We start from the raw sequence: 72,089 nt of genomic DNA, 5'->3' as shown, positions 1-72,089 counted from the left end.
AGATCTGGGTTGGTGTCGTGAAACATGCTGTTGCCGACGCACGTAGCTTGCGTTGGATCAGTGAGCATTGTGAGGCAAAGGTCATGAGCAAGTTGCCGAAGCCTCATTCCCGGGCCATCGGTCTTGGCCTAACTCTATTTCGGATGTTTGACGTCAAAGTCTCCGAGCACTAGAAAAAAGGATTTAGCATTTTTACTGCTGTGGTGCGTAGTAGGCTTAGTTGAGATGAATATTTTGTAACGTGGGGAGGTCTGTAAACTTTCAGCATAGATATTGAATGGTCTTCACGTTTCTGAGGTAGATTCTCAACAAAAACGTGGATGACCACAGGACAAGGTAACTCGATGGGGTTGATCCTGAGTGAACACCGAGTAAGGATAGACGTGAAGGATTTGGGGGACGGCATGATGATCCTCTTGAACTTGGGCAATGTAGCTTGGCAGGGAAACGACCATGTTAGTTTGCTGGGGCACGAGGACGTCAGGGGGATATGAAAGGTTAAGTCATGATAGGTGTAAGAAAATGCGGCTGTGCTTGAGGCAGTAACTACGGTAGTTTCGCTGCCAAATGCAATAGACTTGTCAGCAATGTTACAATAGACCGGTCACCCATGATTACCATTAGCATAAATTTCCTCGGCTTGTGATTGCGAGGGCAGGGTATCAGAGGCGGCGTGTGAAGCACGAGTGTGAAGTGGTGGCTTTGCTTGGACGCTCTCGAGCATGAAAGCGTGTAGGGTATCGACTGTCTCCTGATGTTAGTAAAGAAACGTTGTTGAGAGGAAGGCAGCAACGTTCGTGTGTGAGGAGTTGAGAGCCTCGTGCTGCGTCGTTATAATAGCTGGTTAACCGAGTTGAAGCTGCTATCTAGCTGCTTCTCGATTCCACTTGGGCCGTTTTGATGGCTAGAGGTGTGGTGACTAAAGACTTAAGTGGCGTGTTGCGCCTTTTGCGCTCACCGATGCACCCGTCGGCGGGTTCAGTGTCCATGTCCGATGCCGAAGGTGCAGAAGAGCTGTCGAGGACTGCCCCGAGCTCCTGTCTGAGCATGCGCAGCTGGGCTTGCAGACTTGATTTCGGCTGTCTGTGCCTCTAGCAGAGTGCATTGACTAGCAAGTTCCTGCCGCAGAGTGGCGTTTTCCTGTTGCAGTGCGACGACCTGCAGCGAGGGGAGCGCTGGTCGGGCAGTGGCAGAGGACTGTTCTGAGTGTGTGGGCAGAGTGGCGTCTTTGGCCACCACCAAGGGGAGGGATAGGAAAGCTACAGTTGTCTTACCGGGAAGGAGGGGCATTGCGGAGCCGGTGCAAGGCCGAACGCCACTGCGTTTTCAGGAGTGTGTGCAGCCTCTTAGAGTTGCTGGGGCGACGAACAGTTAGCCGGTAGCGGGGTCTCACAGCGTTGCGGCCTATGTTCATAGAGATGCTTGCATTCGGAGCTGTGCATCGAGTTATTCCTGTTACGATGCAGCGACGTGTGCAGGTGGCGGGTGAGTTCTAGGGGACCTAGGGATGTGTCATGCCGCAACGGTAGCACCTCTCCTGTCGTGGCTTGTCGCATATGTAGGTTCGGTGGCCGGTCGAACGGCAATTGAAACAAGCTTCCACCATGTTGCGGAAAGCAAGGAGGCAAAGCTGGACACTATAGTAAGAAATCTATCCCGGTACCTTGGGTTTGGTTGCGCGACAAGTATGTGGGGAGTTTTATCTATTCAACGGCTTTCCACAATAGCAAGAGTAGGGTTACTAGCCTGTAGATTGGTGAGAATGGCTTCATTTGTCAAGTCGTTGAACGCATGGTGTGGAATTACTCGCAGGGCGTCGTCCGGTAGCGAAGCACTAAGGTGCACAGTCATGGTAGTACCGGACACCATGAGAGACGTGATGCGGAAGTAGGCTTGGCTTCGAGCCAAGCCTGCGGCGTTGGGCGTGAAAGTTTTGTTGACTAAGTGGATTCGCACAGTGTCACAAGATGTGGTTAGGAAATTTTGATAGTTCGCTGCTTGCAGCAAGCTGGAATATAAGTGTTGAAGCATATCAATGCTGAAGCCTATTAAGGTCGACAGAAGTTTTAGGACGACAAACGACGTGGATAAAGGCGGTGGTAATCGGCCTGAATGTTGCCGAGTGGGAGACGAGAAATCAGAGCGCGATAGCGAGGTCCTGAGGGCGCTGCACTGGTTTGCTTCGATGGCGACGAAGGTACTGAAGGGGCTGCTGACATGTTCGTAAGTGTAGTTTTCGCGGCAGCGGTACGGCGCAATGTCCCATGGCATTGCTCCTAAAAGCGAAGGCCTGGCAACTGCCGGGAACCGTACGAGAGTTCTTCGGGAGGCACTTCCTGTCCGTCGCCAACGTACTCCATGGTAGCGGGCAGCCAGGAGACGGGTGGCGATGAAGCGGCGGGAGCCCGAACTTGCGCTAGGCTTGAATAGGCCTAGCTCGGCGCACGGCGCGATTGGGATTTCCGAAGGCTCTTCTGGACCACCCCAGAAGATGGTCGGGACAAAGCTGATGTCAAAATTGATGTCAAAATTATCTGGATACGGCCTGAAGAACCAGAGTGAGCACCGAAAATTCATGGAGCCTACGAGAGCTGCGGCAGCGATAAGAAACGCCCTCCCGAACCACGCTCGTGAGCACGCGCAGGGTAGTTGCATAACTGCGCATCCACGACATTTCTAAAGGTTTTTGCCGAATTAATGCAGAGCATTTTACCTGGTGTATAATCGATGTTAGTGCACCACCACTGCGAGTGTGGTCGTCCCTATCCTTGCAAAAGAGATTGAAGTCGAGTAGTTTCGAATAGAGCTGAGCACCAGACACCACACAATTCAGCCAAGTTGGGGTTATTAGCACAAACTTACTCAAAAACGAGGAAATTAGGCTACTTATAGACCTTTCCTTCGGGCGCGGAAGTTCGGCCTGGCAACAAACGCATTCCTCGTTTCTGGCATGCGGTGACGGCTTGGCGCGTGTGTGTTGATGCTGCTGTGAGTGGCGTTATCGGGCAATTTGCCGTCTTTTAAACCAACCTGCGGATGTTGTTTTTCTTCATTGCTATGAAGTCCAGTAATTGGTGATCAGGAAAACATTGCGTTGTTTTGGGGTGCAGTAACAACTACAGGAAAAGGAAACGGCTGTCAGAAGAAATATGCCGTGTGCACCACCAGACACGGAGTTTTACCCTTCAAGTTGCATCGTTTTCCTATTGACGAGGAGCAGTGGCTTCTATTGCTTGCAAACTTAATTAGGAAAAAACTTTGTAGCTTCTGCGAGTACTCGGGTATTTTCAGTGCACTTCTCAGGCGAACAAACCGCAACGACTTCGACACCGATGGTCAACCTCGGCTACGAACGGAAGGCACGCAGCCCACAGCTATTCCAACAATGACGACATTTCCCTGAGAAACAGCTCCACGTAACATTTCTCTCTATCGCAGTATCGCAGGTCAAAGTACCGTGGCACCGGGAGTGACTCAAATATCGCGATTAAAAAGATAAACGGGGTACGCGCAGGCAGTCAGCGTCATTTGATGTAAGAGCTGTATTCAAGTGCACACCTTTAAAAGCAGACAAGCGGGTAAAATAAGGTCATTCCTTCAGAGTTGAGGAAAAATTTAGACACTGGGTTAGTCCGCAGTTAACAAAAACCGTCAGTGCAATGTAATAAAGACGAACCATAACACTCCAACGAGGGGCTTCATGCAAGAGCGGTTGCCGATACGACGACATGACGTAAAGAAATCTTGTAAGAAAAGCGGATGACTACAGCTAAAGAAAGATATTCACTATAAATTTGAAGTGTTGAATATTGTAGAGAACAGAAAATACTGCGCATTTTTCGAGCAGAAAGCCAGTGCTGGGACAATACTGCATCAACAGAGGCGGACTCGTTCGCCACACTATATAATAAAACGATTCATCATTCACGACTTCAACCTCGTCAGAAAGTCTCATAGACTAATTTTCTAGAGAACCTGCATCACTTCAGTCAAAATTTACCGCGTAAAAAGTGCAACACAACGATAAAGTCGCAGCCGCACGCTTACCACCTATGCAAACATCAAGCTTTCCGCATTCCAGATACGTTGCCAGACCAGAAAAGGTCTGCTCGCTTGCAAGATGGCGGCGCCCTCAAAAAAAAAAAACCTCCATAGAACCACGTTTAGGTATAAGGCTACAAATAATCCCTAAAAAAACACACACAATGTGCTTCGGAGGCTATCTTGATTGCCATGTTCATTATTGTTAGCGTTTGTGCATTATAACACTCTGAGTAGTATTAGAGAATAACTAAGTTTTGTTACCACAGACTAATTTATCAATGCGCAGCATGATGGGTACGTTATTGACTATGCCAAAAGCGACCAAGCGGCTACGGGTCAAGCATGTGTGTGCTGGAAACCCCTATATATACCATACATTGTACCTTCGAGCTTCCTGCTTTAGGGAAGAAGGTGTTCCCTTGAAGTGGGCCCAATCGACGATAGTTTGCCCATCCTTCCCGTGCCTAAAAGCCTCAAGCCTGCGGGTTTTTTCGAAGTTTTCTTGATGTTCTGTGGGTTCTTTCTTCCAACAGCTATATTGACTTTTTTTCTGAAATCAGGATTAATAATTCCTCGGAATCGTGCCGTGTCTGTTTCTTTGTCTGCATTGCCGTAGATTAGAAGGTTGCATCGGTGAGATCACATTCAATTCCTTCATTTCAAGCAGCCTGTTTATAGCACTTGAGCACGGCAGCTGTTCGTGATTGTTTTTCTATTTTCAAGCTGCAAGCCTATGCTGTGAATTGGCTTGAGATCGCACTCAATCTCGTTAAGTGTGCTATTAAGGTCAATAACTTTTTTTTTCATTTTGAAGTAGCGTTTCTCTAATGGAATTCAGTTGCTCAATTAGAGTTCACTGCCCATTTCGTGTTACTTCAAACATTTCCTGAAAGTCACAAGTGCCTTTGAGGAAGAGCCGGAATAAGTTTCAAATTTACCGGCTAAAAAGACAACTTCCATTAGCAGGCATGTGCAGTCATGCATTATGACAAATGATCCCCATGGGCTCGGCTAGGCTAAGAAGGCGTGAAAACGTACGCTTACCATAAAGACATTGTTCGTTCGTTACCTGCGCTACGAAGAAACGAAGCCAATTAGGGTGACCCATTGCTAGCGTTTCGCCAGCCCACAAGGCGCGGCGATGAATTCATCATGCCAATGACATTGCATTGCTGAGTAACTCAGGGGACGAATTGCAACTCATGAATACAAAGTTAGACAAGGAGAGCAGAAAGGTGGGTTTTAAAATTAGTCTGCAGAAAACGAAAGTAATGTACAACAACCTCGGAAAAGAGCAGCGCTTCGAGATAGGTAATTGTGCACTTCAAGTTGTAAAAGACTATGTCTACTTAGGGCAGGTAATAACCGTGGAGCTGAACCTTGACATTGAAGTAACTAGAAGAATAAGAACGGGGTGGAGACCATTTGGCAAGCACTCTCAAATTATGAAATGTAGATTGCCACTATCCCTCAAGAGGAAGGTATATAACTGCTGTATCTTGCCGATACTTAGCTACGGAGCAGAAACCTGGAGACTTACTAAACGGGTTCAGCCTAAATTGAGGACAAAGCAGTGAGCGATGGAAAGGAAATTGATAGGTGTAGCCTTACGACCTTAAGAGACAAGAAGAGAGCATAGTGTATCGGGGAACAAACAGGGGTAAAGGATACCATAGTTGAGATCAAGAAGAGGAAATGGACATGGGCCGGGCATGTAGCACGTAGACAGGATAACCGCTGGTCTATAAAGGAAACTAACTGGAGATAGAAGGTTAGGTGGGCAGATGAGATAAAGTTTGCGGGTATAAATTGGCAGCAGCATGCACAGGACCTATTTAGCTGGCGGAACATGGGAGAGCCATTTGTGCTGCAGTGCACGTAGTCAGGCTGATGATGATGATGATGATCAAGATCATGATGATGATGATCATGATGATGATGATGATGATGATGATACACTTTGTGAGGAGGGACAGTTAGCTGCTGGTTGCAGAGAGTGTGGCAGGAGTCTAATCCAAGCGTGCGCAGCACGAACAAAAAGTCGCAGCTTTGCCGCATAGGCGAAGTCATGAACGCGATAGCAACAAATTGGAAGGTCATGCGCAGAATGGCAAGCAGATTGAAGCGTGCCTCCCCCCGCGTTTCTCACGCAGAAATGACGCCCGATACGTATTCACAGGTACAGGTGAACGCAAATAAGTGTCTCAGTCGTTACTTCGATGTGTCTGAAAAGCGCGCCCTTTTCGCAAACAGAAACTGCGCAACGATGGTAGTGACCTTTCACGCACGGTAACCACACCATAATCATTCCAGCGAAACCCAAAGGCTAGCCTAGGCGCACCATTCTCCCCGCTGCAAAACGAGAGCGCGCGATCGAGCGTACACGCCCTTATTTTTTACGTGGGTCAAAGTACGCGCGCGAGATTAGAGCTGCCACGCGCTCACAGCGCCATCTTGCTGATAACGTTGAAAACACAATGATTCTCCCCGAGATGCCCGCCAACAGCGCTAAGCGCTCGATATAAAGAGCTTGCCGTTTATACGTTGACGGATGTACCCATCGGTGGCTCAGGGGTTAACGAGTTCACGAAGCAGAGGTGCCAAGTTCAATTGCGCACGCCGGAGTCTTTTTTTCTGTTTTTTTTCTGTCTTGCGTTTTCATGTATATAGATACGTATACATATACGGTGCACGACATCGATGCCAACGCCAGCGGTGAAACCAGCCGAGAGCGTTCATATACTTGCTATCGAAATAAAATAATCGTCGTTTTCGGACAAAACCATGCAGACTGCTTTCACAAGCCCATGATTCTGGCCATCTTGGTGGATATTGCTGTCGCTGTTCGGCGTGTCTGTGGCTCTGGAGAGCGGAACGCCGTCATTTTGTAGGACATCAATGGACTCTGTCTCGATCCAAATCAGTAATGGCTGCCAAAAAAGCATGATGACCTGGGTTACGAAGAAATTAAGTCGATTAAGGAGACCCATTGCTAGCGTGCCGGTGGGCCCTCTCAGCGCGGTGATGGTTTCGGAAGGTTTTATAGTCTTTGCGAGGGCGGAAGGTGATATGCTTGTTACAGATAGTATGGCAGGGGCTCAATGAAAGTCCTTTCCAGTGTTCAATACGAACTGGCGTATTCTTTTGAGCTTTCGCTTCTGCAAGACAGGCTGTGGCACCTCCTACAACACTGCCTTACGAGCTTGCTTTCTTCAACATTATGTGTGCACTTTTCTTTTGGTAGAGTGAGTAACAAAGCGTGACTCACTGAGTGACTATGATTGTGCTTTCAACGTACGCCGGTAGCTTTTTGTGTCACGTGTTTCGTATTGCTAGGCACGAACACTCTTAGGGCCGATTTTTCACTCTTTGGTACGCACCTCTCGCAAGTGCCATCGACGCACGGCTGGCGCGTCAGCTGCGTCGTTGGTGCCCACCCGCTATATAGAGCACCGACTCTGTATGATGCTGCTGATGATGATGCAATATTGTTTTGTGGCGCAAGGGCCAAGGCTGGCCAAAAAGCGCCATGTCAATTTTTATTCGAATATCAATGAACCACAAGTATTATGTGATAATGATATTGTGCCCGTTAAAAAGCCAGAACACATATATACAACAAATGGAGCTTTGATGCATGTACTGAGGTGGGTGATGAGCACCATTTTGAACTGGTAGGAGGTTAAAATAGAATAGAAGTACTTGACAAGAGAAATAAAATTTCGATGCTGTTTCGTGAAGATGGCACTAATGCCTCAACAGGCCTTTTGCTTGACCTCAAGGACTTGGATACATGCACCTCCTAAACCTGCCGCAGGAAGAGCCTTTCCTGAGAGGCTGAACTACGACACCAATCGGTAAATAACACGCAATGTTTGATATTCATTTTAAAAGCCTAAAATCAATTCGAGCTGCATAAGGGGGGTAAGCCAAGAAATAGCATTAGCTGAAGTGGTATACTCGGTTTATACACTTGGGGAAAGTACTTTCTTCTTAGTGTGTTAAGTCTCTAGCTTTCCAGTAATGTGTGAAAGACTGTTAGTGTCTCGTCACACTCACCACAGATAGAGGTATCATTGCCAAGGAGCAGGTGGGTATGCGTATCGTACGGACAGCCTATTCTCAGTCGGCAGAGAGTGACTTGAGGGCGTCGCACTTTACAACAAGGAGGCTACTTTCCTATCTGTGGTTTGATTAGAGAAAGCTTGTTCGATGTCCTAGTATCCCACAATTGCTGTCAGTATTCCCTCACCTTTCTTCACACAACTGTTTTAGAATCTAAGACAGGAAGACCTATAGAAGAGTTTATAGGTTCCGATCCTGTGGTAGTTGCCATTCTGTCAGCGAGCACATTGCCTCCAATGTCCCTATTGGCAGAAACCTAGCATAATACTACATGTTATTTTGCTAGGTATGCTTTTCACAGAGTTGAAAAGAGTTCAACAAGAATGAGATTTTTGTCTTTTTTTAATGATTTCGATGCTTTGACGACACAAAGCGAGTCTGTATAGATAAGCGCTTTTTGGAGCTTCTTACTATAAATATATTGAACAGCAGGAAAGAGTGCATATGCCTAAGCTGTAAGAATACTCGTCTGTGGGTGCAGCCTCTCGCATTCCGTGAACGATGGGCCGACAGCAGCATAGGACACGCCCGCATTGAATTTTGATGTGTCTGTGAAAAAATTAGGGCATGAGTTCTCGGTAGTGCATTTGTGTGCTTATTTATGGGGTGTGCTTAGTTACCTCCACAAAAGACATGTCGCACTCAAATAGCTGCCTCTGACATAGTGGCAAAGGCCTCGCAGGGGGCAATAATACATGCTGGAGAGAGACATCTATTTCTTCATCTAAGTTTCTCACTCGTAGTAAGAACGGATGTCGCACTTCAGGCCGGCTTACATGCTTCGTTGCAAAACTCACATTTTTCGGAGTAGGGTTACTGGGATGCCGTGAATCTGAAGGTATTTCAAGAAAGTACATGAATCTGATATATGACCTTTGCAAGTGGAGCAACCATTCGTCCAATTTCACATACAGGCTCTCTCTCTACTGGACTTGTCCTGAATGTACCAGTAGCCAGCTGGAAACCAAAATTATGAACTAGATCGAGCATTTTCAAAGCCGTTGGAGTGACAGAATGGTAAATCACAGAGCCTTAGACTAATCGTTTGCGTATAAGGCTTTTGTAAAGTTTCATGGGGCTTTCTTTATTCCTGCCCTATGCCGGGTGTGACAGTGTTTTAAGAATATTCGTGGTTTTAGGACATTTGTTTTTAGATATTTTAAGTGAGATATTAAAGTCAGCTTTGAGTCTAATATTACACCTAAAAACCTTTGTTATTTGCTCAAAAGGGTGTAGTGCCCTTGTATATCAACACTGGGAAGGAGGAGGAATTAGGCCTCTCGTTTTTGAGAAAAGAACGCAGGGGCTCTTCTGAGGCTTTAATTTTAAACCATTCTCATTGGCCGAGATAGACAGCTTATTGAGACCTAACTGTGTCGGCCGCTCCCATACCGCAATATTACAGGATCTAAAGCATATCAAAACATCATCAACGTAGACTGAATAAAACATGTTGTTTGGAATGATTGACCGTAGAGAGGTCCTTTTCACAGTGAAAAGGGTACAGCTTAGTACTCCGCCTTGCGGTACATGGTAGACCAGTCTCTTGGATAAATGGTTTAGACAAAGCATTGCCTATTCTGACGCGGAAGGTGTGATCAGATAGGTAGCTTTCTACTGCGCTCTACATGTTGCCTCGAAAACCGAATTCTGAGAGGCCTCGCAAGATTCGAAATTCCCAAGTAGTGTCATATGCCTTCTCCATATCAAGAAACACACCGAGAAGAAATTGCTTGTGGATAAAGGCATCCCGAATGTAGGTCTCTATACGCACGAGATGGTCAGCAGTGAAACAGCCATGTCTGAAACTGCACTGATGCATATCAAGTATTACATTAGTTTCTAGACAGTACAAAAGCCAGCGGTTCATCTTTTCGAATATGTTACAAAGACAGCTTGTCAGGGCTGTGCGCCGGTAACTTCCTACACAAGATGGTTCTTTGCCCTGTTTTAGGATGGAGGTTTCCAATAGCCTCATTTCATGATAAAGAAATACACCCCATGCTCCAGATCCTGTTTTGGAGACTCAAAAGCACCACTTGCGCATTGGGATGTAGATCTTTTCACATTGTGTACATGATTATATCGGCTCCCGGTGAAGAGTTGTGACAAGCTTTCAAGGAAGCCATAAACTCAGCCATGCCAAAGGGACGATTGTACTGCTCATTTTTATTAGGCGTAAAGTTCGTTGGTTTCTTTTCTGCCATTTCCTTGCATTTACGGAAACTTGCTGAGTAGTTTGAAAAGCTAGATACGCGCTCGAATTGTTCACCGAATGCACTTGCCTAGTCTTCAAGGCTGTTGTCTGCTTGTCAACGAAAGGCAGAGCACTCAACTGCTTATCTGATAGTTTTCTTAATCTATTCCACGCTTTTACTTCTTGTGTGTACGAGCTGATACTCGAGAGATAGTTCACCCAGCTATCTCTTTTAGCACTACAATAAGGGCGCCTGTACTCGAATTTTACTTGTTCAAAGTTTTCATGAGTTTCTGCCATCGGATGCTGTCGTAGCAAACACCATGTTTTAGTTTGCATTTTACGTTCAATTCTGCACTGGTCATTCTACCATGGAACACACTTTCTTCTTTTTGTCCCGTTTGTGATGGGAATACACTGTAGCATAGCATAAACAATAAAAGCGGTAAAGTGTGCAATAACATCGTTGATGTCAAATTCATTAAAACACTCCTAGGTATCCAAGTTATACGAGAGAACTTTTCCAATCTGCGCATGCTGATTTTCACTGAGAGTTATGTGGTAGAGAATGCTCCTCGGTGGTCCTTAGGTAGATAGGAAAGTGGTCACTGCCGTAGGATTTTTCAACCACCTCCTAATCTAGGCAGGGTAAGAGAGTGGCTCAGCAGGTTGTTAGGTCTATCGCAGAATACGTGTTGTGTGTGGTGCTGTAATACGTTGGTTGTTTTTTGTTGAGAACGCATGTGTCAGAGTTCAAGATACTGCTCTATCAAGGGGCCCCGTGCATCACATTGAGAGTCTCCCTAGAGTGAGTTGTGTGCATTGAAATCGCCAGTTAAAATAAATGGCTCTAGGACCTGGTTAACTAGGCCTTCAAAATCAGCCCTGCTAAGCACTTGATCTGGTGGGATATATAGAGAGCAAATAGTTATGGTTCTGTTAAGCAAGATTGTCGGAATGGTGACTGCCTCCAAAAGTTTGAAGTTGTAACTGCTTGCTTGCAATGGACCATACTCCAATGACAGCTACCCCACCTGACAAGGCAAGGCGATCGGTACGATCCCTACGAAAAATGGCATATTCATTTAAGAATCTTTTGTTTTTAGGCTTTGCATGTGTTTCCTGTATACAAAATACTTTATGAATTAATGTGCTAATTAGTTCTCGCACGTCATCTATGTAATGTTAAGGGTCTCTAACTTTCCGCTGCAGGATCTCTGCAGCCATTATTACCTACGAGGGAAAAATACTCTGTCTATCAGGATTCGTTTCATGGCTGACCCTCTTTTAGAGGAGCTGTTGTACGTTGTTTGTTTTTAGCAGCATACTCAAAGGAGCGGTGCCACTCCTTCGACACCACCGGTGTCGAGGTGACTACTGATGTATCCATCGCCTCGCTGGAGAAGCTGGATAAACGCACAGTGTGCGCAGACGATTGTTTCAGCCTCGACTCAAGAGAAGAGGCCGTGAAGGCCACTAAGCCTCTAGTCTGTGGGTTTTTAGTTGAGGACAGAGGAGCAGCAGGTGCTGCATCTGCCTGGGAGGCTGGTGGATTAGCCGCTGCATGTCTGCGCGAGGTCTGAGCGCAAGCCACTGGCCGTTGTGACACTGCCCCCTCAGGTGTCACATCGGCATCTGTAGTGTGCTGTAGTATTCAGAACCGCTTTCTTGCTTCCTTGAACGATACATTTTCTTTGAATTATAAAGTTTGAATGACTTTTTCTTTTTTCTATGCAGGGCGTGATTGGAAGTAATAAGGGTGTTCACCATTGCAGTTCGCACAGTGGGGTGTGCTGTTACGGCCATCAAAAGAGTGTTTATGCTCTCCGCATTTTGCACACGTTGGCCGTCCTCGGCCACTCAAACATCCGTGTTCATACCTCCGGCACCGGAAACATCGTCTGGGATTAGGTATGTATGCTCTGATACGAACTTTCATATACACTATTTCAATTCGTTCTGGGAGCCTGCTCGAGTCGAATGTAAGGATAAGGTGCTTGGTTTGTAGTTCTTTGTCATCCCTGGGTATCTTTATTCTCTTAATATCAATCACAATTTGCTCTTTCCATACGTCCAATAATTCTTCCCGAGTCAGCGTAATCAGGTCATTGTCTGTCACTACACCACAAACCGTATCCATTGATTCGTGATCTGCCACAGTTATAGTGATATCTCTGAATTTCTCAACGCTAGCAAGTTTCTCATGTTGCGACTTACAAAAGATCTCAAGTACATTTCCGCTTGACATTTTACTGATCTTATATCCTGGTCCTAGTTTTTCTTGAATGCATTTGGCAACAAGGAAAGGTGTGAAACCTCTCGCTGGCTTGTTGGTTTGCTCGTTGTGGATGACATGATTCCGGGGAAAATTGCCTTTGTACGTTGCGAAAAAGCTTGATGTCACTTCGGTGCGCACTCTTTTGAGAGAGCGATCAAAAAGTGAAGGGAAAGGAGTACACATGAAATGTTTCATGATTTACCAGCTATAGTAGCCACCCACCATCAAGCCCGACAAGGGGACGCTAAAATGCTTCGGTAACACATGTAGATGCCAGCTATTCATAGCTGCTATAACCTAATGTATATAACCAAGGCTGCATGTAGAACACAAGGTTAACTCAGGCCGCCTACGAAAACTGGGAAGCAGCTAAAATGATTAGAAGACAGGACAGCAAGGAAAGAAAATAGGAAAGAAGAAGGTAGGAGAGGGTGGATAAGCAAAGGTGACCGAACATTCCCCCGGGTGGGTCAGCCCAGGGCTGCCGTCTGCGTGAAGCCGGGGCCAAAAGGGTGCGTTGCCTCTGCCGGGGGGGGGGCTCAAATGTCTAATCACCCGGCGTCGGCTCATCCCCCAGGTTTCCCTTTTCTCCGGACGCGACGCAGCCACGAACGGCTAGGAGAAATAATTTTTATTTATTTTTTATTTATTTCAGACAAAGACAAATAATGTGTCCATTTGTCTTAGTAGAGAGTCAAAACCTCCCCCCCCCCCGGCGTTTGCTCGGGTCCGTGGTATCGCTACACACCAAATGCCTGCTTGCACAGACGGCACTGCAGGGGCCTTTGACGTATAGGAACGAACATACGCAGAGACGCTTACAGCCTTTCTCGTGTTGGACGTATGTGACCAGGTTGACTACATTGTAGATCGATGATCGACCGCGCCGATATTCTGCCATGGCATCTCGAGACATGTTGCAATCCAAGTACAACTCTAGGCGTCCCAAGATCATCATCTCCCTAGCTTTGCCTTCACAACTGGTAAATGCGATCGGACGGTAGGATGCGAGCTCCAACGGTGACTTGCCTGGCTTCAGAAGTGGAACTAGATTACTTGTCTTCCTACTTGTCGGAAGCGTCCCATTATGCCGGCATTTGTTGTACGATTCCAGGAGCAGGATTCTCGTTTTTTAACCCAGATGACACATGGACCTAGACAAAATTCTATCTAGCCCTGGTGCCAACGTGCGTCTCCACAAAACTAGTGCAGCTCAGAGTTAAGCAATCAAAACAAGTCATATCTATGCAGAAATCCAGTATTTGTGGACAACTGGTCGAGGGCAATAGTCTATTGGGAACTGCGAGCAGCCCAAGTATTCTGGCACAAAAGTCTTCTGCCACGTCAATGTCGCTTCTTTGTTCAGAAAGTGCGAGAGCCCTGAATGGTGACCACTTAGTGGGTTTTGTGCAGAGACCTCGTACCATCTTCCACAATTGTGATAGAGATTTGCGTGGGTCAGGTGACTCACATAAAGCCGTTACACGTTGTGACTTGAGTTTATCGATCCGGCGATGATTCTTCTTCTGTATACGTTGAGCCATCTGCAAGTCTTTAATTGCCTTTGTGCGTCAATATCTTCGTTCAGCACGCCGTCGGATTTCTCGAAGTTGTTCTAACTCGATGTCGAATTCCGGTACTTGAGGAGAGCACGTGAGGGTACACGTAGCGTCATGTATTGTGCTTTTGATTATCTCCTCTATGTCAAGGGATCTGTTTGCGTGACATTGCTCTTCCATGCGAGACTGAAATTTGGACCAGTCCTCTCTTTGAACGCTATAGCGTATCTCAGAATGGGACAATCCTTCAATTTTTATGTAAGTGGGAATGTGGTCACTTCCATGCGTTTCTGTGTCTCAAAACAATTCAGCATGCCTGACGAGGTCTTGTGAAACATAGTCTAGGTCAAGACAGCTGCTATACTTTGAACCATGCAGAAACGTCGGACTACCGTCAATTAGCAAGATGAGTTCGTTGTCGGAGGCGAAGGACACCAACATCCTTCCTTGATGATTGGTCTTCGAACTTCCCCAGATTGTAAGATGAGCGTTGAAGTCGCAGATTATAATGCATGGGTGAGGAGTTGCTGACAGGATGCCTTCTATGGTCGAAACGGCTTCACGGAGAGAGGTAGGCACCCACAACCATGACGGTAAGTCTCTGCGTCACTGTTATACATATATATAATGATTGTCTTCGTGAGGTGACACCACATGATGAATGTAGTTTCGTCCGCTGCGAATAAACATCAGAAAATTTGTCCGCAGTTGTACACTACACGAATGGCTCATGAAAAGAAAGTCTGATTTTGTTCGGCAAATTTGGCTCGCAGATGACGGTGACGGGGAACTTAATGGTGAACACAAACCGACGGAAATCGTCGATGCGTGATCTCAATTTCCAGGCATTCCGTTGAATAATCGCTACTTTTGGGATCTCTTCCCTGAAAGACAGTAGCTGGTGAGTCATTATTTATTAAGTGCTGCGTATACTATACTCAAAGCGTCCAGTACTTGCAATGCACTTCTTGGTGACATTTTGTGCATGTTGCTTAACAACAAGCGAATGGCGTTAATCAAAAGTCCCAGAAGAGCTATCGCTTGCTGATCTGTGTTCCGCAAGTCCTCCATCCCAGCGGCTTGCTCTGAATAAGACGGTTTCTGCTGCGGTTTTTCTGCGCGTTGTGTACGTGTAAGTGGCAGATACTCTTCTGTAGAGACTGATATGCCTCGTTGCTCTTTTTCAACGTCTTCGTTTGCCGTGCTGGAAACTGCAGCTGGTGATTTTTAGGGGCTAGGCTTTTTAAAGCGGCACCCGGTCGATCTCGTTGTCGTAGTTGCAGTCGTAGTGTGTAACCAGTGTTACATTTGGACCTACAAGGTTGTGCTGATGGGAGATTTCTCCTGTGCTTTGTTGAACAATAAAAAGTTCATGGCGTGTGCGTAAACTAAAAGCCGAATGCTCCTGTCTCGCATTTTTCATTAGCAGCCATCGGCGTGTACATTGAACACTATCTGAGAGAAAGGGTTGCTACGTTATACTCGCTGGGTGGAACCTCCTTAGGTTTAGAAAGGTTTAGCGAACGTTGAGCCGTAGTTCCATGAATACAATGAACTAGTATATAGCATGAACTTGATGTGGTTAAAGGTGTGAAGTAGATATGAAGCGCAAGCCATAAGAAAGTAAAAGTCGAATTCTCCTGTGTCTCATTACCCAATAGCAGCCTTTGGCATGTACATTGAGCACTATCTGACAGAAAAAGGTTGCTACGTATTACTCGCTGGGCGTAACCTCGTTGGTTTTAGAAAGGTTTAGCGAGCGTTGGGCCACAGTGCCATGAATACAGTGAACTAGTATATACCATGAACTCGAGGTGGTTAGAGGTGAGAAGTAGACCCGAAGTGCAAGCCGTAAAAAAGTGTGCGTGTGCCACCTCTCGTTTAGTCCTTGGAATGTCCGCTGGATGGCGGTGCTGCTATATGGGGAAAGTATGATGAAAAGATGCGATATGGTGGTACTTGGAATGTTGAATAGATGGACGAACGGACACACAGGCAGATGCATGGATGGATGCATGAACGGACGCCGGGGCGGATGCATGGACGAACGCAGGGACGGACGCATGAACAGACGCACGCACGGACGGGCAGATGGACGCATGGACGGTAGCTCAGACGGACGCATGGGCGGACGGAAGCAAGAACGAATGAACGGACGAATGCTTCGCCCCACTCTCCAGCATTCACTCCGTGGATATGCTGCCATTTCTTTCTTGGTGCGTCGACTTACTGCCTGAAGTTGGCGCTGTCCGACGTGAAGACCTTCGATGGCAACGTCGTCTTCGCCGAATTTTCCCTGCGGCTTCTTTGTGGGTTGAGCTGTCTCATGCCATTTGCTTCAGTATAGCAAAATCTTTTTTTATGAGCGCACATTTCTTGGAAGAAGCATTGTGAGCACCCTGACAGTTAGGACACATGAGTGTGGTTGCGTTACAGTTGTCTTCCGCGTGTGGTTCGGCGCACCGGGGGCACGCTGCGGAGCTCCTGCAAACACCCTTTACAAGACTAATCTTCTGATTGTTGAAACAATGCAAATGTAGGAATGAACCGTCAAACTTGTTGACGAAAGTGGCCAACCTTCACGTTCCTGAGAAGACAGTCATCTTTGAACGTTACTCTCACACAACGTGTGTTACCAAGGCGCCCAACGCTGGCAATGACGTTGTCTTGACTCGCTGGTTCTATAAGTATTGGAAGGTGTGCGTTTGAGATTTCTGTGTTATTATTGTAAATGACTCTTGATGTGGTCACACCATCGGCTGGTATGATGGACCTATGTGCAATGTTATCACGATGATTACTCGGTTGTTAGGTGAATTCTGTTTTCTCTGATTTGACATTTCTCTTCTTTGTCAGATACTGCTCAAGTATATATTGAGCGGTTCCAGCAAATAAATCTTGTTGTAATTCAGTGCCGCTGTCTGTCACCTCCTTTTCTTGTCCCTCTTTATTGGCGTGTTTTTTTTTTGTGAATGTTCCCCAGTTTTGTCACTTGTGGCAGCGCGCTCAGCAAACGCTGGTGCATCACATCGATAGCCAGGTTGTTTCTTCTTGTATTTAGCAGTACGTCTTTGATCTCGTTGCGCACAATGTTCTCAAAATAGAGTGAAAGCGCTTGCCTGTTCCAAACACGCAGACTTTCGGTAGCGTTCATTGGCATGAACATGATAGAATGGGGCCATCACTGGGGCGCCGTTTTCACGGTGGCCGTACTTGACGCCAACGATAAATTGATGATCCGTCACTTGGCCTTGCGGTGCAGGACAGGTTAAAATCCGTCATCTGAGGACTCGTCGCAGGATGCGGAGTACAGGTTGGTGTCATCACTTTCGCTGGATGTGTTTGCTCACTATCTCTAGGTAGTGGCCGCGATCTAATCGAAGTTGGACGTCACCCCGTGAGGTGGTACATGTGTTGTTGCAATGTACGAGGCAATGTACTCCACAACAGCAGTGAACAGAACGATATGATTATGAGACGCCGTAGAGGAGGACTCCGGATATTTCAACCACCTGATGTTCTTTAACATGCACCTTATTTAGGTACACAGCTCTCAAAAAGTTTCATCGCTATCAAAAGTTCAGCCACCTCAGCCGGGATTCAACCCCATGACAGCTATTTACTTTGTTGATTGTTGAGCAGCTGATGACGATTCATTAGATCTGAGTGCTTTGCATGGGTGAGCCTTTAAGACACCTACTCAATGCTCAAGTCAGATGTTTCGCCACCCGACATTACTCTACGCTTCTGCCACGCATTGCATGATGCGTTTGAGAAACTCTTTCCACCATATGACAACCCATACTCTTTTGCAGAGACGAGTGCGCAGACGTTACGGCCCTGAGAAAGAACACCCGCTTGCCACAAAAATGACCTGGGTTTGGCGCTCACCCGAACCGAAAATGCTTTATTATTTACTTCATTTGTATCTTCCTCCTACTTTTGGCCACTAAATAATTGATCTTTCACTCAAAACGAATAACGCTGACGCCAACGCCACCTATCCTACGTTACGACCTCTTTAACGCTACCACGTTAAAAGACACGACAAGAAAGGACCACTTGTTCCGTATTTTTAGCGCTCGTTTATATAACAGCGCGGAAAAGCATGAACCAACATGCAAAGACAAACTAATGCTCGTTTGTCTCTATTTGTCAATGCGTCCTATTTTTAGCTGTTACTTTTATGATCATGCTTAGCCAACTAGCCCGAGTCAGCGCCATATTTAGCGCTGTTTTCGCTTGTAATCATAATGAGCGAATTAGGGTAATTGCTCACTCCACTGATGCTGGTGCTTCCAGTTTATTTGAAATAAAATTCACTTTCTTAGAAATTGTAAAGAGTAACCCATATCTTTCAGTGCGAAGCAGTCTTGACAGCCGTCGACAAGTCCACAACTAGGAGCTATCGCCTGTCAATTGTAACGCTTTTCGCTCAATACTGAGAGTATCCCATATTCTTTCTACTAATACCTATACCAAGAAACAATGTCATAAAGGCGAGAGGTATAAGCAACTTCATTTTTTGATCACTCAGAGACAGATCTTGCACCTACAGGGGAAGAAAAAGCCATTATCAGAAAACTCACGCACGTTCCCAAAGAAATATTTATACCTGTGAAAAACATGGACAAAAAAAGCGCCTTGTATATACCCATATACTTTCAAAAAGGCACACGTTTCCCTGCTACGAATGCGTTTCAAGCAGACTCAAAGGTCGAGCCATTCAAAGAACCATCAGGTTCTCTGCCTGATAAATTGACGTGGAAATCACAGATCTGCTTAGTACTTCTGCTTACACGTACAGTAATGACAGCTTCGATGGCCATACTGTCTCAAAATTTTGTATTAATTAAGATACAATTCCCTGCTCTCCCTAATTCTTCAGTTGCTTTACTAGCACTGCAGAAGCGTAGAGGTTTTTAAAATTATTTGCACATAGGCAATAATGTGAAAACTTGAATCTTACGTCCACACCGATCAGCAACTTGAGCTAATAGTTATCAAACAAAATAAAGGAAATCATACCAGAAATTAGTTGATCCTAATCAATTTAAATGAAGACTAAATTATCAAGCGAGGAATTGTGAGTAAACATGAACAAGCAACTGATTGCACATGATTAAAAAAACCTACGTCTTCGCATCACGCAGGCGTCGCTTTCCAGTAGACAATTTCCGGTATGTGCGTGTGACCTATCTAACACTATGCAAGTGTGGACCGATGACACCACACGCGGCTACATGGTGGATATACACAATATCTAGTCTAGCTTAGCAGTAACGCAAGTTGAAGTTTGGTTCAAGGCAAATGACCAAAATCCTCTGACACCAGACAAAGACACGGAGATTGTCGAAGTCGAGCACATCGCCATGCAAAGAATGAGCAGCAGAGAAACCAATAGCTACACTTGTGTTTGTCATAACACTTAAAATCTAATACAGAAAGTACAAAAAGCAAAGATACCAAATATTGCCCTCTTAATTCATACGCCGCGAGGCTATAATCATTCTAGTTGTAATTGCAGTCGCAAACTCCAGAAGTGGTTTGGCAGGTCGGAAGGCGTATATAGCGTTCTCTTCCTTTATTACGAGCTCGATTTGTGCGCGCACCCTAGTTGGACTGTTCACCATTCTGTCTGGCAGGTATATTTAACAAAAGCCTCTTTATTTCCACTTCCCCGGCTGCGGCGGCAGCATTTCCGATGGAGGCGGAAAGGTTGTAGGCCCGTGTGCTCATATATGGGTGCTGGTTATAGAACCCCAGGTGGTCTAAATTTTCGGAGCCCTCCACTCCGGCGTCTCCCATAATCATATGGTGGTTTTGGGACGTTAAATCCCACATATCAATCAATTTATTTCCACCTCATTTCATGTAAGCTAGGCTATCGAAATTTCAATCAAATGCCAGTTAGAGTGGAAAAATTCAATGAAAAATTCTCGCAAAATGAATTTGTGTGTGCGGAGTATGATGTCTGAATGAAAAAAAATCGGCACATTTCAATTGCTTTGGTAATCCGCGTTATGAGAAACATGTGGAGTGAAGGCAACGGGGTTGTAATTTTTATTGAACAATGCGTTACCAAACGACGCTGAATATATGTGCAAATGTTGTATGCGCAGACTAGTTAAACAGTCACATGATATTCATATAACCAGTTGTTAACAGTTGCCTAACGATGCCAAACAGCAATATGGGTATATAAGCAACACCAGAAGCGGTAAGCTGATACGTAACATTCGCGCTCGCGATCATGGTAGCCCTGGACACTGCTACATTAATCAACTTCAGTCGATGGCATTTGACTACAATTGACGTTAACCCAACGTTACGGCTGTATCGTAAGAGTACATAGGTAATGCTAATAAAATTGAACAGCCAGCACAGAAACCACAATTCACGTTGCATGAACATTCTGGTTCCTTTGAAAAGCCATTCTGATACCTGGCTCCGCTTTGTCGTAGCATACTTCATTGCCGCTCCTTTAGTTTGATCCTGTAGGAACGCTCACATTCACCATTTGCATTCATTAGGGCGACGCTTTCGTTAATATTGCGAATGTTTGTTTACGCCGTACATATGAACAGTCAATACCCTGTGGCACATATAGCCGCATATCTATACTACATACGCACCGGTGGGTTACGGGTATGTGCCAGAGGTGTCGCGCAAATGGTTTAACAAAGAAGCGAAGATATTGCCACAATATTGACGTCGTTGACCAGCGAGTCGTGTTCGTCAAACCTTGTTGCCCTACCATACAGATTTTGTTATAGCCCAAGTTAAGGAGCACATTACGACAGCCTCCCGACACAGACGGACGGACGGACGGACGGACGGACGGACGGATGGATGAACGGATGGATGGACGGATGGATGCATGGATGGATGGATGGATGGATGGATGGATAGTTGTAGAGTAATGCGCATTGCGCAAACACTGTAACTAAGAAGGCGTAACAACGTATAAGGAACAAGCAATGTTCCACTATGGGTAGAAATGAGTATACAACGCTTTCCGCGGACAATATGGTGCAGCCATCGCAAAAATACTCATTGCACTGATCAAGTGATCTCACTAATATACAACATTCGTTACTTGCTTATTGCGAGTTCTTCTTGCGCCAGGCCCGTGCCGATTACGAAAAACAAGGTCCAAATGGCTATGTGTGTTATTTCTCAATGCTAGATAATCGACCACGTAAAATATCTTTTCTCGGGAATGCGCTTTGTTAGGCTAGGAGAGTCGCCTGTTGCAATGGACATTTGTATATTTGCAGGTGTCATGAAAAGTGAAATGAAAAATGAACTTTTGATTTCCCGTACTCTTTTTCTGTTTCAATTTTATTGATATTTATTTATTTATTTACAGAGTACCTACATCGCCATATAGGCATTACGTAGGGGGGGGGACAAAAAACAGTCAGTACAAAGGAATTCGTAACAAAATACATAAAAATAAAAATAAAAAACCACCGCCACATTTATTAGAACATAATAATGCATCACAAAGTACATTTTCATACACACAGACCATACATAATGCAAGAAGAATTTTACAGCATAGTAAAACATAAATCATTATTTGTTATATTAACCAAGTCGTCACTTAAGCTGTTCCACTCTCTTATTGTTTTTGAAAAGAATGAGTGGAAAAAAGTATTGGATCTGCATTTGAAGGTAGATATCTTTTTGCTATTGTGACAGCGAGTGGATGTGTAGGAGGTTGAACAAGGTAGCTATAGTTATTGATTCCTGTGTTAGAGTAATATATCTGGTGCAACAGTTTGAGCCGTAGTTTCTGTCTACGTACACGTAGCCGATCCCATCCCAAAGATGCCTTCATTTGTGAAACGCTGGCGTAGGGGCTATAATTATTTATTGCCGCTTGGTTCTAACGTTTTTCTATTTTATTTATAAGATAGTCTTGGTGGGGGTCCCATACTACGCATGCATAATCAAGTATGGACCTGATCTGCAAAAAATAGAAAGTTTCCTTGATTTCGCGCGTCGCCTGTTTGAAATTCCTGCGAATAAATTATAACATCCTACTAGCTTTTGCTATGGCCGTGTCAATGTGTTTGTTCCATGTAAACGATTCAGTAAAATGAACACCAAGATACTTATAATCGCAGTATGTGTTAATAAGTACGCCATAGATGTTATATTGATGAAATGATTTGGATATTTTTCTTGAAAAGCTTACACTGCAACACTTTTTAATGTTTAAATTCAATTTCCATTCTTTACATCAGTCCGCTATGTGATCTAGGCTGGTTTGCAAAACGCAAGTATCAGATTCAGTCGCGATTTCTCTGTATATGACGCAGTCGTGAACAAATAATTTTAAGGGTGATGTAATGTTTTCAACTATGTTGTTTATGTAGATTAGGAACAGTAAGGGTCCTAAAACGCTCCCTTGGGGAACGCCCGAAGTTACTGCTATGGATGAACATTTGACATTATTTAAGAAAATGGACTGGGTTCTACCACTCAAATAATTACGTATCCACTTTTGAACCTTTTTATTTATGCGCAATGCAGCAAGCCTTACATATAAGAGCTTATGGGATACAGTGTCAAATGCTTTCTGGAAATCTATAAAAACCGCGTCTACACGACTATTGTTATCAATAGCTTTGGATACGAAATGCTGAAATTCTATTAGTTTTGTGTTACAGGAATAACCTTTTCGAAAACCATGCTGGGAGGGAGTAAAGAAAGCGCCGGAATGAAGGAATTATATATATTGATATGTAAAATGTGTTCAAATATTTTGCAACATACCGATGTTAATAAAATCGGTCTGTAATTTTTTCTGAGTTTTTTATCTCCACATTTGAAAATGGGTGTAACATTTGCTGTCTTCCAATCTTGGGGAATAAGACCAGTTTCGAGGGAGAGTTCATAGATGATACTTAAATATGGAGCAATAACGTCATGACACTCTTTGAGAACTACTGGGGACAATCCGTCAGGTTCAATGGCTTTTGTTGCATCTAAGCGGCGTAATAACGAATCGACGCCACTAGCATCAATTTGAATGTCTGGCATAATATTGCTTTGGGCGGCATTGTTTAGAAGCGATGCCTGCTCGACAGTTTCGTGCGAAAAAACTGATTGAAATTATTGATTAAAACATTCTGCCCTCTGGTAGTCTGACGTCACGGCTTTGCCGTCGACAGTTAAGGCTGGTATAGATATATCTTCTTTTTGGTTCTGCTTACATACTTCTAGAATGCCTTCGGGTTTTCTTTTAATTCTTTGCCTAATTTAACAAAGAAAGAATTTTTCGCAGATTTAATTGTTACTTTGAATAAATTGTTTATTTTATCCAAGTGATTGTGGTTTACTAAACTAGGATTAGCAGAAAATATTTTATAAGCGCGTCTAGCTTTTCTGACAAGTTTGCGTATTTCTGCGTTAAACCAAGGTTTATGCGTTTTATTTTTACGCAAGTACCTACATGAAACATGACTTTCAACCAATCCCAGCATTTTGTCACGAAATGTTGACCACAGAGCCAACGGACAGCGTGCTTTTGACATATGCTGCAAAGTAGGAAAGAAATTTTCTAGTTCAGTTCTAATAGCAACATAATCTCCTCTGTCATAGGTGAACACTTTTCTTCGTGGAGCCTGAGATGTCCGTACACGCTGTAGGCTAAGCTCCGCGACAACAGCCCTGTGGTCGCTAATACCTCTGCACACGGTAATCTTTGATACTAAGTTTTGTTCCTTGCAAAGCACCAAGTCCAAGATTGAGTTTTCTCGTGTAGGTTCCAGCACGTACTGTTGTAAGTCATACAATCCGAGCAATCCTTCAAACTCTAAGTAGATACGGGAACCGTCACCAATACCACATCCAGCACTCCATCTAAAATTCAGCAAGTTAAAATCTCCCCCAAGAAATACGCTGTTAGGCTTAACAGATAGCACATAAGACGGTAAACTGAACCACTCGCTTCTGCCCGGTGGTCGATAGGATATCCCGAACGCGACATTGTTTCCTTTTTGTAAATTCACGAAGCACCAGACAGATTCCGAGTCGTTTTGAAAAAAAAAAAAAAAGGTCAGTGCCTGGCAATGTAATTGATAATAAAAGAAACACTCGCCCGCCATGCCCCTCTGTATCTTTCCCATAGACAGTACAACCTGGCGGAAAGATTTCCACATTACACACAGAGTCATCCAACCTTGATTCAGTGCCCATTAGAATTTGGGGCTTAATGGTAGCTATCAAGGACATGAAGCTATCGACTTTATTTTTATGCTGCGACAATTTTATAGCAGAACAGAAAGTAGTTCAGGCAGTGAGAAACCTTCTGTATTTTCGTTGAGGGAAACAGAATTTATTGTAGGTCATTTGCCGCTATCCATTTGCGCATGCGCCCTCACTGGAACCGGCATCTCCGTGTCGCTATCCCAGACAAAAGCTTGCCCATTGATAATCAGATTATTATAACTCAGACGTACACGGTTTTCTTTGCATTCTCTTTTTTCTTTCGCATAGTTCCACAGCTGTCGCCTTTTTTTCTTCACGGCCTGGCTCAAATCCTCGGGAATACTGTACGAAGTACCCTTTAGCTTGAATAATTTTTAAAGACAGTTTCTCTAGCCTTCCACTGCGAAAAGCACGCTACAATGGGCCAGTTCTTGGTTTCCTTAAAAGCCCCTACGCGGTGAGCCCGCTCAATTGATATGTCGTCGAGTTTCATCGCATCCTTGCATATTCCTTTAATTAGGTTTTCTGACGTTTTCCAAATCTCATTTCTTTCCGTATCAGGCACACCAAAAAAAAAAAACCAAGTTCTGTCTACGGGTTCTATTCTCTAACTCGTCCACTTTCGCCAACACTTTGTCCTCAATTTTTTCCACACGAGTGAGGCGACTTTCCACAAGGTTTGTTCTATGTAGTAAATTCATTATTTTAGATTTCAGTTCACTTTGTTTAGTTGTAATTTCTGTTACCGTCGCAAGCACAGTTTTCCAGCCCGTTTGCATTTCTAGAAGAATCCTCTCGATGTTCGTTATTTGCTCAAGCTCTGCCGCACTCATGGGTCCTGGATTCAACTCTACCTCTCCAGATAAAAGTATCGAAAATTGAGAAAGCATCAAGCATCCATCGCAAAGCAAAAAGAGCACAGCATCAATAAAACACACGCTCACATGATTAAGACAACATAAAAGTTGTCGCTTGTTAATGGGGCACGACACTCTTAAAAACATAAGATTGTTGGAGCGATAACATTCAGTTCCACCTAAGTAACTAACCTGGCACACGGATAAGGGTGAGCATGGGCCAAGAAAAGTGTCGTGCCCCAGTTGTTGCAGGCCAGGTTGACCCTTTTTATGGTTACTACGCAGCGTGAACGGAAACGTTCCACGATGCGCAGAATTGGTCTCGGTGTGCCGGAGATCACACGCAGGTTGCAGCAAATCATCCCGTGATCCATGGAAAGCACGATCTGAGGGCTGCAGATCAGTTGCGATAGGTTTGTGGGGTTTACCATCCAAAAGCCACCATATGTTTATGAGAGACGCCGTAGCGGTGGGCTCCGGAAATTTCGACAGCCTGGGGTTCTTCAACGTGCACCCAAATCTGAGCACACGGACCTACAGCATTTTCGCCTCCATCGAAAATTCAGCCGCCACAGCTGGTATTCGATCCCGTGACCTGCGAGTAGGCAGCTGAGTGCCTTAACCCCTACGGGGTCTCTTTTTGTTCCACTGGTTTGATATTTAGTTTGCGTTGTCACTCAACAGAACAATATTTCACACACACGCCACCCTCTCATTTCCAACCATTTTTTGAAATGTTATGTTTTAAAAAAGTGAAGAATAGTTAGGTAAATGGTAAACCATAAAATAATGAAGGTGGCCACATCGATTGCTTTTGCCACGAGTTTTCAATGCAGCTCGTGGGTCGGAAAAAGAGAGTTGATATAGACAGTTTATACTTAAGCAGGGGCTGTATTTCTGTCATTTTCTACTCATATTTTTAGTACTTAGAGCAAACTTACAAGGCTATGTAAAAAAGAAAAATTTAAATCACATAAGTTTTAATTATGCTAACAACCCTCATTTGAACAGCTTTTGCTTCACTTCGGTAAATTTTAGGATAACTTTCGTCATTGAAATGCAGAACCAGTGTACACACACAATTTACTAGGACCAGCTTCTTCACTATCGTGATCTTCAGTGAGTTAGCTGATGAGTGAGAAAAACACGGTTGGACAAAAGGTCTTTATAACAATTTCCACAAAACAGTTTGGCCTTTCAATGAACTCTTCTCAATAATTTTCGATGGATGATGCGTGCAGGTAACTCTATTTTATCTTCACTTCAATTATGATCCATTATTCAATGTATTCCATTAAACTCTGAGATTTAAGCACTCTCTTCTTAATAAATTCAAAGCAATTTGCGTACCGCAAGTACTTTGAGCATCTATCTATCTATCTATCTATCTATCCATCTATCTATCTATCTATCTATCTGTCAATATGTCTATGTCTCGCGATAACCTCCTAAGCTTGAAATAAACTGCAATTAACATGGGGGGGGGGTAAAATAGTTTGACGAGTATGACTCGCTGGTCTTGACAGGAATAATGTCACTATCCCTTCGCGTACATCATCAAACCCTTTTTGACAGGCCACGGGTGAGCATGTGGCACAGGTGATTGACATTTACTGTTGCCACATTCCTTCCTCAAGTTTTCTGCTCACCCCGTTGCTTTGTGATTCTCAGCGAAAACCGCACAAGCAGTGTCCGGGAAGCTTCAGAACTAAAGCGTGGAGAACCATATTTACATAAAGAGCGGACACTCCCATAGGACCCTGCGTTTCAGCAACTGCGCTGCTTTCAGTGCTGCGAGTGGTTTATCAGACCTAATGATGTGTTTAGCATAAATAAAGTAACTTTTTTGTTTCTTACGCTGGGATTTGAAGCCGTTCTCTCATGCTCCGAAGGCAAGTGTCTTCATCACTAGGCTACACACCTATGCTTCAACAAAGTGAATACACGTACAGTACGTATACACCACTAAAATGTGTCTCCTTGTGCAAAACAAATGCAGAAAGACAACACTTTCTAGACATATTTTAGTGGTTTCTGTTGTAAGGCATTAGAAGGCCTCAGCAGGACATGATGTTGTGCGGATATAAAAAATCGCAGAAATAAAACATATCTTTTTTGCTAATAATTGATGCCAAACATGGGTATTATTGTCCTCTTCTGACGGCTATTACATGTCTTAACAAATGAGTATAAGTGAGCATGGGTACGCTTCCAGCAGTTAATCAGACCCTTCCTTGATGGGCCGCGAAAAGATTCCAGTGACCACTCTTTATAGAGTATATTTCTCTATGACTGTAGTAGATCATTTTGTCAAGATTACACACACAAAGCAAACATTACAGAACAATTTAGAACATACGTGGCCGCCAGCGATAGCACTGGAGTATTCGACGGCACATGTATAAATAACGACGCACGTCAGAACTTGAAAGTGTATCGATGGCCGACGCTCTGTTCGCCGTTATCAGTGCCAGTGTATATCACTGTAATCTTACTTTCCGTTGACCGGCCAGAAGTTCAGCCATATACTGTGCTCCATGCTGCATTTTGGACAAGCCATCTCTACCTTTGTCAGTGTCACGACCTAGTGACTATATATACACAGAAACGGCGAGAACAAACATGGGTCGTTTTAATCCGCAAGCGTTAGGAAAAAGCTCACATCGACAGCATTGCACACAATAAATGTCATACAATAATGAATGCATACAATAAATGAATCCATACCGTGAATGCATACGATAAATGTCTGGGTTGGAACAGAAATTGAACCAGAATTCAGCACGGCATTGAAGTATTCTACCACATGGCCACACGAGGTCTCGGAATTACATTTCAAATAGACCCTGATGCGCATGAAATGTTAATCGTGGTTGCAGTGCTGGCTATCGAATTTTATAAACATTACATTTGTATGTAACCGCTACGTTAGGTTAACGACCATTGTAGTTAGGCGTCATTTCTTGTTGATTTGCCTTTCAGCGTCCAGACGTACAATCATCGCGAGAACCAGTGATTCATATGAGCTTACCGCTTCCGGTTTGTATGATATCCATGTTATTGTTAAAATCGTTACCCAACTCTAAATAACTGGTCATAGAGAACATATGCGGCTGTTGAACATGTATCTGTGCGTGCATTTGTTCATATCTTTAGCGCCTCATCGTAACGTTTTGCTCAATAAAAAAATTATAAGCAGTCACTTTTTATCGGTATGCTTCGCATAACATCGGATTCCAGGGTACGTGGGATCTGTCGAATTTTATTCTTGTTCGTGATGGGCCTGAAATCTAAGCGCTGCTTGATAAACTATCGACGCAAGGTGCCCGCGTCTTACAACAGACATGTTGCCCTCAGATGCAGCTGAGTGCTTTTTGGGATATTGGCTTATTTTTAAAGAAATATCCTCATGTGTAACTAGTCAACACTTCAATCAAGTCCTGAAGAAGAGTTCAGATTGTAGTTATAAAGATCGATAAAAAAAGTATCAGTCTCCGTTACAAGCAGACAATAGTAATGTATTAGTAAAGATATGTGCTTTTGCTTTTGCTTTTTCTTGGCATTGGCTTTCGTCATCCGAAAATTCTTACAATTGTACGTCAACATAATTACCCCTTTGTGAACAGCATGTTTCTCGGATATTCTGCTAATCACACTGTCTGCGTGGCGCTGCTATTAGTGCATATTTTGAACGTATGGCAGCGCTCGCGTAAACCTAAACGAAGAATAATGAGTGCGTGTGGAGGCGATGTATTTCGATTTATTTGTGGCGTTTAACGTCCCAAGATGACAATATGGTCATGAGAGATGCCGTAGTGGAGGGCTCCAGAAATTCATACCGAGACAATGTATTTGAGGCGCACCAAATTTCTATGATTGTGCTCAGCATTTTTGCATTTCTCTGTGGTGTTACTTGTTTTGCCTACTAGAACTTTGTCCATTCATAAGTTCATTGCCTAACGGACGCTCCTTTTTGCCATATTTTTGCTCGGCGGGTCACGGGTTCGGCGCCTAGCGGTGGTAAGTTCTTTTTTCGTCTACATCTATTTCTTCACATTTGCAATGAAATTACTTTTAAAATGTCGCCTCGTGGTTACTCAGCTGGGCACGCAAAGCAAAAGACTAGGTCTGAAAATAAACAAACACAAAACAAAATCAATGGGCAACCATCTCTGCGGAAAACAGGACTTTGCGATATGTGGAGAGACGCTGGAAGTTGGGAAGAAATACGCCTACTTATAACAAGTAGTAAGCATTTAGCCGAACCATGAGAGTGAAATAAATAGAAGAATAAGGAAGGGGTGTATCACTTGAAGCAAGTATTCTCAAATCATGAGTCGTGATCTGCCACTTACCCTCCAGAGGAATGTATATAAGAGCTGCATATTGACGGTACTCACCTATGGAACAGAAACCTGGAGGGTTACATGGAGGGTTCAGCTTAAATCAAGGACGACGCCATGAGCGATGCAAAGGAAAGTGATAGGTGCGACCTTAAGAGCCAAGAAGGTATCAGAGTAAGTGAAGGAACAAACCATAGTTAACGATACTATAGTTGAAATCAAGAAGAAAAAATTGACACGGACCGGGCATGTAGAACGTAAACAGGATAACCGCTCGTCACTAAGGGTAACTGATTGGATTTCTAGAGAAGGCAAACCCACGAAGTAGAAACAGAAAGTTGCACGGGCAAATGAGATTAAAAAGTTCGCATGTATAACCTGGAAGCTGAAAGCACAAGACCGGGTTGATTAGATATCGTGAGAGAGGCATTCGCCTTGTAGTGGGCGTAGTCATGCTGATGATGATGACGATGAATGTCCCCGGTATATTAGTTTGCATCCTAGTCTGCCTGTTTGCATAAATCACTGCTAGTAAAGCACACATCGCTCCATACTTGTGTTGCCCTAAACTGGACAGCATGATGCAGATTTCTCATCACTGCAGCGCGCTTTAAAAGTGGTACGTAGTGGCTAGAGTTTACCAATATAAAAGTCGATCTTGAGATGGTATAGTTTCGTAACGTATTCAATAAGAATAGTTAAATCAGTTCAACAATATCGGAAATAGTCGATACCATCATGTCCGGAATTATTGATATGTCATTCTGAAGAAGCCTTACATTGATGTCCTCAGGAACATCGCCTGTGATGTGCGTTTCACCTGACGGGGTGTGGTCGATATTGAGAGAAACCGTTGTAGTTTTTTCTGTGATGCACGTTTTATTTCACGGTATGTGGTCTATATTGAGAGAAACTGATGTAGTTTTTTCGGCTATTTTCTCTGGGACGGCTAGCAACTAGTCGCTGATGCTTTTTGTCTTTCCCCCTGACGCTGTGTCGTGATCTATCAAGGTCTCTTCTGCCGCACTACCAGAAAAACGTAATAGGGGGCTTATGGCAGGCAATAGTAGCGCAAGAGCAGATTACGGAGCTCCATTTTCTCTCGAGGACAGAAGAAACCCGAAGACAAGAAATGGGATCGCCGAGACAAAAGTGAAGGTGCCTCACAACGCTCACACATAGGTAGTCTTTTACAAGCATTCTAGAAGCATTCGAGTGCCACTGTATATTCTGCTTCACAATAAAAGAGCTCTCATTTTATTCCTGTGGCTTTCTTGGTTTCGTTTTCACGGGTATTTTTTAGGTGTTACAATGGATCGTGTTTTATTATGAAGTCTTCTTGCATCAATCATCGAGGCGAAAGCCGGTGAACAAAATGCATAAATAAGAGTTTTAATGAATAAGGATTGTTCACCGGTGGGCCTTACGCTATACTTGATTCGAAATGTGCAAGCATTCCATCAGTGAGCTTATTTCTCGCGTTATAGCAGTGCTCGCGTAATATTGGGCACACAAAACAGTGTCTGAATGACAGATAACGGGAGCACTGCTATAACGCGAGGAATAAGCTTATGGCGGGAGGATTCCTGGCGGCACACTGCAAAGGCTGTGAGTGCTCCCCTGATCTGTGTAGTTACATAGATATTAGTCGTTCTAGAGATCGGCTCACACGGGAGCTGAAAGAAGCCGAAGCTATAGAAAAATTAGGCCGCTTGTGTGTAAGCTCGTCATCGATTTCCTTGTCAGGAAAGGAAATCACGTTCCTTGGTTTAAGAACACGTGCAAGATGAATTGTGCTTTGTCGCGGATGTAGAAAATGGGTGCCATTGGCATAAAATAAACAGTCGGGAGTTTAGCGCCTACCTATCTCTACGTCTGTGTCGTGTCCCTTTCGTTTATGTACTGCGCTGATACAGAATACACTCATGGATGACCAACTCGCCCGATCAGCAACCCTTGCGACAGTTAGTAACGGAAGAATGTACTCAGGCCGGAACGTTTTCAAACGAGATAAACAGAACTAAACAGAAGCTAGAGTTGATAGACCAAGAACGTAATGGCGGAGCATTGATTTTAGCTCGAGCAGAAAACTTGGTAGCAGGAGAAATGCCCACAAAACGAGCTCATGCAGCTGAGAAGAGGCATGCCTATAAAAGTTAAGTAAGAGAAATAAAATGAACAACGTACCATACGAAATCAGCAGTAGCCGGTGCGTTTTTTTTTTTCAAATATTACAAAGAGTTATTGACACCAACCAGTGTACACGCAGATCGTTTAATAGCGATTTCATTTCATTATTGGCAGGACGTGATAATGAAAAGAAGGAAATTTTTCGATCACCTATAACAGAGCGAGAGGTTGAAAAAGCAATTAATAAGTTAAACAAGAGTGAGTCTCCAGGACCTGATGGCACGAGTGCTACAGTATACAAGGAATTCATACAAAGATGTAATTTCACCCATTTTGACGGAGGTATTTAACAAGGCTTTTAAATATAAACGACCTCCACCATTGCTCTTGTCAGCTCATACGGTCTTAATACCTAAAACAGAAGATCCCGCGAAGTTAAGAAGTGTTGCTGCATATAGACCAGTTAGCCTAACTAATGTTGACTATGAAATATTGAAAAAAATATTGGCCAGAAAACTTTAGACAGTTATCACAAAACTTGTTGGGTCCCACCAAACTTGTGGCGCAAAGGGAAGAAAAATACTGACAACATGAACACAGTACGATCAATGGGACCGCTCGTTTCTCCCAATGTGATAGCTCGTTTCTCGCCGGACTGCTTGCGTTGTCTTCGGCGTCTTGCAAAGCTCCTGCTTCAGCTCTTCAAGAATCCCTGCATGTGCTCCCACCAGCCTGGTCTTCCACATCGCCGTACGCATCACAGGAGCGCCTGTTAAGCACCTGGAAACCTCTGCCTCCGCTCAGTGGGCGTGGAAGTACCGCAGTGATGCAGCCGCCTCAATCGCCATTCTGCTTTATCGTGCAGGTGGGTTGTGCCTTTCCGCTGTACTGTAAAAGGTCCAGCGACCGTTGTTTGCTAGTACTTCCATGCCCACAAGTGTTGTTCTCTCTCGGTTGCGAGTGTGTACATGTAGCGGGGTTATTATTTCTAGCGGGTGATGTGGAATTGAATCCTGGGCCGCCGAAGGAGGAGACAAGCAAAGAGCACAAAGAACTTCTTTCTTTGATAAAATCCCTTCATAAAAACGTTGACACGCACAGCGAGGTTATGGCTTCTCTCAGCTCTGTCAAGGAACCGCAGCGTTCACTTGAAGAAAAAATTTGCGACATTCACAGCAGGCTTTCCGTGGTAGAGGACAGTATGCGCTTGAGCAGTGAAAATGCGAGTGTGGGCGTAGCGCCAAAACTGGCAGCATTGAGCGAACGTCTCAACGAACTAGAAGATCGCTCCCACCGGGATAATCTGATATTACACGGCATTTAAGACACTGCATCCAAAACATGGACCCAGTGTGAAAAAAAAGTATGCAATGTCCTTAATACAGAATTAAAGCTAAATCTTGGTGACGATGACGAACGCATATCTCGCGCGCACAGGTCGGGAAAGTATGCGCCAGGAAAATGCCGACCCGTCATGATTAAATTCGCATCTTCCAAGCTGCGCGAGAGCATCTTGGTCGCTAGAGCCAAACTCAAGGCTTCTGGCTTATCGGTTAATGAAGGCTTCTGTGCGACTACGAGAAGTGTGCGTAAAAAGCTTTTTGAATATGGAAAAGCTAGCAAACAGCAGTTTTCAGTACGTTATAACAGACTATATATAAACAAAAAGTGCTTCGTGTACTCGCGAACAACCGATAGCATCTGTGAACTGGAATCCGACAGAGATGAAAGTGCGAACGATTCTTCGTCTGCTTCTACGTCTGCAGGTAGAGGCCCTTGCTTGTCCTAGCCCGAACATCAAATGTTGTGACCCCTGTTTTGGCTGGCACATCCTTTCTACTATCAAATGTCAGACGCATAATCAATAAGCGAGACACATTATCGGCTGTCATTGACTCGTGCTTCACTGACGTCGTGGCGCTCACCGAAACATGGCTGTCCCCCGATGTAGCCAGTAGTGAACTATTTGACTGCGACAAAAAGTACACCATCTATCGCTGTGATCGTAGTAGCGGAAAAGGGGGAGGTGTGCTTATAGCGGTAGCCGATAACCTAGAGTCACACATGATACCGGTGAATTCTTCTTTAGAAATTGTTTGTGCAAATATCCCTTTACGCCACCAGAGTGCTCTATTTTGTGTGTGCTATAGGCCGCCCAACGCGGCGCCTGACTTTTGTAGCGAATTGCATGACGTGTTGAATTCACTAGTTGTACAATTTCCGCATTCTCATCTGTTCCTTTTGGGAGACTTTAACTTACCTAAAATTGATTGGTCAAGTATGAGTCCTAGTATCACAGAGGTGACAGCGGAGAATAAATCATTTGTTAATTTATGTTTAGATTTCAATCTGACTCAATTGGTCACCGAACCAACAAGAACAGCGGTTACGTCTGCTAATGTACTGGATTTAATCCTGACTACGACACCAAACTTACTGCACTCACTGACTTGTTTTCCTGGTGTTCGTGACCACTGCTGCCTGCAATTTACTTTAAATATTGACATTTCACCCCGAACTAAGGTTACGAAGACCATAAGAAACGACGAAAAAGAGGACTATGCCGCAATAAATACGGAACTTGAACAGTTTATTGATAGCTATATGCCTGGTTTTTTTGACCGATCAGTCGAGCAGAATTGGTGTCGTTTTAGGGACAAAATTTCTTTATTGATCGACAGGCATGTGCCGCTTCAAGTTATATCAAAAAAGCAGCGATCGCCATGGTTCACAGTAAACCTGAAAAGGCTTCTTAATAGAAAAAAAACGCCTCTTCCGCTCTGCTAAGCTCGACAGCAGTGTTTTTCGTTGGAAGGCTTATCGCGAAACTCTTTCCGCGTATCGCTTTTCCATGAAGAATGCCAGGCGTGACTATTTCAACACTACACTTCCCTCGTTGTTGTCTACTAACCCGTCGAAATTTTGGAAAACTGTCAACCCAATAAAACGAACCGTCGTATCACTTATTGATTCCAATGGCCGCGCGATGCGCAACGAAGAATGCTGTTCTGTTCTTAACAACGTCTTTTCGCAATGTTTTTCAGATTCATGTGCAGTTTCAGTGCCGCAGGTATATCACAGTGGGTTTTTTCCAATGGACTATATAACTATTGAATTTTATTTATTTATTTATTTATTTATTTATTCATACTGCCAGTCCCAATGGGGACTATTGCAGGAGGGCAACCAAAAGATACTATAGATACACTTACATTGAAAAAGTGAAAATGTATGACTACAGATCTTATACGATATTACATGGATTATATGGGAGCATAAACAATGTGGTGAAAAACATTTAGAACACAGATTTGGTACATAATAGACGGTTATTAATAACATGCAAGAAATATCACTAATAAACATGGAAGACTTTTCCATGCGTACGACACTGATATACTTATCATGATCAAAAGGCACTCAAGAATTGAGCAAAAAAAAACATCAATTTAATTATGGATGGCACGAATATGATTATTAAGCAACATCAAAAATGTATTTAAATCTTTACTATTAATTATGCAGCCGGGTAATCTATTCCCTTCTCTAATTGACTGTGGGAAGAAAGAATACCTGAAGCAGTTGCTGTTGAAACGGTATTCCTGTGAAGTTAATGGATGTTTATGGCGTGACTGTCTAGTTTCCAAAATTGATATGAACCTAGAGCTGTCGATGTTTAGCTGTTTATGATTGAGTTGGAAGAGCATTTTTAAACGTGAGAGTTGAGCGCGATTTCGCAATGTTAGTAACCCAGCTTTTGCGATTAATTTAGTAGGTGAATCGAGCAGACTGTATTTGTTGTAAATAAATCTAACCGCCTTTCTTTGTACACTTTCTAGCTTTTTAATTAAGTTATTTGTGGCCGGGAACCAGACTAAATTAGCGTATTCTATTGTAGGTCGATTGAAGGTTTTATAGGCTAAGAGTTTTGTTTGAGGTGGTGCAGATTGTAGTCGTCTTTTAAGAAAAAATAATCTTTTTAAGGCTGAGGATGTAACGTAATTAACACGTGCCTCCCATCTAAGGTCACTAGAAATGACTAGTCCAAGATACTTATGCTGTTTCAGGGAAGTTCGTTGCGTTCCGCCAATAGTGTAGGCAAAATTTGAAATGTTTTGTCTACGGGTTATTCTTAACAAGGCTGATTTTTTTACGTTTAATGTCATCTGCCATTTCGTGCACCAATCTGACACTGATAATAGAGCATTGCTGAGGACCATATGATCTGAAGGTGAGTTAATTTCTTTGTAAATAATACAATCGTCTGCGAAAAGCTTTATGTTCTTCCCGATGGATTGAGGCAAATCGTTGATAAAAATCAGAAATAGAATAGGAGCTAGAATGCCGCCCTGTGGTACACCTGAGGTAACTTCCGTTAGTTCCGATGTTTGCTGGTCTATTTTCACAAACTGCGTCCGCTTGGTTAGATATGCTCTAATCCAGTTTGTGAAGGAATTATTAACTTAATCCGGCGACTTAAGCTGTCTTCTGCCTGTGGCACTGATGAGATAAACGCGAAATTTCTGAAGAACACTGAAGTATACTGTTCCATTGTATTGTCGCACATTTTTAAGCAGTCTCTCCAGTGTGCCACTTTGCCAACTGACTGGAAGGTGGGAAAGGCTATTCCCGTCTTTAAATCCGGAAACCAACACTCTCCCTGAACTACCGACCAATTTCTTTAACAAGTATTCCGTGTAAGATGCTTGAGCACATAATCTACTCTAATCTCATGGCATTTCTTGAAACTAACGTATTCTTCAGCAAGTTCCAACACGGATTTCATAAGCACCATTCGTGCGAAACTCAGCTTCTATGCTTTACACCTGACGTCATCTCAGCACTAGATAACAAAATACTAGTAGATTGCATTTTTTTTAGACTTCGCGAAAGCCTTTGATAAAGTGTCACACCAATTACTACTACTTAAGCTTAGCATACTGAATATCGACCCTAACACTCTGAAATGGATTGAATGCTTTCTTACTAACCTCACTCAGTATGTTACCGCTAATAATTGTTCCTCAAATCCCTGTGCAGTTAGATCTGGCGTACCGCAAGGTTCCGTTTTAGGTCATTCACTCTTTTTAGTCTACATCAATGATCTAGCAAGTAACATTAAGTCATCCATAAAACTGTTTGCTGATGACTGCGTTTTGTACAGCAGAATAACTAACGAAGACGACAACGTTCTTCTTCAAGGTGATCTTAATCGCGTCTCTGACTGGTGCAATACGTGGCTAATAAACCTTAACGTTACTAAGTGTAAAAGCATGACAATCACACGTTTTTCTATCACTCCGAAGCTTTTCAACTACACATTAAATGGAACTAGATTAGAGCAGGTTAGTAGCTACAAATACCTTGGAGTTCACATAACAAATGATCTATCGTGGCATTCTCACATTACCTACATTATCAACAACGCTAACCGGTCTCTTGGTTACCTCCGCAGAAACTTTCGCCAAGCACCAACACACCTTAAATTGCAGCTTTACCAAACAATAGTCCGACCAAAACTCGAGTACGCGTCTGCCATATGGGACCCAGCTCAATCAAGAATAATTGAAGCCTTAGAAGCTGTCCAAAACCGATCAGCCCGCTTCATTCATAACAACTATGCTCGTACTGCCAGTGTGACCTTAACGAAATCTACTCTTGAACTCCCAGATCTGGTCACGAGAAGAACAATTTTCCGTCTGCCGCTCTTTCATAAAATTTTCTTTCATAATCAAGTACTTAGAGAAGAATTAATCTCAGGAACTGCATACATCTCATCCCGTGTTGACCATCAGAATAAAGTAGCCATTCCTTTCTGCCACACCAACCACTTTTTGCAGTCTTTTCTTCCGAAGACAAGCAGGGACTGGAACCGCCTTTCCCCCTCCATTGCTGCCACTAAGGATCAAGGGCTGTTCAAATCCGCAGTGTCGAAACACATTATGGCGTAACTGCACACTGTTTTTCGTTTTTCGTTTTTCTTGTCTTGTTTTTTTTCTCTGTTTTAACAATTATTTGTTGTATTTCTTTCACTGTTGTTATTATTATTTTTTGCCACATTCATATTGTACCCACCCCCTCTGTAACACCCTCTGGGTCTTGAGGGTATACTAATAAATAAATAAATCCGAGAAAGTTGTGACGCTATGAATCATAATGTTGCCATGCTTCAAATTCTCCTTGAAAAGGCATTTGATCGCGTGCCACATGAGTTGCCCTTTTCATGAGCACATTAACGTAGGGAGTTTGATTAGCGAAGGAGTGCGCATGGCTTACACAAGATGCACGACGAGATTGGTGATAAATACAACTGCGGGTGAGCGTATACCTGTGCTGCGGTCAGTCAGACAGGGGTGCCCCGCGATCGCCCTGCTTTTTTCTATATTTATTGAACCTTTCTGTTTAAGTGTAAATAATAACGGTGCGATAAGCGGCTTTAAATTGCATGAAACTTTGGTTAACCTCCTTGCATATGCAGATGACATTGCAGTTTTCTGTACACATTATGAGAGTATTATGCATGCTGTGAATGCCGTGAAAACATTTTGCCAGGTGAGTGGTACGGCCGTTAACTTGAATAAGTGCCTTGGCTTCTGGCATGGGGAACCAGACGTCACACCAAGAGTATTTTTATACATTAAATGGCAGAAAACACCACTGAAGTATTTGGGAGTGCCGCTGGAGTTCTGTCATGAGAGTAAACCATATAGGAAAAAATAAGCACAGGCGTTGCACAAGGTTGTAGAAAAATAGTAAGGTTGGGGTATTTCAATATTCGCACGGGCCACAACGTGCAACTTATTTGTAGTGAGCAAGCTGTGGTACGTAATGCAGGTTTTGCACTTCAGTAGAATAAGTGTACAGAAAATAGACAGAGTATTTGCAGTTTTAGTTTGGGGCTCTGTCTGGGAAAGATGAAGCCACACAACCTCTTCAGAAAAGTTCGAGATGGCGCACTCGGATTGGTTCATTTGTACGTAAGACAACATGTCAATCGTTTCCTTTTTCTGCGGGATGTAGATGACCCTTTTTTGAGAACTGTTATGCAACTAAGGTTGCCTAGAGTACTGCCAGGAGATCTCGTATGGTCATCAAATGTGCGAGGACCAATACAAGAGTATTTAAAGAAATTTGTTTCTTCTATTCACTTTTTATCAGTGAGGTTATCGGTAGCGTATCTGGCTGAAGTATTACGTAAAAATTGTATAAAGACCTTGTCGATGTTTTACTACCTGTACCACTGCACCATCAGCAATATTGCGCAGGCCCAGGACAGGATGTTCTTAAACATGTTGAAAAAACGCTTGCAGCGCCAGGGGCAAAACTTTTTTTCTTTCAAATATATACTGGCACCTTACCAGTTAAAACGAGGTTGCAATATAGGGGAATATTCATCCCATGAAGCACACATTGCCACTTTTGTAGTAAACCAGAAACAATTGAACGCACGTTAATAAATTGCTGGAGCAGATCCTTTTCTGGGACATATTGCAGCGAACCTAGACAAAAGAATTACCGTTAAGTCCACACGGCATCCGTTTTCTTTCGGTTAAAAACGAGACAGGCGTACCTTATGATAGAATCATGCTTCTGGGCCTGCACAGTATATGGAAAACCCGATGTGCCTTTGAAAACGTGGATGTAGAAGTACTATCTGTGCGCCAATATTATTGCGAATTTGTGTGCCATTTTATTGAAGTGTTCAAGGGCCAAGAGGATGTATCAGACTGGATTGTGCGCATTGAGCTATTGTTAGGAATGTCCAAGTAATGATCAATAGTCAGCTAATAGCTTACGGTTCTTCACTGAATTTTGTGGGTGTATTTTGTGACGCACTTGTGGTTTCACCAATATGTAAAATGTGAACAGTCTTGATATGCAAGGCAATGAAAAACAAAAAAAAATTTTCTCGGTGGCTCAGTGGTTGGCGCTTCCAATTCACGACTTGCAGGTCCCACCTTTGATTATGCGTGCCGAAGTGTTATTTCTGGATTTTTTTCTTTCTTGTGTTTTGATATATATAAATACGTATACGTATACTCTGCATGACAACGACGCCCCGCCGACGCCGTCGGCCAAATCCAGCAGAGAGTGTTTGTTCATACATGACCTCTGAGATTGCGAGCGCGCGGTGGGGTTCTCTGCGGGCGTCCCAATCATCGTGCTCCTCAGCAGAACCAGTCAGTATCACCTCACGCACTCGGCTACCGCGAGGGGGGCGCGTTTAATATGGTAGTGCGTGTGCAAAGAAGGAGGAAACAGCGGAACATTTGATAATGTCTTGTAAAGGGCTCCGTCCTATTGTCAAAGATAATGGCGCCGAATTTTTCGAAGCATTGGGGTTCAGGGACACGGAAGGCAAATAGACATTGAACGGGTGGAAATAGCCAGGAGGAGGCTAACTGATTGGTTGCTACAATCTAGGTGCGAGTGAAATTCAATCCTTAAACACACGGTGATAGTGCTTAACTTCACGGCTAGGTGGCGTGAGCCACCACCCTAAATAAAGGGCACAGCCTGATGCATCCATTTATCCATCCATCCATTTATTCATCCATCGATCCTCGAGTGGCGGAGACCACGGCAGAAAGCATAGCGTTCGGAATATCAGCGGGCACATGATTTTTTTTTCCTCCCGTGTGAGCGAAATCACCGACAAACTTTCTGACTGCAATGACGGCAAGTATTTTTTTCTGTTACTGCTTTTATTTTGGTCAAATTGACGTATAAAAGCATGGCGACTGCTATTTTTTATATAGGTCATTGCAAGGAGGTATTATTTTATCTGTGACCGAGGCATTCTAGCATTCCCCCTTACTGGAGACGCGTACGTGGGTGGAGACTAGGCCAGTAATTTTCGTTGAATAATATTGCCCTCCTATCGTTAGAGATCGTATTACCATTTATCGCGTACCAATATTTATCAGGTTGGCTGCCAAATCCCACTTACGCTCTGAATAATTAAGTGCACCAATTATGCCATTTAATATTGTGATAAGTAGGTTTGCCGGAATATTGTGACAGGCTACGATTAGCCGAATTGAATTCACTTTCAACGTCCTTCACATAAAAGCACTTGAGTTATCATCACCTCCTTTTTGGTCATCCGTATTTTGATTATGATTTGGTACCACAATGGCAATATTAGTATAGTGTTCATTGACGTTTATCTCTACTGCATTCAAATCAAAGGGTCGCACATGCGGTCGAATGGTGTCTTTCAGAAAACCAAGTATTTGTCGACGTAGACTACTGGAGAATTAAAAAGATCGGGCTGCCATTTTTTTTTTCGCCAGTGCCTCCCCCCCCCCTCTACTATACAGCCCTCGAACTTCGAAGTATTGTTTCGAGCACATGCATGCGGATCTCTTGCAGAGGCACTGCAATTTATACTGCTGTAATACGAGCGCGCGTGGCATAGGAAACACATGTGGGACGTTTGGGGCGGTTATCATAGACACACCACGTGCGAGCACGTCAGCGCCGCCACTCATTTATCATTTTAGCAGTGCGGTGACGTTAGCGTGATGACGTAAGTCACGTAAGCGTTTCTAACTCAGCACGCACCTCCCACAGGCGTGTTCTTGAGCGTATGTCCTCTTCCGCACAGGTTTTTCCGTTCCACCTGCGGAATAAAAATTCCCACTCTCGAAGGCAACAAGGGTGCATTCACAGCATTCTCGCGCTGCTCGTTTCGCTTCTATCAAGTATTGCAGATAAATGTAAGGACACGAGGTCACGAGATGCACTCGCATCTTGTCGGCAACTCGGCTGTGATTGGGTATGTCGCGAGGGCGGTGAAATTGAGTACGAGACATCGTAGCCGCGTAGTGATATCACTTTTACCTCTGCTACTTCTGCGTGCGTGTGTGCATAGTCTGCGCAATAAAGCAGATAGAATAATCGTACCGCTTGACGTGAGCACTACTCCTCTGCATGAGCAAACGTGGTGGGCGTACCCGCTCTTGGCTGCGGGCGTCTGTCAATCAAACTGATGGTCACGGAAACTCGAATACAAACTCGTTGGTTCTAAGAAGGCCCGAGTTTTACTCGTGACTTTGATAGTACCAGTGTGACTGTCAAGCGTTCGGTGCGATGAAGGCTAAGCGGTATCTTCTTCGAATATAAAATAATTCGGTGAGCTTACACTACATGTTCAACGCTGAAATCATCGAGTTTGTAATAACCCAGCTTCTTGCAGCTTTTTAAGTTGGTTGTCTACTTATGTGCGTGGTCAGCTTGGAAGTCAAGACAGCATTAGTTCTGTCATAATTTTGATTGTACTAATTTACTGAGGCTTAACTACCATTACACTAAGCTGTCTCGTCTTCATTGATAAGGCTTTATATGAAAGGCAGTTATCTCGGGCGCAATTACCGAGGCATTCATCGGTATCAAACTATTAAACTTAAACCCTGATTAGCAGGATACTAAATATGATCATACTAGTAAGGTCTAGTTAAGATGTTCCTACGTAGCGTCCTTATGGTTAACGCCGCGCTCATTAACAAGATTTAGTTAGCTCATCAACTATCATGCTAGAGTTAGCCCGGTTCTAGCGTTACATAACTTCATTACATAGCCTTCTTAAAATGTGGTGTAACTACCTCCACCCTTACCATAACTTGACGTGATTTGCCTGGTCGTAGCCTGTGCCGGCATAACTATTTAGGTATACTGTCCAGCCAAAAAAATCACAGCATATACACGGAGTGAATGATGATGAGTGGGGTGATACTTCGGAGAGTTTATTGGCATTAACTGTGAATCAACTGTCTGTCTGTCTGTCTGTCTGTCTGTCTGTCTGTCTGTCTGTCTGTCTGTCTTTCTGTCTGTCTTTTTGTGCGTCCGTCTGTCTGTCTGTCTTTCTGTCTGCCTTTTTGTGCGTCCGTCTGTCTGTCCGTCTGTCTGTCCGTCTGTCTGCCTGCCTGCCTGCCTGCCTGCCTGCCTGTCTGTCTGTCTGTCTGTCTGTCTGTCTGTCTGTCTGTCTTTTTGTGCGTCCGTCTGTCTGTCCGTCTGTCTGTCCGTCTGTCTGTCTGCCTGTCTGTCTGTCTGTCTGTCTGTCTGTCTGTCTGTCTGTATGTCTGTCTGTCTTTTTGTGCGTCCGTCTGTCTGTCCGTCTGTCTGTCCGTCTGTCTGCCTGCCTGCCTGCCTGCCTGTCTGTCTGTCTGTCTGTCTGTCTGTCTGTCTTTTTGTGCGTCCGTCTGTCTGTCCGTCTGTCTGCCTGCCTGCCTGCCTGCCTGCCTGTCTGTCTGTCTGTCTGTCTGTCTGTCTGTCTCTCTGTCTGTCTTTTTGTGCGTCTGTCTGTCTGTCCGTCTGTCTGTCTGTCTGTCTGTCTGTCCGTCTGTCTGTCCGTCTGTCTGTCCGTCTGTCTGTCTGTCTGCCTGTCTGCCTGTCCGTCTGTCTGTCTGTCTGTCTGTCTGTCTGTCTGTCTGTCTTTTTGTGCGTCTGTCTGTCTGTCTGTCTTTTTGTGCGTCCATCTGTCTGTCCGTCTGTCTGTCTGTGTGCCTGCCTGCCTGCCTGCCTGCCTGCCTGCCTGTCTGTCTGTCTGTCTGTCTGTCTGTCTTTTTGTGCGTCCGTCTGTATGCCCGTCTGTCTGTCCGTCTGTCTGTCTGTCTTTTTGTGCGTCTGTCTGTCTGTCTGTCTGTCTTTTTGTGCGTCCGTCTGTCGGTCCGTCTGTCTGTCTGTCTGCATGCCTGCCTGCCTGTCTGTCTGTATGTCTGTCTGTCTGTCTGTCTGTCTGTCTGTCTGTGCGTGCATGCGTTTGGCTGCCTTTCTTTTTGTGCGTCCGTCTGTCTGTCTCTCTGTCTGTCTGTCTGTCTGTCTGACTGCCTGTGTGTCTGTCTGTCTGTCTGTCTGTCTGTCTGTCTGTCTGTCTGTCTGTCTGTCTGTCTGTCTGTCTGTCTGTCTGTGCTTGCATGCGTCTGGCTGTCTTTCTTTTTGTGCGTCCGTCTCTCTGTCTATTTGTTCGTCCGTCATTGCATCCGTCAATCTGTCCATCTGTCCATGAATTCGTTCATTTGTCCATCCGTCCACAGCTGCTGAGGGAGGCAATAACTAGGCGGTCACGTACCACGGGCTAGGAGGGATAGACCAATGCCTTTAGGAGTTTCACCCCAGATAGCTAATTAACCGGCCGCACGTTCTTGGGTGCTACCGGGCGATGGCAACAAAGACGACGCGCAGTGGTCCAGCAGTGCGCTAGAAGTTACAGGACCATGATTTTTAACACGTGACTTAGGGTTTCGCTACGTTCGCAATGTTGTAAGACTATCGGTTGATCCTTATCTCAGGGGCCGCCATGTTGATTATTCTAAAACAGATTTAGCGCATGTATTCAAAGCTTCGAAATTGTTATAAACACCCCGTATCTCTGAAAAACGTCAACCTGAAATGTTTCTGACGCTTTTATTCCATGCGTGCACTTCTGCACTCAGTGTAACGACAAACAAATGAAAGAATATGCATCTGATTTGAAAACACCGCCCATCTTAGTCGACTGTTCTCGACGCGATGACTGGTTTCATCTTAACCAATGAAACGCAGCGTGCTGAGGGGTGGATTTGACTTTTTCGTACTGTTGTCTCCTTCTTAAGGGTGTGTCGCCAGAGCTCCAGAAGATCCCAAGTTTCGCGAAACTCGGCCGATCCTGCATAGCATCCCAGAGAACCATGTTCAGTTTTTTTTTATGTTCACTTTTTCTACCACTCTTTCATCTTCCTCTAGGAACGCCACCTCCGCTCATTGTGCTCGCAACACTCTCTCAATACACCAAAAGTGGTTCTCCGCAACGTCAGCTTTTGGTCTGGCGACGCAATGGTTTTGGGGGCACAGAGTAAGTTATTCATGTTCCACAAATTTGCTTACCACTTCGAGGAGCCAATGTCTCAGTAACTGAATTGGACGTAGAACACTACATATCACAGTTTCTTTTCAATTAAGCGCTCCTATAGTTAGAATATTACCTAAATTTTACCTAATATGACAACGCCAAACTTAACTCCAGGAACTAAATTATGAGTTGATTTTTCTTTTGTAAAAGTTGAAACACATAAATTTTCATATGCATAACTTAAATTCTGGTACAGCAGTTGTTTCTGCTTACCCAAAATACAAAAATCAGTTAACTGTTTTCTTACAATATATAGTAAATAATCCTACTTAAGTAATAAAAGACGGTTTCTAATTGACCTAATTTTATGTAAAAAAACAATTGGAAAGCGAACATCATTTGCCCTACATATTGTTCAACTATTTCGTTTAGCCGGTAGGAGGCAGTTAAATAGTGTGAATTGTTTTTCCCACTTCCAGGGCTCAGTCTTGCCTGCCTTACTTCTTTTCTGAGTTTTCGTGTAGTTCCATCTGTGTTGTGCTTCCAATTATGGTAGAATTTTCACATAAGATGGACTGTTTTGTGGCGAGTATTCACTTTTTCGGAATTCTGGCACCTGCTATATTGCGCTTATTGAACGAATAAACAGCATCCAATGTCGCAATCCTCAAGAATGCAAGCTGGACAAATACAGACAAGACTTTGCAATGCAGCTCGTTTTACTTAAACACTTCCGCCGCACAGTTGTAATCTTGTACAAGTGCACCACAAATCGTACTTACGTTGATTAGAGCGTACTCATAGTCACCCTACAGGTGATTCTTCTCCTAGAATGCTAAAGAGGCTGAGATGTTCGATGATCAAGAACGAGCTAATTCAGTGTTACGGGCTTCAGTATACGTCACCGGCATTCAATGGCATTTACAGGGGAACTCAATTGCTTTCCCCAAAATTTACACTTACTTACAACCTTTTAAATCATCGGCCTTTCAACTTATGACAAAGGTTTAATGAACCTAGAACTTTAACATTTTCAGATAGTAACGCCTCTAAAAGGTCTTAATAAAGAAGCGCAAATGTTCTCCGACTACCTTGTAAGTTATACGACGGTTTTTATTGTGAAGTCGACTCCGAACGAACGTTTTGACTTCGTTGCGTTTTTTTTTCGAAAAAGGAACCACGAGCATCTTTCTTCGGATGCATGTTTTCTTACTGCTTGCTTTCAGGAAAAGAAGCTTTTCAGTCACAAAAACAGTTTGAAAGAAATTGCGAATATGACAATTGTGCATAAAAAATATACTTCCCAATTCGCAAAGAAAAAAAACAATTGCAATGACGGCCTCACCAAGTGCCCTTCATTCCCACTGTTACGCAAACGACGAATGAAAGCCGATTCCCTATAGTTCATCGCAAGCCTCTACCGAATACGTTGTTGCGAAATTTTACTAGTGCTTCCTATTCAGCTGTGATGCAAAACAACAGACCCTTATATAGCTATCACAGGGTGTTTCTGCACTGCTGGCGATTGACAGTCTCTATCTAACTCGCCCGACTAGTACTGTAGTATCAATGGTACAATGGACACCAATAACAGGAACACAGGGTATTGTTTCTCTAGCATATGCATCAACTCGCCATGTTTTCTGCCTGCACGGAGAATATTCAAGAAAAATAAGAAAAATAAAGGCCGCATGTTTTCCCCGACCTCCATTTGCAATTACCCTATGACGCACACTCATTTAGTTTCATTTTTTTATGGCGTGTGTTCTGAGAAAGGCTGTCCTCTGGGTATACCGACTCAGTTTTTTTTTCCTAAAATTTTTATATATCATCACCAAGAGGCTGCAAGCATTCTTCCCCAACTTATCTTTAACATATTGTTTCAAATCAGAACCAACACAATCAAACGATTGTCCCGTTGTTTGCAGTTTTAAAGGCGTTTCTGTCCAAGGCTCAATAAAACATTCAATTTTTCTTTCCGGTTTCATAAGTTCGCTGCTGAAGGAACATTGTAGGTCAAAATGACAAAGATAAACTTCTTTGAAACTCACATTCAAAAAACAGAAATATAGTTTCGGCATTTGAACAAAAATGATGTCAAATGACGAAGTTTGTGGCAACATTTCTCTGTTTTCACCACCTGTTATTTTTCTGATTTTTGTCGCTTGTACTACAAACTGCTAAACGCACAGCATCATGTTCTGTAAGATGAGGTCCTGAATGGCGGTACGATAATTATGTTTACAACACACACGTAAGCCAAAGGCTGAGCAGCAGCTGACATTTACAGTTATATTTTAGTTACTCAGCCGCACTAGCTTCTCCCCTGGTATACTTTAACACACGCTTTCACTGAACAAACACACACCATACACAGCACTTACTACCAACTGTATACTGTGCATAGTTGTTCATCATATGCAATGAGAATGATTCTCCAAAGCAATGAACACAATGATGCCCATGCGGAATGTTTCCCACCGTGATGCAACATACAACTGGCACCTAAATAAATACAAAAATAAGGAAGAGAGAGAGAGCAGTTTACTACGGGAAAAAAGCTGAGAGGTTGGCCTGAATATATCCCTTGACCTGCTGCTCAGTGTTGGGTAAGAGAAGAGGGTGGTAAAGAAAGTATACACACAGTGCTAATGAATTTGACAATGAAGGTATTTATGGATCGAAACCTCGAACACTCAAGGACTATTTATAGTCTTTTTTCGAGTTCAGTCTCTTGTAAAACCGTGTTCAGATATTTTCTTCCCGTTGCGGTGGTCTAGTAGCTAAGGTACTCGGCTGCTGACCCGCAGGTCTCTGGATCAAATCCCGGCTGCAGCGGCTGCATTTCCATTGGAGGCGGAAATGTTGTAGGCCCGTGTGCTCAGATCTGGGCGCATGGTAAAGAGACTCAGGTGACCGAAATTTCCGCAGCCCTCAACTACGGCGTTTCTCATAATCATATGGTGATTTTGGGACGTTAATATTGACATATCAATCAATCAATCTGTTCAATGATTCGAAAACATCGCGCTTATGGTGACACATAGGTCCTAAAAGAACGTTTCCTGATACCTTTTGCTTTGCAGTAAGAAATTTAAAAAGTGGCTGTAGATGTTTGTCTGGTAATTGCAGGCACGCACGCAAGAGGTGTTCAGTGGTCTCCGGAGTGCCAGATATCTCGCAGTTTGAACAGAAAAAACGGAGTGAACCCTTTCTGATGCCGTCTGGTCCTGGAGCTTGTGAGCGTCGAGTGGAAGCAAGTGCGGCATCTAGTTCTTGCACCGTGAACACGAGATCGAGATGGTCATCAAACGCTAGCGAGGGTTGTCGGTCGTTTGTTGAGAGACTACCTGTAGCTCCACAACGTAATCATCCGCAATGTCCCCTTTTATCCTATACTGCACAACCACCAGAGCTTGTGTTGAGTGCTTTTCCTGAGGGGGGAATCATAAGCTGCGCATTCTATGCCATTGTGATGAGAGATGCGCGCGTCTGTCGTGGGGTGTAGTGTACAATTCGGCATAAACATAGCAGACGAATTCGTCGGTCAGAAGTGTGGTGGAAGAACTAACGCGAAGACGAAGACGACGAGGAGCTGCGACAGGAGGGGTAGAGGAGCGGATGTGGAGTGTGGCGAGACGGGGTTTAGAAGGATATGATTGGTTTGGGTGGTAGCGAGGAAGACCTTCACCAGGGCCACGGTGATAGTTTTGTCCCAAGTGCTTAGCGGGGTTCAAGGAATGGAGTGACTTATTTCACTTGAGCACAAGAATCGACGGCCCCTGATCCACACGTCCGAGGATATGTCTGCGTGGCTTTGTCGACCTCGGTCTTCGGCACCAACCTGCTTTGTCGGCGCATCTACTTCAGCGTCGCCCTGCTCTTCGCCGAACGCCTGCGGTGTCCGCATCGCAGAGTTTCACTGCGTCTACGCAGACTTGCCCTGCAAACGTTTCAACCAGCAGCCGGTGAGACGTTTTTTGTTGAGACTCAGATTGGGCTTCTGTGTTGCTTCTCCTTGTCATAACACGTTGTGTCCCCATATAACGACTTTGTTGTATGTCTTTTTTTGTATGTGTCTTCATAAAGTCGAAAGAAACAGAAAAAAACAGCCTCATCAGTTCCTCTATATCGTTGCTGTTCCCGAGGCAACTTGTTCTTATGTCATTATTATTCTGAAGAACCTCGTTACAATGGCCTCACGTAGGGTGTCATTGTAACCACATTTCTGGGTGTATGCACTAACATGTCCCTAAAGTTACTATCGCACCACTACATGACCTAAGTAAAACCCTTTCCAAGGCGCTCGTTGCTTGCCAGTACTGCATAATAGTTACGAAGGGTATTGTTGATGTTCGAGAGTGCATTTGATTATTTGTTTTTTGTTGCTGGCGTCTGGCTGGGTTGTGCTACGGGTATTCTTTGAGATAATGCTGTTTTCCTATGCAGTTTACATTTTTCGATGCAGGCCTTGTTTGTGGCACCTTGCGGGAAATATTTTTCAATTACTGTTTTTTAGGTTGCTTAAGTGGTGGACATATTCACCATAGTCACTACAGATAATTTTTATGCAGCTCACTTGTCTGACGAAAACGTTTTGGTGGCAGTGTTTCGTGTGGTGACCAAAAGGATAGTATTGTTGCCGTCTGTTAGTTTTCTGTAAAGCATGATCGTTATTTTTTTATTTCAAAAGACCGTGTCCACGAGTTTCATTCATTGGGACAATTGTGCATGGTAAAAACAATACAAGAGTCACGCTTGTTCTAGCGATCAATGAATGTATTTAGTGCGCTTAAGGCATGTTCTCACAAAATAAACGTCCTCTATATAGGTGTATGGCTTTACTGGAGATGAATTCAACAGCTAAGATCCTCAATGCCCAGTAAGAATTCTGGCTTTTCTTGTCACATAATGAGTTCCTATATATACTCCTAATGTTTAATCAGTATTAACTTCTAGTACCTTGGAATTTCATTATTTCCACTACCTCCAAACTTTCGGCACCAGTATGGGAAGCAGTTGGAGGCACCAAACGAAATTTTTTCATTGTCTACGGAACTGCAGCAGATATTCTACCAAAGCTGAATTACGCCCTCATTCACACTTATTAACGTTGGAGCACTTGCGTGAAGTGGATCGGCTGCAGGAGAACCGAGTTGTGAATGTGCGTTCAGTGTCGTCAGCAATGAAAACATTTATGTACCGTCTGGACGAGAAATCACATCTGTCAGAAAGCTTTCCGTCTCATGCTCACATAATTTTGTTATTGCGTCGCCATCTTCGCAGTAGTTGTCGTTGCTGCTTCTGTTGCTGCTGCTTCTGCATCTGCTGCGCCGCGGCGATCTGTTTTTGAAATTGAGTGCCTTGCTTGCGCGTCAAAGTGAAGCTGGTGCCTACACGAGCACCCCGTTTTTGACCGGGGCTCCCGCTTGGATGGCCGGACCAAGTTGGAGATGGCACAGGGTTCGCGAATGCCGACGATGGGATTTCGTTTTCGAATATTAGCAATAGGAGTGCAACGAAAATGAGGTTCCTGCTTAACATATCAGCCACGGCCATAATGGCTGACACGGGAGCGTTTTCTTGGGATTCTTTTTAACAGAAACTGGTTACGCAAGTCATACGGCAAAGACTGCCGCGGGGAGTCATCCATCCATCTTCGAATGGTAACGATACTAATCTGTTATTATAGATATTTCAACGGCCGCTCTCTAAACGACTATCATTAGTCGCTTGGATATACTGATTTTATTTCTGATGATGACAAAACATCTCGTCATGGACACTTATTCTCCACGAATCGTATTTGCGACGTCAGGGGAAAAATAGATATCACCATTCCTGAAATTTGCAGAGAACTGAGTCTTTCGTTCCGGCAATTGTCAGAAATTTTCTTTTCCTAAAACATTGAGCAACGGTAATTAATGGGCCGAGGAAATATATTCAGGAAAATCGACACAATTTTTGTGCTTCTTACTTCCACTGGATTTAGTTTTTGTGAACCTACATATCAAATATTCTAGCACGCTTGGTTTTTCTACTGATATGGTTCTTCTACCAGTACAGGCATTTAGGTAGTCGTACTCATTATATAACAAAAATTATGCCACACTAACGAAAGCGAAAACAAATGCACAACGCGGTAGCGGCTCAAAGACAAGAAACCGAAAAGAATATCTGCCTGAAAGCGAGTAAAATTTACTATCACGTTAGCTAATCAATAGAAATAAAATAGCAGACATTATAGCAGCTCAATGATGACTTCATGAAGACACGGAGTAAAAATGGAATGAATATAACATCAAAAACATATAAACTGAGCACCAAGAAAACCAACAAACCTTACGTCAACGTCGTTACACGTTTAAATGAACTAAGTTAACCAATTTATTCGTCACTAAAACGGTGGAAGGTTTAATGATGCAACGCTAATAAGAGAAAGCCTTAGCCTTCATAATTATGAGTCTGTTATCAGGATGCGTAGCTGAATTGCGTAGGCTGTCGATTGCTGGATCGCATCTCAATTGGAGGAAATCAAAAGCAAGAAAGTTTCTTTTTTACTCCTTTGTGGTGTTCCGGTGAACGTACGTTCAGGCACCTTCCCATCTTTCTCACGTAACACTGTCAAAAAGATAGGGGGATGCCAAAAATAAAGCCACTGCAGTAGTCCAGGAATTTTACCTTGTTATTATTTGTGAATGCGCCCTGTACTCAGTTTATCAAATCAGTCTAAGACACGGCTGAGAATGCTTATGCTTTGCCGAATATTTATCTGAACTAGCTGCCTTTTCACCATTATCTTCAAGGAGATGTGATAGTCCATGTTTGTACGACAGTAGCAGTAGTAATAAACTTTTATTTCAGCCAAACCTAAAGGCCAAGCATTTCAACCACTTGCTTATGTCTCGCTATTGCTTTAAAGTCTAGAAGGCTGCCCAATATTTTTTAACTTGTCGTGCCACGCAGCTGCAACAGAAACGACAAACGGGCTGACATAGCCAGTCGCCTTCATTCTAGTAATCACCGAGCAGTAGTATTTCTTTACCACTGTAATAATGACAGGCCTCCATGAGGGAGTTGCGTAGGCATGCTTCAATAATGCCACGGCTAACCAGCTTTAATGTTTCGACGAGTATGGTAAGAGAGGCTTTCAAGCACGAAGCTGTAGTTCGAACAACGAATGGTGGTTCCAAAAACTTTTTTAAACCAAGAAACTTCACCGAACCATTCTTAGAGATTGCATGAGTGATAACGACTGGGTCAACGCATTCATTAAATGTTGTCAAAATGGTCTGAAGGAAAGATCCAGAAGGCGGACTCACTGCAGTCAAACAGAAGAAGAGAATTGCTTCAAACCAGCAATAATTTGCTTCACTTGTTCATTTCAATCCTTCTTCAATGTTCTTGTCCACATGTACTAGAAATAGTAACTAAATATGGGTGAAAGGCACGGACTCATGTGCACTCTTTTCTGCGCATGAACACGTTAACTCTATTGATCAACGGATGGGTAAGGTACACTTTCAAGAAAATCAACCAAGCCTGTTACCGTAACACGGCGCTCATTTTGGAAGGCAACGATAATAAAATAGAAGATTGCATGTTTGATGATAAGGGTCAGGGTGATAAGAATAGTTGAATAACAGAAATACTTTGTGTTGATAGGCATGTCCCTTCATGCAACAGTGCTAGGTTTGTTGAGTTGCTGGATGTCATTCGATGACTTAGTAACCGAAATTGGGCCATCCACTAGTAGTAACACATTCAGTTGACACTAAATCAGAGTGCACTTGGTAGTACTGCCACATTCTCTTTTTCAAAATTGTGACGCGTCAAAGCGTGACACACCTAATGTTAGTTTGGGAAAATAAAACATTTCTGAGATCGTATTTTCTTGCTTGTTTGCTTGTTTTTTGTATGGAGCGAGCAATGACATTCACATTGAGCTTTCTACCATTTAAATTACTATTTCCTTGGCATTTCTTCCCTTTGTTTTGGACTAGTGATTGAACATAATGTTGATGACAGCTTCAGCCTCAAAAATCAACGATGAGTTGTGGGCACCACGAAATTCACCTACACTGTCTGAGGAAAAAAAACAACAACAACATCAACCCCTGTCTCTGTTGAGGTAGGACAGGACCCTTTTTACAGGAACGCGTGAGCCATGGCTTGAGTATCGACCAAGCACGTTTACACCTTCGGACACATATTTTCATTATCCTGAGCCAAAATGAACAGGCTCTGTACCATTGAATGAAATCTTACTGGTGAGTTCTGCCTTTAAAAGGCAAACTTGAGTCTTCAAGAGTGGTGGTTCATCGAACCAAGTCTAGTGTAGACGTAAACCTATCTTCAGGATGGTGTTTCAATGAACTGTTTGTGCAGCCGCCTGAAGCTACTTGCTTTCAATGATATGCTTAATGGAAGCACCCTGCTCACGGCATTTTTTTATTGCTCTATCTAATCGGTCACCAGAAGTACGGTAGCGCTTCAGGGTGGGGTGCCTCACGGTATACTCTTGCTTTCCTCAATACCTCCAAGTGCAGCGTCTTTCAGACTTGTTTTGCATGTCCTGCAGGATGTTAAATTATCTCAAACGCCGCTGCGACATGCGTTGAGGTTTGTGAAGTGAAATATCTCCTCCCATCCTGTGTGGGGCAAACCTGTTCAAAAACGTCCAAGGTATGCCTTACGTTCCACGCGTTATAGAATGTAATTCTTGCAGTCTTATCAACTCATGAGAAGCCAATATAAATATTACTGACTTTATATGAACACGTTTGTCAAGTGTGAAGCAAGGGAAAGGCAGACCGTATTATTAAACAATTACATGTGGTCTCAACAACCAGCCAAACTATTGACTTGTATGCATAGAGAATTGACCTACTACTCATGAATATACTTATCCACCTGAAACCCTGCAATGATAAATTTGTTGAATATATTGTTTACGAAGCACTTGCCTCTTTTCAGAAAACGTTCTTTCTGCTGCTTCGGGAATTTGTGCTGCCATCTTGTGTTAGTGCTCAAACTAGATGTGTTTCTCGCCTTTAAGGAGACCTCGAAGGGCAGCATTGAGCACGGACAACTTTTACGGTTGCTGCCTCGGAACTATATGCTTGCATTTATATTCATTCCCAGATGTTCTAAAGCCTACTTAGGTACTGATTAGCGTTATTAAGAGGTTGAAAACTACAATGAAATTCGCGTTTGAGCAAAAAATACGGTAGTATTTCTGCAAGCGTTGCGTATTTGACAGTCTAGTTTATTGAACATTACGTCTTAATGACAAAAAACTCGACAGTGTACGAGTCCACTCGATTGACGCACTACATATGGTAACAAGTTCTTTACAATAAATCTCTTTTTATTGCATTTAATCCTCACGCATGTTATTTTGTAGGTAACAAGACCTGTGCGAGTGTTGCCACGGATGAAAAAAAATTACCCTTAGTAAATACTTGTTTACGAGGTCTCTCCAGATGGGAAGAGTACCAGAATCTTGGAAGAATGATAACATATTGATAATGCATAAGAAAAGAGACGACAAGGACTTGGAAAATTACAGGTCGATCAGCCTGCTCTACGTAGGATACAAGCTATTTACGAAGGTAATTGCTAACAGAATTAACACAACATTAGAATTCAATCAACCAAAGAAACTAGCAGGATTTTTAACAGCCTACTGAACAATAGACCACTTTCATACTATCAATCAGGTAATACAGAAATGCCCAGAATATAGCCAACCGCTATACATAGCCTTCACAGATTACGAGGATGCGTTTGATTTGGTAGAAATATCAACAGTCATGCAGACACTGCGGAATCAGGGTGTCGATGAAGCATACGTAAACATCCTGGAAGATATCTACAGCGGATCAACTGCTACCATAGTGCTCCATAAAAAAGCAACAGAATACCAATCAAGGAGGGTCTAAGGCAGGGGGATACAATCTCCCCAATGCTATTTACCGCGTGCTTACAGGAAGTTTTCAGAGGCCTAGAATGGAAACAGGAATAAGAGTTAATCGAGAGTACCTTGGTAACCTGCGCTTCGCCGATGACATTGCATTGCTGAGTAACTCTGGGGACGAATTGCAACTCATGATTACAAAGTTAGACAAGGAGAGCAGAAAGGTGGGTCTTAAAATTAGTCTGCAGAAAACTAAAGTAATGTACAACAACCTCGGAAAAGAGCAGCACTTCGAGATAGGTGATAGTGCACTTCAAGTTGTAAAAGACTATATCTACTTAGGGCAGGTAATAACCGTGGAGCCGAACCACGAGATTAAAGTAACTAAAAGAATAAGAATAGGGTGGAGACCATTTGGCAAGCACTCTCAAATTATGACAGGTAGATTGCCACTATGCCTCAAGAGGAAGGTATATAACTGCTGTATCTTGCCGATACTTAGCTACAGAGCAGAAACCTGGAGACTTGCAAAGATTGTACAGCTTAAATTGAGCACGACACAGCGAGCAATGGAAAAGAAAATGGTAGGTGTAACCATAAGAGACAAGCAGATAGCAGAGTGAATTACGAAACAAACCAGGGTTAAGGATATCATAGTTGAAATCAAGAAGAAAAAATGGACATGGTCCGTGCATGTAGCACGTAGACAGGATAATTGCTGGTCATTAAGGGTAACTAACTGCATTCCTAGAGAAGGCAAGTGAGTTAGGGGGAGACAGAAGGTTAGGGGAGCAGAAGAGATCAAGAAGTTTGCGGGTATTAATTGGCAGCAGCAAGCACAGGACCGAGTTGACTGGCGGAACATGGGAGAGGCCTTTGTCCTGCAGTGGACGTCGTCAGGATGAGGACGATGATGATTATGGTGATAATGATGATAATGATGAGATGAATATTAGCAATGCCAATTTCGGGACTTGTTTGTAAACGGATCTCGACGACATGTCTGTTATTGCACAATATGTCGTCGATTACTTATAATAATTGTATTATCGGCTGGAAAAGAGCAGATAAATTTATGTTTGTGTTGAGAGATGTCATTTTTCGATCCCTGACTTCAACTACACCCTACTCTCTGTTCCTCGAAAAAGTCACCGACGAGTTCCAATGAACAATATAGTGAGAAACGTTCTGTGACCAAGTAACATAGTATATTGAAAAAACCACGCCATGCTAATCAGCTTTGTACTAAGAAAAAGCAGTTCTGAAATCGTAACGAAAATCTCTGATCGTAAATACATCTGGGTCTTAGAAGGCTATGAAAAGTAGAGACTGCATTATAGGCAAATGCCTAATTTGTGTTCTGGCGTTCCTGTCGAGCCACTTTCATATATCAGCATGAATTAGAAGTTTATAAGCACTTAATGGTGTTTTTAAAGTGTCTATGAATGCCTATTTGTACGTTAGTGCCTAAATTTTTTTAAGTGTCTATGAATGTGTAATTTCAAAATCAAGGCCTATTTGAGCGCTATTTAACCTCAAATATTGCTGTCAAGTGCAGTTGGAAACTGGAATTCATGTTACCAATTAAAATTGAACTGCCGGAACTGTATGGAGTGCAAGCTATATTCCTTCCCATAAGTTCTTTTCAGCAGTATGAAGGCTATAAGGCTTCTTAGCCAATAGGAGGCAGATTAGCCTCTATACATGTGTATTCATCCACATCGCATTGTCCGCTCATTATATCCCCACCGTCTGGTCGCATGCGTAGTGAATACGATGTGGTTTTTGCAGCGCAGGATGATCAAGAACAAACGGAAAACCGTAGTGCATCATCAGGGTAAAATAGAGAATAGAGAAAAAAAGAGATGTCCGCGTGGTTTTCGTTTTGATTGTCGTCTACTTCTTAAACGGCGCTTCACTAGTTCAATAAGGAAATTTTACTTGGGCACTAAAAGTAGTTGTGTGTCCAATGAAATGCTTTGTACCACAAAAATTTTTTAAATTGGTTCATTGCAAGCTGCGAAAGCATGATGCGAGGAGATGAGCTTCATACCTTTGCCTTTTGCGGGGTGTACAATTCACAAGCCAAATTTCATCCCTTCTCTCTCTGGTATCGGAGCAACCCGGAGCCGGAAGATCATACGACGTAGATGCATTTATGCGCTCGAAGGGTTACATTCGCATGAGATGCCTATGACAGGGAGGGCACATATGTGGTACTGTGTCGTTTCGACGTTCCTTCAATTCTACTGCCTGTTTCTGTGGAATGAATGAGCGCACTATATGAGCGCACGTTAGGAGAAACTAGCCCGTATCATGTAGCCTTACTACAACACACAGCGTCGCACCGCTGGAACTTCTCTAAGAGATGATGCAGCGAAAACACTACAAGCTTTGTGAAGGCTGGCACCGGCAAGATGCGAGAACGGCGAGAGCACAAACGCAAATGAAATGGGGGCAGATTAGTCTCCCATATCTCTATAGATAGGATGAATGGATGGATGGATGGGTGGATGGATGGATGGATGGATGGATGGATGGATGGATGGATGGATGGATGGATGGATGGATGGATGGATGGATGGATGGATGGATGGATGGATGGATGGATGGCAGGATGCATGGATGGATGGATGGATGGATGTATGGATGGATGGACGGATGGATGGATGGATGGATGGATGGATGGATGGATGGATGGATGGATGGATGGATGGATGGATGGATGGATGGATGGATGGATGGATGAAAAACTTTTATTGCGGTCCTGAAGGATTCTGCCCCCGTTTTGTAGGGGTAGGATCGCGGGCCGCTCCCACGTTGGGACGGCGAGGCCCCGCCTCTGCTCCACATCCTGGGCCTTCTGGACAGCCTTGAGTCGTTGTATGAGAACCGGACTCGTGAGCATTAAATGAAAGGAGTTTTTAGAAAATTCTTTATTTTTTTGTAAAGAAGGGCCCCTCCAGAGCATGTGGTTAAAATCACTGCAATTCTGGCAGTCCAGACAAAGTTCTGAAGTATCGGAGTAATGGCTACAGGTTACGAGGCTAGGGTATGTTCCCGTCTGAAGCATGCGAAGAGAGATTGCCTGTGGCCTAGACAACTTTTCGTGTGGCAATAGAAAGGACCAACGGACTATTTGATAATGCTTCGTGATCTCGTTGAAGGTAGTCAAAATGTCCCTAAAATGAAGGCTGGGGGCTGAGTCTTCTGTCTGAGAAGCACAAGTCCCGGCGCGGTAAGTGAGGCCTCGCGCCTTGGAGTGGGCCAGCTCGTTGACATTGGGAAGGCCTCCGACCCTCAATTCAAGGTGAGCAGGGAACTAAATAATAGTGTGGTGGGTGAGGGCCTTTTGAGCGAGAGTTCTCAAAACTTCCTTGCACACGGAACCAGAAGCGAAGGCCCTAGCAGCGGATTTAGATAGGAAGATAAAAAAATGCCGTGCATAAATTCCGTTCCTATCTTCCAGTATCTGTGTCAACCTTCATTTTTCTATTCAGGCAACAGATTGCACATGTTCCACTCGTCGCCTCGAACAATTGTCACAGTATCACGTACTAGTGTGATGCACGCAGGACCATTCCTTGTTGTATGCGTCACCTCCAGCATGTTGGGAAGCGCGTCTAAGAGTTGAAGGTCAAGCGACGTTCAGTCTGGCATTTCACCTTTTTCTGCGGTGGATATAGCATCCCAAATCTTGGCATATGACATCGTGAGCATCCAAAGCATGTAGTCATCTTTCCTGCTTGAAATTCTCTACCTTATGAAGTGCGCTTCAAGGAGTTTCCAGACAGAACATAAATTGACACTGTGTGGTTAGAGCAAGTTCATAAGAGGCAAAAATACCCTTCTGGCTTATAAGCACTGTGGATTTTTTATCTTGTGTTGCATTCAGAACCATTGCGAAAACAAAGCGACGCAGGAACGTAATCAATCGATGGTGGACACCTAACTGATCATGCTGGGCTATGGAAAAGCAAAGACCATATGCTGCAAACCCTGAAGAAAAAAAACTACATGCCTATATGATAAACCATTGGCGCCTTTGTACCGTCATAAACTAAAACACTTCTGTTTGGTTTCCTGTCGTAGACACCGATTACACTCGTGTTTATTCAAAAAGTTGAATAGTGTAAAGCCTATTGTGCCTATATGTACAATTTTTGGGACCTAAAGCAGTATCATTTCCACCTTTTTATGGCGCGTATTAACTGCTCTTTCAGTGCGCACAAATCCGGCCTTTAAAGATGAGTTGACATCGTCACGTCATAGTGGTCACTTCATCCCTTCGCTATATACTGAAGTCTGCCTGGCATAGCGTGGAAATGTGGTGAACGAAAATGACTTATAGTCAATCAGTCAACTTTCTTTTTCTCCATTTCACTAAATAGATTAGCGGTGAATAAAAGCACTGCATGATTCATATTATAACAACATGACCCATACCAACTGGCTCAGCTATCTACAACTTTGCAGTGCATAAAGTGTAAATGAAATCTACGCTGCTTTGTAGCCATGTATGTTTTATTTCAGTTGACACGGCATTCAAGAAGACGAAGACAGCGTTTAAGATATGCGCCGAGCATATGCTGCCTTTCATCGATACTCAAAGAACATTCGAGGCTATCAATTTGTACAGCAACATTACCGAAAACGACGACATCACATCCGGACTGTTAAGGTCTATGTTCTTCATGTGCCGTAGATAGAAAATGCGGACCATCATGAACTGGCACGTCTATTCTTCATCCTCTTTCTCATGAGCTCTCTCCACCTGATTGTCTTTGCTCCTAATGGGCGGGGCACTAACGCTTTGGCAAATAATGAGATAACTTCATGCATGAATTCTAGCCAACTTATCTATGATCTGAACGAGAGTGGCCTGATCTCATGGCTATCCGGGCAAGCAGGCTGCACAGAGTGCTTTGTGTAGTGTCGTACGGGTAGGCAGCTGCAAATTGAAGCGATAATAATATAAATATATTAATATTATTACTATTATTATTACTATTGTTATTATTATTATTATTATTATTATTATTATTATTATTATTATTATTATTATTATTATTATTATTATTATTATTATTATTATTATTATTGTTATTATTATTATTATTATTATTATTATTATTATTATTATTATTATTATTATTATTATTATTATTATTATTATTATTAACATAGTCTAGAATCCTACGTGTCAAAAACCACGAAATAATTATGAGGCATGATCTAGTTGAGGGCCCCAGTATGTTTCTACCAGCTGGTGTTTTCCAACGAGCGTTGACATTGCACAGCACGGGGCCTCGACCATTTTCCCTCAGCAAAATGCGACCGGTGCGACCGGGTTCCAAGCCGTGACCTGCGGGTCAGCAGCCGGGCACCCTCTCCTTTGATCCACTAAGGCGGAAAAAGGTGGTAAGAACTCCACTCCTGAGAAATTGCACGTAGCCGCACAGGAAGTATATCTTACCTAAATAAATTGAACGCACCAATGGCTTTCCCTCTTTTTACCCCAGAAGAAGGGAAACACTGTGCTTTTACTTCCCGGTTGTTGCTTATTCCAAAGCCTAGTGTTCATAAGTTTTCAATGATCACGCCCTTTTCGCAATATTATTTTCAGTCCTATTGGGTAGAAATACTTCTAAAAAACGAAATATGATGGCAACTTATGTGTACCGTGTTCTTCAAATTTCTTGGCTGTTTTTCAAATTCACGATCATTTCCATGGCTGGAATTCTCGAATAGGTTTGACATAACATCGTTATGTTACATGATGTACACGTAACGACTTTTCATTGGCCGCGATTGCGCACATCCGGCTTAGATAACCGAAAAGTCTAATTGTGAATACCGTGTCTTTTTGCGTCAATTTTTGTAATGCTACCCCCAATTTCTATTCTTAACAAACTACATCTATAAATCAAGCGCAGTCAGCAACCAAACTGACTCAGCCTTACTATTCTTACCATCAGTCAGCTTGCAGCAGGCGTGATCACTGGCGAAGAATAATAAAATGAATCTTTTCGTAAATGATAGGCTCCATGATTTTAAGCCGACATTTCATTCTTTACTTTTTATTCTAATATTACAGATACGACAAATGGTATACATGCATATTACAGATATCTTCTCGAGCTGCGTTCCCGTGAAAACGCAATATATGTGGTTAAGCGCCTCCTGCAGGCGCTTCTGCAATGTGCTGCCAACTATATAGTTCTAAAGTTTTGAGCAGCATTCAAGGGGCCATTCAATGCGTGTTTTAAACGTTCTGTTTACTCAAACTGCGCATGCTCCTAAGGAATGAAAACGTCTCGCAGACTTCATATTTTAGGATACACTAACACTACTAAGTTCGCTGCTAGGAGCAACTTTTTACTTCCTAAGGTTCATGCTAACCATGGCAAACCATCTTCACAATTGTGTGCTATTTATTTTTGGAATAGTTCACCCACATCACCAAAATGAGAAGTTTGTTTTATTTCATTCTAAATTATTTCTAAGCACATTGGCTAAATACTCAATTTCCCTTTTTTCTATACTTGCACAAGATCTGTGCTAGTCTACGCTGGAGTTATTATTAGTCTTTTATGTTTGAAGCACACTTGTTTTTCATTCTTGTTTCTGCATTGGTTGTTTTCTTTTCACGGTTCGAACAGCTGCTAGTCCTAGCTTTATTTATTTGTATTTATCACCTCAGATCCCGTTTCACTGAAGTACTTTGGGACCCTCGTCTGTCTGTGTTATGTTCTGTAACATTTGTTTTATGTCATGAGACTAAAACTGATTGATTGATAGATTGATTAACTTATTGAGACATTTTTAAGGTCTCAGTCAATCGGCAAGAATTGTGGACAGTAACAACAGTAAGCGCTGTTTACTATTAAATGCTAAGTATTCTGCGAACGTTGGCGTTTTTGACCGTATCTGTCTATCTAACTAGCCACCTATGACTTTTCGCTTTCCAGAACGTTTCAATGATGGGATTTATACCAAAAGTGGTATGGCATAACATCATTGTTTCGGAAGCACAAGGGAGTTGTCATAACAAGAAAATCGTGACTTGTATGTCATGTATGTTATGATTTACATGCCATGGTATTGTTGCTCTTGTGATGATTTTGTTCACATGACATTGCAAAACTGGTATGGTACGCCAACACTGCTTGGCGAACATAAGTGACAGGCCCTAACGTGGAAATCATGACATACATGTCATGTCATGGCTACACGCTACGAGTCCTGATGCTAAGTCTTGACTACACGCGAACTCATCATTACACGCTACGATCAGGGTGTCGTCGCGGTCATTTCACTAGCTTCACGTATACCAAATGTGGTAATACAGACGTGAATGGATGACAAAGGTAAAGGACTGGTGCAAACATGAGAATTATCAGGTGCGTGTCATGTGAGAACATGGCTACATGCTACACTCATAATGCACTCGCGACCGTTTCGCTAGCTTAAGATATACCTTATTTGGCGTTAGGTGACGGTATTAGACCAGGAAGGTAATAGACACGCCCAAACACTCTAATCATGACATGCGTGTTATGTAAAATATGGCGAAGTGCTACCCTGATAGTGTGCTCGTGGCCGTTTCGCTAGCTTCGCATACACCTAATTTGATATTACGTGTTGTGAATGGATGGCGAGAGTATATGACTAATGCAAACACAAAAATCACGATATGCATCTCATGCTGGAACATGACTACATACTGTACGTGGAATCTGCCTTTTTGTTTTGCTCGAGAGCTTTGAGGGGCGCCTTCTTGTGTACGATGTCATAGAGAGGAACAAGGTACCAATCTTCATACTAGCGATCGCTACTTGAAGAGTGCTCGACGCTGGCGGCCAGTATGTCTTGCTAGAGTTTCGGAAACACTGGAAGGGGGGGGGGGGCTGCAAGTGCACAGAGCAATTTGTTCTGAATGATTAAGCAAAACGCCCTGCGCGATCGAATGAAGTTACCGTGAGAAGCACGTTCACGCTCAAACTGAGCCGCGCTAAAGCAATATCGTTTTTTCACGACTATTGTTCGGCCATAATAACCTCGAAAAAACTTTTCTGTCAGTTTTCAGTTCTCGGCTTCCGTTTCGGCGTTAAAGCACTAGGTATTGCCCCAAAGTGCTTTACGGTTAGTATTTTACGAGCCCCCTAGTATCTGATTTTCGAAATGCCGTTACTCTTACGTGAGATCGTGTACACAGTGTGATGTGCGGGTTAAGATGCCAAGCTTAATTTTCGGTTCACTCCTTTTTTTTCGAAGTTTTAACCGCAAGAGAGATGGTGCATTTCGTCAACAAAATAAGTTTTTAAATGTAACTACAGCCCTAAATTAGGCGTCATACTCTTTCTTACGAAAATGTCCTTGAAGAGCAGGAAATCTAGAATTAAGTGGTTGGTCGAAAGAGCTTAGAAAAGAAAGTAGAGTGTCATATGGCGCCCCTTCCACTAATGAGGTGCGGCCTTTTCTGAACACGCCTCGTACAGCTTTCATCTGCACCCTTTGATTCAAGAAGTAACTTCACGGCTAAATTGTTTTTTCATGTCCAATGCAGCGTAAAGGCCACCGTACGGGACAAGTTCTCCTCACAAAACAACTTATTTTTAATACAATTTATTGCAATTTATTTTATTTACGACCTATTTTATATTACGACTCATTGAAGCCACATGTGCCAACGGCCATTGTTTCTAATAATGCATCCTGTTCGCGTTAAAAAGCTATTAAAATTATTTATTCAGAGCGAAGAAATTCAAGCTACTCATTGCAGAATTAAAACAGAGAATATATCAATCGAGACCTAAATGCCGCAAAAGAAAGCAATGACTACAGCGAAAGATACACACGCAACACAATGGTTACCCTATGCTGTTCAATCATTTTTCTAGCGAGAGACGCCTGCTTTGTCCTTTTCGTACAAGATTATTTCGTTCTCTGAAAGCATCAAAGATGTTGGCTGACGCATGTACTTTTTTCATTACAACTACGACATAATTCTACAAACGTCACTGATGAGGAAGTACTGCTGTAGTGCGAAAGTGTTTAGCACGCAATGATTAACATTCGTTCGAATGTTTCCTTAAGCATGGTCATATTTCGTTCTATTTCACTTAATAATTTTACCTCTTAATACGAGTGAATTTTGCTTACCAGCGCTCGCATTCAACCAGTACAATGCCAGAATTTTCTCAAAAAGCTGTTGTGACCTTACACTAAATGTCCTTTCAAAGGTGGTGTTGCCTACTGCTTAAACGCTGTCAGGACCGTGTTTAACAACTCAAAATCTCTAGTTGAGCTGGCTTGAAGTAGTATCATAGCAGGTCTCAAGTGATGTAAATTACTTGACTGGCGATCATTTCATAGCTTGCCCACCTGTTCTGTCATGGTTTCTTACTCATTAAAACAGTACCTTTTTGCTCCTCGTAGCCACAATCACAGCTAATATGACGCAGACGTTCTATAGTGCTTGCTTGATAACCTTTTTAAACGGCTTACTAACTAAATGACTTCACAGGTCAGACGAGCTACAGCTGTTCATCAGCACACAACCAGTGAAATTCACATTGTGCCATGAAAATCTAGTGCTCAACGGGCTTTACAAGTGTACTGGTGGTTAAAGGAGCCAACTAAAAACGTATTTACAGTGAGGCAATACATCCAACAAAAGTATAGCCTATGCTCATAATAATCAGTAACTATATGTGTAGGAGTTTACGCGAAAAAAACGATATGATGATTCAGCAAGCCACCATGTAGAGGTCTGAAAATTTATACCATCTGATGCCCTCTAACGTGCACTGGCACGGAACAAGTCTCTCCGCTTGTCGCTTCGAATGAAGTGCTCCAGCCGTGGCCAGGTACGAACTCGTGACCATCGGGTGAATATTAAACCACACTGCGTATTGAAACTGAATGCCTGACAACATGTTCCGTCCAACCAACACTCAATGTTCAATTTTATTGGACGTTCAACCTAAATTGATTGATATGTGGGGTTTAACGTCCCAAAACCACTATATGATTATGAGAGACGCCGTAGTGGAGGGCTCCAGAAGTTTCGACCACCTGGGGTTACATTAACGTGCACCCAAGTCTGAGCCCACGGGCCTACGACATTTCCGCCTCCATCGGAAATGCAGCCGCCGCAGCCGGGATTTGAAGCCGCGACCTGCGGGTGAGCAGCCGAGTACCTTAGCCACTAGACCACTGCGCCAGGGCGATGTCAGAAGAAAGTTTTGGAGTAAAACATTTTGGTAGTGGTCTTTTGCTTTAGATATACCAATTTTGAACTGTCGGCACTAGTTGCTTATCTCGTCGGAGTTGGCCCTCGATGACCGAACTTTGTGCTTTTATCTAGCTTTTTTTTAATTTTCATTTTCGGTGCAACTGGTCTCATGTCATCCAAGAATTCGTTTTACATACAACCTTTCGTTTTGGGGGCCCAAAATTGTGGATGCACTCGCGAACAAGTTTTTTTAAAGAAGGATCATGCTCTAATAATGGATGCATCGTGTGATTTCGAAAGGCTTACAGACTTGCAAAACTCATTAGCTAAAGCATTGAGTATGTCGACATCCCTAGCACTTGAGAAAACAGTAATGAAATGCAGACTTTTAGAAGGTTTTAATCGGTAGTTTATCTCTAGTGTAATACACATCATTTTGTGATCTGAAATTCCCCCAAGTACGAAGACCCTTGGGTCGCGCTGTAGGACGTGGTCGTTTATGAAAAAAAGATACAATATGCTTCGTGCTCGGGTCTGTCGCTTGATTAATTGCGTCAGCCCAACAAAGAGGATAATATCAGTTAAAGTTTCTTCTGCCACACAAAGAGCGCTAGGAAAATCAGTGCACCAGTCGACCGATGGGACGTTGAAATCACCAGTGAGCAAAATGTTTTTGCTACACTTATGAGCTGTGCACAGAAATTTATTCAAGTTGTCGAGTATGTATCACAGTTTGGTGGGCTGCAAAAGCCGGGGAATAAATATGGAAGTCACTCAAAAGTACTTTCGCAATTACGCATACAGTGCCTGCTATATCAGGTAATCTTTGAACATGCAGGAAGTCACGAAACAGTAAAGTAACAGTAAATCGCCCCGCAAATCTCGGTCTTTCCTGTATATTTTGTAACCGGGTGGTGTTATCTCAAAGCCTGCGATACCAGAGTGGATTGATTGATATGCGGCGTTTAACGTCCCAAACCACTATATGATTATGAGAGACGCCGTAGTGCAGGGCTCCAAGAATTTCGACCGCCTGGGCTTTTAACGTGCACCCAAATCTGAGCACACGGGCCTACAAGATTTCTGCCTCCATCGGAAATGCAGCCGCCGCAGCCGGTATTCGAACCCGCGACCTGCGAGTCAGCAGCCGAGTACCTTAGCCACTAGGCAACCATGGCGAGGCTACCAGAGTGGAGCCAAGTTTCGGTTATTATTATGACGTATGGCTCATGCGCCACTACAATGCTTTGCAAGTCGCCAAGCTTGTTTACGATGCTGCCAGCATTTATAATTATGCGGCGAAAGCACTTCTGGATGACCGAAGTAGTTCATGGCTTCATCCTAGATGTTTAATTAGGTGCTGAATTGGGACTTTTTTCATCTCAGCCGCATCTCATACGTATGCGTCCCCATTTGTGATAACTTTGTAATGGGCGAGCTTCACTTTCAGGCCTTTCTTTCTTTCGTTTACAGTGCTTTCCCATAAGTGCTTCCTATTTTCGCTAGTCTCTAGTGAAGAGTCGTCCGCAATAGAGATATCTTTTCCTTTCAGTTTAGTGCAATTCCTAAGCGCGTATATTTTTTCACGGTGGCCAATTAGCTTTAGTACAACTGCTCGGTATTTTTTCTCCTCTTTCGTTTTATTCAGCCAATTCTTTCGACTGTTGTGACCTTCACACCAAGCGTGTTTTCAAATATTTCACAAACTACTGTATTCGTTAGCGATTGCAATGTTTCAACAGGGTGTTCCGTTACACCGCACACGGGAAAGTTATTGCGTCTGCTTCTATCTTCTAAAACAATTAACTTCTATTGCATGGTATGGATTGTCGCATCGAGACTATAAATTTTGCCTGTGAGTTCTGTGAACGCTCCTGTCGACATTTCCACTTTCGACACAATAGTATTAACTCTAGCTTGCACGGTTTTTTGCCCTTCAAGGATTTGACGCAACATTTCCTCTGTGTTCGGCCCTGGGTTCAATTCCACGTCACCACACTGTGTCAGTAATGAGCATACAACATCATGAACAAAAAACACCATTTTGATACACATCTAGGGCACGTCAGCTCGATGAAACAACAGTTACTAGTTTTTATAGTAGAGTAGTTAATACTAGCCTGCATGAATTACAAGAACGCGTTCATCATGCTCGTGCCCAATGAAGAAGTTGCAGTTCGGGCCGCCTTTTATAGATGTTCGCATCGATGATGTCGAACTAGGGGGTGCGTACAATTCACCACAGTCGCTGCCGAAGTAACACAGAAGCCGAACTGCGCAGGCATATTCAAGGATGTCTGTCTAAGCAAAGACATCCCTGAATGAAGCAAAGACGTACTTTTCCACTTCTTTAGATGCGCTGATCCATCCAGTCGAGCCGAAGAGAGCAATCTGCATGAAATACAAGAACGGGTTCATCATGCTCGTCAGGGAGCAGCCGACGTGCCCACAGAAGAAGTTGCAGTTCGGCCCGCCTTTCATAGACGTTCACATTGATGACGTCGAACTCAGGGGTGGGTACGTATCGTCACAGTCGCCGCCGAAGTAACACAGCCCACCTGCGCAGGCGCATGCAGGGATGTCTGTCTATGCAAAGATGTACTGTTCACATGTTCAGATGCGATGATCAATCCAGTCGAGCTGCAGAGAGCAATGTGCATGAAATACATGAACGGGTTCATCATGCTCATCAGGTAGCAGCCGACGTGCCCACAGAAGAAGTTGCGATTCGGCCCGCGTTTCATAGACGTTCGCATTGATGACGTCGAACTCGGGGGTGGGTACATATCGTCACAGTCGCCGCCGAAGTAACACAGAAGCCCTCCTGCGCAGGCGCATTGAGGGATGTCTGTCGATGCAAAAACGTACTTTTCCGTATCTTTAGGTGCGCTGATCCATCGAGCCAAGCCGAAGAGAGCAATCTGCATTAAATACAAGAAAGGGTTGATCATGCTTGTCGGGGAGCTGCCGACGTGCCCACTTATCATCATGGCTCGATTTAGGCTCGTAAGCCTATACATCCTTCACCTTGTCACTTATGGTAAACCTGATTACGATTCTTGGTACCCTCTCATTGAAGCTTATTACTCTATGTTGCTAGTGGTGTTCTTGTGTAGAGGGACCCCACTACTACTTTTCTTATCTCAACGAATGTACGGTAGTGTATCACGTTACGTTTTTCGGCATTGTAAAAGCCTTACTTGTCCGCCTAACATTGCTGAGCCCTATGACATACTATTTAACACCCTCTAATTTCTGAAACAGTACAGCTACACTAGCCTCATCAGATAGCATTCTATCGTTGAAGGTAGAAAACGTCAAATTCCAATGGCGGCCTGTTCGGGTCCAGACATTTTAGCACCCTCCACTGCGTCACAGATATGACCGCCACATTGTACATTTGCTTCGCAGCCGCTGGGGACTGAGCGCCAAGGGTTAATTGCTGTAGTCATAGGAGGTAGTGGTCAAGTACTGTACCAGGGTGGCCAGTCCTGCTCTGGTGAGGAAGCGCATTACTGGCAGGATGTTGCCAGTGAGACCGGATCCCAGACCTTTTTTGACGATTCCTTCATCGTGCATTTTAAGTAAATATGTGAGTAGTGAGTAGGAATTGTCCGGCATCTGCATTTTAACCAAATTTCGTTACTGCAAACTAGGCCGATCGTTCTAAGTATGGGGTTTAGCCGCACTTTCCTTTCTTAGAAGTGTCTGGGAACTACCGCTCCTTCCTTGCACGAATCGATGAAAAAACCTCTAAGGACTTTCGTGGTGGACAGCCACCCTGTTCCGAAGCGACAAAAAAAACGGGGGAAAACCTCAATCAGCAGAAACAGAGAGGCCACGCAGTTCTATTAGGATGGGTTCAAGTCAACGGACGACGGCTGAGCAGTTGTCATAAGCTGCGATGCAAAAAGGAGACTGCTGCGAGTATTATCGGTGGCGGGTGTATGCACCGTGCTGATTACCCTGCAGCGTTGGGAGCGCACTATAATCTTCATGGCTTAGGACCCTTCAGTCCACAGCCCTATGCTGCTTAAGAGGAACATCCGCTCTGCATATCTCGAAGTACTCGCACCAAATAAAAATAAAGACGTGGACATTAAGTGACAGAAGAATGTTCTGGCAGCTGCTACAGCATAGTGCGCTGCAAAGCCTACAGAAGATCAGAGAAATCGATTGATAATTGGTTTGTGGGGTTTAACCTCCTAAAGCACCACTTGATTATGAGAGACACCATAGTGGAGGGCTCCGTAAATTTTGACCACCTGGGTTATTTTAACGTGCACCCAAATCTGAGTACACGGGCCTATAAATTTTCCGCCTCCATCGGAAATGCAGCCAGCACAGCCGCGATTCAATCCCGCGACCTGCAAGTCAGCAGCCAAGTCCGTTCGTACATACGAAGCCCCTTCTACGCTGCAAATGTTTAAAGATGAGACACGTAAAGTGGGTTTGTACCAGCAATGCTGTGGACCCGCGGTGTGCTGAACCTCATTCAGTAGGCAGCTGCCCCGCAATTGTGTCAAAGTGCGCCAAATGCCATGGCGTCAAAAAGCGTCATCTAAATATTTCCCGCGAATGCGGAACGAACGCATGTTGCTCAACTGTACGGTGCGCGACAATTCAACATACAGAGAAGCTGCTGCTATTGTCAGGCGACGTCAGCAGAAGCCAGTCGAAGTCGAAATCTGAAGCTTGAGCACCAAATTGAAACTTTAAATTCACGTGTGATGGCGGACGTCCTGCTGCTGATGTGTTCAGTGTTCTTCGAGCCTCACCAGTGTGTAAAAGCTCCTATGCGCAACCTCCTTTGTATTTGATTCATGAACCAGACAAATATTGCGTTAAAGTCGTGCGTAGATTTTCGTCAGACGTAAGCTGTGCCGGAGGTGCCGCATTATCAGTTGAATCAAACCTGCGAGGCAGTTTGGCCATTCTCTGTGCTGGGTCCGGCATTTCAAAATGCACTTCCGAGACGCAGCATTCGTTCTCTTTGAATAGTCTATCGAAAGTGTCCTAAGTACCAAAGTTTCAGAGGGTCTTCTGCAACATATGTGCAGCCCCTTTAGCACCTCCTGCACTGTACTTAGGGTTTTCTAGGGCCCTTGTCAGCCGCTCACATGGTCTGAACACCTTGACTGCGGCGTTAAGAAAGGACACTTTGTCGAATCTTTTCACACGCTTGTACAAGCAATCAAAGCTACTCACCTGCTGTCAGCAACAGCGCCTGTTATTCCTAGAACGTCTTCCAAGACTTTGTACATACGCTCGTAATTAGGCTAGAAACACGACCACTTCACATTTACTGCCCAGCACGTCGGACAGATTGTTAGTAAGCGCTGAACCTTCTGGCATGACCCGCCGTCACAAGGCTCGAGCACGATGTTTATGTAAACGCATCTTTTTTCAGCTGACTCGAAGATCACATTTGACACATCCTTCACCACTGGCAGCACCTTACTCGTAGGGAGATACTTCCTCGAGAGCGAGATCCAATTGATTGATTTATATGTATGGTTTAACATCCCGAAACCACCATATGATTATGAGCGACGCTTTAGTGGAAGGCTCCGGGTCCCCAAAACACCATATGATTATGAGCGATGCTGTAGTGGAAAGCTCCGAAAATTTCGACCACCTGGGGTTCTTTAATGTGCACCTAAATCTAAGCACACTGGCGTAGAATATTTCCGCCTCCATTGGAAATGGAGCCGCCACAGAGCGAGATTCAAAGCACGGTTGCTGTAGTGAATGTAGGTGTTTTTAGATTGTTCATTCCACCGTATTTTTTGCACGAGATGCATGCGGCCAGACGTGTGAGCCGTTACGTCAAAATAATGCACAGGAACATATTACATGGTTAGTGTTTGTCTGAGCAATACGTCTTCAATACAAGCAGCTGGCGTTCCTGCTGTGGTGCCCGGTGGGCTGTACACACGAATAAAAGCTCCTCCGCAGAGCTCCTCTGGTTTCACAGTATGAATACAAAGAGGAAATCGTTCAGTTCCTGCGATGGCAGTAGTCTAATACGCAATGATTGAAAAAAGGGATCTCTTGATGTATGCAACAATGCATCGTTGAACAATATGTGCTGGCATCTCTAGGATGTCATTTCTCATAGATGGAGCTAACCAATACGCTAGACGCTTCAGCCAGGATCTTGGATAAGAAACATCAATTGCTCTTTCTTGCGGGAATAAATAAGGTTCACATCATCCGCATCGTGACTCTGTATGCTAACACATCTACAGGCTAGTTACCTTAAGGAACTCACGACTACTGATAGCGCTGTCCGGGTTTTTTCTGCTGGTTTGTTTCACTCTCAACCAATTACCAAATGACGGGGCTACTTTGCTGCCATTGAATAACGCGAAAGCGTATAGAGCTCAATCACAGTAATTCTTGTTTCGGTGTCGGGGTCGGGGGTAGGGAGCAAAAAATCATCATATGCGTGACCAAAAATTTGAAAACGATCCAAATAAAATAAATAATATCAATCCTGGGTCATAGCGGGAATCAAGATCAAACCCGGGTTTTTTGCGTGGCAACCTGATGTGCTATCTCGCAGTCACACATCTACCTGTGAATATATTGAAAATAACTTCATCTGCTTGAAAAAAAATGTGTGAGAAACTGTCTTGCTTTACAAATACGCGCTTTCTTTACACATGCTTCACAATGCATCATGAAATATTGCAGTAATAAAGCGTGGTACAAGTGCTTATCACCGTTGGACGTCAGAACATGTGATTATTATGAATCCGTAGTTTAGAGCCCGTCACTCACTTCAAAAGACACACACGCTCCTGTGCCTGTTTCCTTAAGGCCAGATAGAGGGTGCATGGCAAGCTCGAAACGCTCTTGAACTAAGTGCTTGAAGTACGCACAAGAGACAGAATATCGCTATCACGTTCAACTCTTAAGTCACACTTCTCCTGTGACCGGGCCTTCTTGAGCGCTTCATTTGTATTACGAAGCCGTCTTGTAATAAATGTCATTTCTTGGCTCTCAATTGAGCGACCTTTTGCTATATTGATTGCACTTAAGCAGTGTTGCACTTATACAGTCACACTCGTGCCCATAATGTAGCCAGTTAAAGACGTTAAACCAGTCGGACGGCCTCTTATGTCATTGATCTGTGGAAAATTTGTCGTCTCAGCTGGCCCATGCTGCTTATTGAAAAAAAAAATATCTTCGTGTCTTTTAGATATCAACAGCCCGACCGAGACATCACTACCGCGGATTTAAGTATATCCCGGGGAGGTAAAACAAAATAGTTTATCTAAATTCAAGCGCTTAAGGCACAGTAATGTGGCTTTTATGAGAGTCCATTCATGCATG

General features: G+C 43.6%; 1 long non-coding RNA gene across 1 annotated transcript; it reads right to left on the bottom strand.

Moving 5' to 3' along the window:
- Window positions 1-44,151: 44,151 nt before the first annotated feature.
- LOC142785271 (uncharacterized) lies at window positions 44,152-46,035 on the bottom strand. Its single transcript, XR_012888904.1, has 2 exons — window positions 45,935-46,035; window positions 44,152-44,406 (listed from the first exon to the last, which is right to left on the bottom strand). It is a non-coding gene; the product is annotated as an uncharacterized LOC142785271 (long non-coding RNA).
- Between the last annotated feature and the right edge of the window lie 26,054 nt (window positions 46,036-72,089).

This window comes from Rhipicephalus microplus, unplaced genomic scaffold, assembly GCF_043290135.1.
Source record: "Rhipicephalus microplus isolate Deutch F79 unplaced genomic scaffold, USDA_Rmic scaffold_20, whole genome shotgun sequence".
Classification (NCBI taxonomy): domain Eukaryota; kingdom Metazoa; phylum Arthropoda; class Arachnida; order Ixodida; family Ixodidae; genus Rhipicephalus; species Rhipicephalus microplus.
The sequence above is the reverse complement of the archived record's forward strand: the minus strand, read 5'-3'. Positions and strand labels throughout refer to the sequence as shown.